The 72,089-nt window shown below is 39.3% G+C and overlaps 1 protein-coding gene and 1 long non-coding RNA gene across 2 annotated transcripts; both read left to right on the forward strand.

The window, feature by feature from the left end:
- Positions 1-1,915: 1,915 nt before the first annotated feature.
- Positions 1,916-55,740, forward strand: LOC141265740 (desmoglein-4-like). Its single transcript, XM_073679201.1, has 16 exons — positions 1,916-2,130; positions 25,461-25,496; positions 27,489-27,626; positions 28,065-28,226; positions 29,292-29,436; positions 30,508-30,671; positions 31,080-31,214; positions 35,398-35,583; positions 36,348-36,619; positions 37,027-37,190; positions 37,276-37,485; positions 38,489-38,722; positions 40,613-40,740; positions 43,076-43,121; positions 46,128-46,390; positions 50,655-55,740. Exons 1-16 carry the CDS (start codon positions 2,083-2,085, stop codon positions 51,756-51,758), a joined length of 3,435 nt encoding a protein of 1,144 aa, XP_073535302.1. The 5' UTR covers positions 1,916-2,082; the 3' UTR covers positions 51,759-55,740.
- A 9,955-nt stretch (positions 55,741-65,695) lies between these two features.
- Positions 65,696-69,564, forward strand: LOC141265742 (uncharacterized). Its single transcript, XR_012320158.1, has 3 exons — positions 65,696-66,309; positions 68,230-68,410; positions 69,186-69,564. It is a non-coding gene; the product is annotated as an uncharacterized lncRNA (long non-coding RNA).
- Positions 69,565-72,089: the final 2,525 nt, after the last annotated feature.

Raw genomic sequence — 72,089 nt, forward strand, 5'->3', positions numbered from 1 at the left:
GAAATGAAAACAGCTCACAAAATGCTATATTATTCATACAAAACAAGGCAACAATAGAAAATCGACCACAAACTGAACTGAATATTGTATAATATTATATATATATATATATATAAATATAAATATATATAATTCTACAATACATGTCCTCACATGAGATTTATCGGTTATAAGCTTCCCCCGTACAAAATTTGTTATACTGGTAGAGTTTCCCATTACCCATGTAACAGATGGAACAATATGAAATCCAACCTGTCTCGGACCTGCCCCCAACTATTGTAGATTTCAAAGCAAAGTTTGCAAACCACGATAGAAATCACATTGTTTGACCACAAAAGTTGAACCTGTACTGGTAGCCTAATGCAAATAAATATGTCAGAAGATTTATAATAATCTATACTAATGAAAGTATAAGCGACCTAAAACAAAGTAGTGCAAAAGGAAATGCATTTTACTTACCACATAGCAAATGATTAATGCTAAATTAGCTTTTTATGGACATTCTAGTAACGTTTTGTATTTATTTAGATTGGCACTTGAACGACTGGACCCTCATATGACAAAAAAGAATAACACTTTATCACACATTTTATCCTATTGTTGCACAAAGTTACAATGTGAGGTGAAAATGTTTTAAAGTGAAATCTTTTTGCAAATAATAAAAAAGAGCGAACATGAAGCAAAATGAATCTATGACACCACTATAACATGTTCATCGCACAGTAACCGTGTGAAAATATTGCAGTCGTCCAGCGTACTGGACGATAACAGCTCATTAATGCGCCACTCCAGTGGTTTTATTATTTCACCATCTGCGTGGTATCACTAATGTTCTCAGAGCTGCCATGGTCCTGTCCTAGCTATGACTATCCGGATCCCTGCAGTGTTCGCTGGGTGAGCCATAGGTCACTTTTCAATGTAAGTTTATGAGAGCCAGAACGAGGTTTTCATAGAATGGCATTAAGAGCTTCTGATCGTTACCTCTGACTTCTGGTCAGTAAGGAGCTGAGGTCACAAGAAGGAAAACAGATCGGAGCAACACCAGGAGCAGCAAAAGACAGCGGTTGGTAAGTATGTTGCTTGAGGCAGAGAACATACATTAATATCACTCCAGGGCTAAAATTAAAAAAAATACTGAATTGGTGCTTTAAATGTAACAATCAATTGATTCACTATGTGTTGAATATTATTGACCCTCCCTTTATGTTCCTCCTTTGTAGTCTTAAAATGCCAAACCACTGAGACACTTCTACCATCCAGTCGAGCATGTGACGCATCACCGCTATAGAGTTGAACAGTTGTGTTACCAATGAGTTCATCGCCGATTGGCAGCATCTGAGCCAAAATATTGGTACCCACTTTAAAGATTGTGCTCACTTTACATTTCACAATGGTAGTACAATGATTAGCATTTTATCAGGGCAAGGAAAGAACCACTATAACATTATTGTAAAGTTAGGCCATTCTAAAAATATTTGTGTACATACATTCATAAGGAAGGCCTACAGGTTTCTTCTAGGTTTATAATTATTTGGGGATGGAGGAAAGATACTGTACATTGCCAAGCCCCGGAAATTGATGTTCTGTATCTCAGGCTAAATACTTACAGGAGTACATAACTTGTTCAGGGCATATATATTTAAGAAACAGCGACCAATAAATAAACTATATGGTCTCAAAAATTGCGCTATATAAAAAAAAAATAAAGGGTTGATAATATGCACCCCCCAAAAAATATATATATACTTCTTATTGAACTCTAATACATTACACAAAATGATTAATTTGTAGATTTGTCATATTACATTACTTAGGAATGGCAGTAAGACACAAGGTGTGTCAGTATAGTGAATTATCCAGCTGCAATAATGATGCTGTCATGTGTTTCAGGTGAGACCAGCCCAAGATTATGGGTGGAGAAAAGGACTCTGTAGTACAGAATCCAGCTCATCTCTCACTGAAGGAAACCTTTAACATCTACTTGTGAGAGCAGCAAAGAGGGAGCATCCCTTTACTCCGTGAGCGTAGGATAAACAGGCGGCTCGCTAGGGACTGTGCCGGACAGCACAGGAGAAATACATTATGGACTGGAAGCTCTGTGCACCTTTTAGTGTCCTCATCATTTTACTGGTAAGACTTTTTATTTACAAATTCAATACTGATGCAATGTATCTAAGGATCTAGAACAAACTTAAAAATCATTAAGTAGATACAGAAGTTAGAGCAGGGCAGGTGGTTTCTCATGACTATTATATACATTGAGGTCAGCAATTATAACGTCAGGCATATATTTTAGAATTTATATACAGGAATATGGTATCATATATGCAGATAATATGATTAGGTGCTTTCAGTATAAGTAATTCAGGCTTTTTCCATATATATTTACCGTCTACATTGAAAGTTTCCACCTATGGATGGCCATGATTCTGCTCTCAGTTACATGGTGTATATATATATGTTCAGAATATCCCACAGCATTGTTTATTCTTTATTAATTCCGGGTTCTTCTAGATGATTGTTATTCCATGCAGACAAAGCAGCAATTCAACTCCGTTTCACAACCGCAATATCTCATATGGCCCATGAGGAAGAGTTCACACGCAGAAGAAATTTCTTTGAAATTTTTTTAGATTAGAAGTTAGAAGTTTTAGATGAATAAGCCACAACTTCCCACAACTAAATCTGCTGCATGTGAATTCACCCTTTGCATTCTAACCATTATTTAACTAGTAAACAATTACTTAATTATTGAAGGTTTTATAATGGGTCAGTTAATGTAAACTAATCTAACAGATCATCAGCATCCTTATGTGCAATGGGTGGCTAAACTTGGTTTTATACTTTTTTCATACATTTCATGAGAATTGTTTGTGTATGCTTCAAGGGCTAGGGCTAAGTTCATTTGAATTGGTCTTTGATATTCCCATAAAGTGTAACGTGTTTTTATAGATTATAGAGTATCTGCCAATGCTATAAAGATTAAAGTCGAAACAATAAACCAAAGGAAATGATGTGCAATTCTGAACAGAAAGAAGGGTGACATGGCCTCGTATTGCTGCTTAGCCCAGGCACCAGCTAACAATACTTAGGTACAAGGCATGGCCATTCTCTACAAATTAGTTTGTGTCTGCAATTTATACTCATACTGCTTTCCACTACTTGCTCAGGAATGTACTTCTTTATGTTGCTTGGTATGTTTGCATAATATTTTGAGGAAGAATGCACTAAATGTTCAAGATGCATCTGATTTAGCTGAGTAGATAGATAGATAGATAGATAGATAGATAGATAGATAGATAGATAGATAGATAGATAGTTTTGAGATATATAGATAGAATCTGCTTCTTAAAATCAACTTGCATAAGGTACATACTTCAAATGTAAAATTTTCATCTATGGATACGTTTACCCTAAGAGAGGGTAGTATAGAAAGATGGACTAACCATTCAGATATAAAAACCCTAATGCCAGAGGCGGCCTGTAGCCACTAAGTCCAATGCATAAAGGTTTAAGTGCAGAATCTAAAAAAATGATACGTGACACAAATACTTCTCAAAGGCTTTGCATTAGTCCTATTCATGTGTATTATAACTTTATAGCTAATTACTACTAATATGGTGTTTAGCAAGGGGAATATAGCTTTTATTGCCCACCCCTCCAGCAAAGTCCGCCTCTAAGTTCACCTTTAAACTGCAAATGAATACAAGTACAGCAGTAATACTTTATCTACACTACCTGCAGCATGACATGATGATATATTTGCTCAACAGTTGGATACTCATATAATATAGTCAGTAGCTGTTCTGATATAGAAGCTGGGTCATAGAATATATCCATTCCAGGTTATGTCACAATTCCAGATGATCACTATCGTCACACAATGAAACACTGTTCTGTCACGTCACATAGTAGTCAGGTCTTAAAAACTTCGAATAAGGCCTCAACCTAGTGACAAAGCAATGTACATTCATCTCCCATTAGTATTAGTAATTACCAACTGACAGAGCAGCTAAAGCCAAGCAAATATTGTACTAAAATTCCTGTATTGTATAAATGTTCTATATTTGTTTTACATAGGTCTTGCCTCAAAAACTTATAGAAAAGGATCATCTGACAAATCTCATTCATTTTTAAAGGATGCAAACTTATGCAAAGATGCGCCAGTTTGCTTTGGTTGTCTTAAACATGTCTTCATATATCCAAAATCATGATCAAATCTGATGCAAACTGTAATTATTTTCTGAATCAGACATTATACAGTATATATATATATATATATATATATGTATATATATATATATTTATATATATATATATATCATTGTGTATGCATGGAAAATAATTGTCAGCACGCTGAGGATAAAGAGGCATTGACAGAACATGTTAAGAATTGATTTAGGCTACACCCAAGATTTATAATTACAGTTTTGCCTAATCGGTGCAGCTCAGCAATAGCTGGGGAAGCATATGACACAATTTGTACAATATGTGGAATCTGTTAAGCTCAGGCATGTTACAGTTTTAGACCTTGACACTTGAGATGCTAAGGTAGTTATGGGTGATCCCTTCATTGTATAGAAAACGTACAAATTGTCAATTATTTCCTCGCGCCTTTTGCATTACTCAAAGGAACATAATGTTAGGATCTCACTATATGACAGTCAGGGATTATTGAGAACAATTTCCAAATGACAACACTCTCTCACTTTAGTTGACATTAGTTTTATCATCTATAGATTTGTCTCTGTGGTTAAGTATATACATATATGACAAATGAGAGATCATATATGCATGGGTTAGATACAATAAAATGACAGATGACTGCTTGTCAAAAGTACAGTGCCACAATGTTTTATGAGGACATCTTCAATTTTCTAATTGGCATTTCTGTGGTTTGGAAACATTTTTTTCTTTTTATCTGTAAAAATATGTTGAAGGCAGCAATTATCTTTGAAGTAAGGAGGTGGCAGGCTCATTACCCAGACAAGTTTAGCAGTGTCTACTACATCTAATATAAAGAAGGAGTTTATTTTGGGAGCGGTCAACAATTTGGGCATATTTCTTGGCAACCTTCAGATTACAGCCTGTATACTTATGAGTTGTTACTGTATATTTGAGATCAGACATGCCCTTACATGAAATATCAGGGTTGAACACCTATATAGAGTCCCAACATCCCACTGGATTCATAGAATCATAGAATGTTAGAGTTGGAGGGGACACCTCGTGTCCAACCCCTTGCTCAATGCAGGATTCACTAAGCCATCTCAGACAGATGTCTGTCCAGCCTCTGTTTGAAGACTTCCATTGAAGAACTCACCACCTCTCGTGGCCGCCTGTTCCCCTCATTGATCACCCTCACTGTCAAAAACTTTTTCTAATATCTAATCTGTATCTCCTCCCATTCAGTTTCATCCCACTGCTTCTCGGGTTTCAATGTGCAAATGAGAATAAGGATGATCCCTCTACACTTTGACAGCCCTTGAGATATTTGTAGACAGCTAATAAGTCTCCTCTTAGTCTTCTCTTTTGCAAGCTGAACATTCCCAAATCCTCTAACCGTTCCTCATAGGACATTGTTTGTAGACCGGTCAAACATTCTCGGATTACTGTTACTTGTTACCCCCATTTGGGTAGTAATCATGTAAATGTATGTTACTATGACCTTCAGACTAACATTCACTTCCACAAAACCAAGAATAAGGGCCCACACACCTGATAGTATAAGAGTAGTATTCTGGTGCACATGGACGATGTGGACATTAAAGAAATGTAACCTAGAATAAAATCATAAAGTGTAAGCACATTGCAGTACATTTACTTCTAGTGGCAAAATGGAAGGAAGTAGTAATCCAAAGACCCCATAAACATTAAATTATAATAAGCTGAACCCCCTGATTTTGGCAGGACCATTCAACCTTCGAATGTATTCGGCAATCTACCAACGCAGATGATAGAAACACAAAAACTGCCACTAAATAAGTGCAGCTTCAACAGGAAGACATAAAACTCATGGCTTAAAAAAATAATTTTTATTTAGATATGCAAAATAAAAACTAACAAGAATAAAAAAATGGTACAAAAGCAGGAACCCTTGAGTTCCCTACATATCAGCTCGCTCAAACGTGTGATAAATGCACTAAATCCAATAGTTGGGTATAAAAATATCCCCCTGCAAGTAATTACCCTAAGCAGTATAAGCCCAAGTACCAAAAATAGCAATAGTTAGGTCCCATTAAATATATAAGGTGCTAGTGCATGTAGAGAATGATCCTAACTAGTATAAGCGAATAATAAGGTAAGTAAATAATACAATAAACATAGACCAGGTAGTATGTTTTAGTGCTTCCAAGGGAAAGATAGTAGTGTATATATAGATACAAGTGTATATAAAGATCCAGGGATTAAGGTATATTACTTACAAAAAGAGAGAGCTTGTAGGGAACCAACCCCGACGACGCCGTTTCGCGAGTGCTTCTTCAGAGGGGAGACACGCCAAGTGTGCCAAGTGTTCATGTGTATGGGGGAGTAGAGAGGAACAACTGTCGGCTAAACGAATGTCCGGCTGACAGCTAACTAAGGTATATGGCCTCTTTGAGCCTGATGCTCATAACAGACATCACTAACCAGTGTCCGCTCACCGATTTCATCCTGATCTGACAGCTAGAAGACTAGTTGTGTAGTAAGAAAGGAGAGGAAAATATTTTTAAGCCTGCACCAGATCAGTGCTTAGTATATTTTATGCGGAGTAGGGGCATAATGCCTGCCCAATAAGAAGTCTCAGCACTTACTTTCACTTCAGTATTAGTTATTGCCTGGTATAGGCCTAGATTTTGCTCTATCCTCTTATTGTCTAATAATTACTTTATCTTGTACTTGGAAAATATTTAGTTCTACATTTACTAGATGAATGTAAATAATATTGTATTAAATAACCATAATACTGATTATTATTGCTATTTAATACTATTTTATGTACATTTCTTAAAAGGAATCTGTCACTAGGTTTTGTCACCTAATCTGAGAGCAGCATAATGTAGAGGCAGATACCAAGATTTCAGTGATGTGTCACTTACTGGGCTGCTTAATGAAGATTTTATAATCTCATGCTGATAAAATCATTGTTTTATCACTAGAGGCCCAGTAAACCTGTAGCCATGTAGTCCTCCAGACTCATGAGGTCTGTATAACTCCGCCCCCACCACTGATGGGAAGCTTTCTGCCTATTCACAGCGTACACAGAGGACTGTCAATCAGTGGTGTGACATTTTTACTTAAAACCAAGTCTAGAAACCTGTTTGGCCTTGACTTTTAAGAAATAGAAGTAACAAATTCCAGAAAGGAGAATAAAAAGGTTTCCTGTAGTAAAAAGCTAAGTAGACTAATGATAATGTTATTGTGCTGTTCACTGTTCATTGTTTTAAATTTGTACTTTGTCTCAATATGTTACAATAACTGGGTGATTGAGCATGAGATCTGTCCAGATACAAAGGGTGGAGATGGAGAAAGGTGTTTTGCCAGAATTCTCAGAGGGAATAAGACCTATAATAGGTACGGTACGCCAAAATAAAATTTTGTATAAGTTGTGAGAAGATTCATTAAGATGCCTGGACTGTGCAGATCCTTTTTGGTATTTCTGTAACTGAACTGTGTTGGTCGGCTCAGTGTTATAACCATCTTGAATTGGAAATGACCAGCACAGAACAGTTAATATTACACTTGTTCCAACTAAAAGGGTGTTAAGAATTGTGCTTCTTGCTGAGTGGAAACAGCAAAGCTTATGAACTATATTCTTGCCACAGATACGCATAACTACTTCCAAGTCAATAAACGTTGATCCACTGACCAAGATTGTCTCAGTATTCCTTTACGGCTGACCACTCGCTGAGGTTGGCACCATGTACATCATCTTTCCTTCTGTATCTAGCTATTTGTCACTAGCTGGCCTATTCTTGCTAGGCCATTGTATTCCCACCAAATGCCATACCGGCCTACATCTACATCAGTTACTCCTAAGTGAGACAACCAACCTGATGCAAAACAATGTAGGGACCGCCAATGATGTAGTATATTCCAAGTCTGCGTACTGGGTGCTGATTCTTTTTATTTTGTTGGTTGTTTTCTGTCTTGTTCAGCTAAAACTTCAATAAAAATTATATATGTAGGGACTGCAAATCTTAAGTTTCTAGACCCTATACGACTAGTGGTAACTGCAGTCACACCTTAAAGGAATAGAAAAATTTAATAAAGAACATGTCATTATAAATAAATTCCTAAATACCTTTAATTAGCAAATGACACTCATTTTGTCTAGTGAAGTAATCACTATAAAATTAATATGGCCACCATCTTATTATACTGACAGAAACCTGTTCTGTAATATTAATAGGACAGGTGCCTGTGAGCATGTGCAGTAGGAAGCTCATTTGATGTGACCATGAGATAGCTTCACAGTATGTAGAAAATGTTATTTCCAGGTTAACGCAGCCACTTAGCATTCAGTAAGATAGGGTGAATAGAAGTGTAGGCAGCGTCTTTCTACCTTACTACCCTGATAGCTCCAGTATTAGTTCAGAAAGACAGGGTGGACAGCAGTGTGAGCAGCTTCTTCTAACCTCAGTATCCCGGATATCTCCAGTATTAGATCAGACAGACATGGTGGACAGCATTGTGAGCGGCCTATTCTTACCTCATTACTCCTGATATCTCCAGTATTACAATCAGAAAGACAGTAAACGACAGTATGAGTGGCCTCTTATCTCAGCACTGATAGTATCTCCAATATTAGATGAGAAAGACATGGTAGACAGCAGTGTGAGCAGCCTGTTGTTACCTTAGCACCACTGTTATCTCCAATATTAGATCAGAAAGACAGGGTGGACAACAATGTGAGCATCCTCTACATACCTCAGCAGTCCTAGTATCTCCAGTATTAGATCAGATTGACAGGGTGGACAGCAGTGTGAGCATCCTCCTTCTACCTCACTACCCTGATAGCTCCAGTATAAATCAGAAAGACAAGGTGGACAACAGTGTGAGCAGCTTCTTCTAACCTCAACATCCCTGACATCTCCAGTATTAGATCAGATACACTGGGTGGGCAGCAGTGTGAGGAACCTCTTATTATTTCTGCACCCCTTGTATCCCCACTATTAGATCAGAAAAACAGGATAGATAGCAGTGTGAGCAGCCTCTTCTTACCTCTTCTTACCTCAATAGCCCTGGTATCTCCAGTGTTAGAGCAGAATATCCATTGGGAATTTTTTTAAACTCTAATGGAGGGTGCAGAGCTACCTACTGCACATACTCACACCTTCAATATAAATAAATAGCAAAAAATTAGTTTTGACAGTTAAAAGGTCACAGTGTTTAAATTGGGTTACAGAATAAATTAATTAATAAATATTTAAAAACCAACTAAGAAAATTCATATATAAACTTATTGATCAATCTAATTAAAGACCATGTATTCCCAGCTTAACCTGTGTGACCACTATCTAATAAACACCACGGAAGGCCGTGTTGGACTTAATATTGACTAATAGGCCTGATAGAATAACTGAGGTACAGATAGGGGGGCACCTAGGTAATAGCGATCATAATATTATCGACTTCAAAATGCCCTTCAGTAGGGTTATCAATAAGGGAACAACAAAAACATTAAACTTTAGGAGGGCGAAGTTTGATCAGCTGATAGAAAACCTTCAACTTATTGACTGGGACAAAGTACTTAATCAATGGAATACGAATAGTAAATGGGAAACCTTCAAAAGAATTCTGAATACTCAGTGCGAGAGATATATACCGTATGGGAATAAAAGGGCCAGAAATAAGAGGAAACCAATATGGTTGAACAAGAACGTAAAAGGGGCGTTAAATAGCAAAAAAGAGGCATTCAAGAGATTAAAACAGGAAAACAGTAAGGAGGCACTAATGTGTTACAAGGAAAAAACGAGAACCTGCAAAAAACAAATAAAAATAGCGAAGGAGGAAACAGAGAAACGTATTGCTAGGGAAAGTAGATCAAATCCCAAACTGTTCTTTACGTATATAAATAGTAAAAGGATTAAATCGGATAATATTGGACCGATAAAAAGTGAGGAAGGCAAAATCATAGAGAAAGATGAGGATAAAGCTAATCTATTAAATAATTTTTTTTCGACAACTTTCACAAAGGAAATAGAACTAACAGGCGAAATGAGAAGTGACAAGCTTAATCCTCCACTAAGTATGACAAATCTAACCCAAGTTGGGGTACAGAAACGCCTCAGTAACATTAAAATAAACAAATCACCAGGACCTGATGGCATACCCCCACGGGTACTAAGGGAACTAAGTAATGTGATAGACAGACCGTTATATCTTATATTTAAGGACTCTGTTGAGACTGGGTCTGTGCCACTTGATTGGCGACAGGCGAATGTAGTGCCAATATTCAAAAAGGGAGCGAAAAGTGACGCCGGAAACTATCGGCCGGTGAGTCTGACGTCCGTTGTGGGCAAAATTTTTGAAAGCTTCATTAAAGAGGCAATTACGGAGCATCTTGATGCTAATAATCTATTAACCCCGAACCAACATGGATTCATGAGGAATCGCTCCAGCCAAACAAACCTGATTGACTTCTACGAGGAGGTTAGCTCTCGAGTAGATCAGGGGGAACCAGTGGATGTCGTGTATCTCGACTTCTCAAAAGCGTTCGATAGCGTGCCACATAATAGGTTGGTATACAAAATGAGAATGATGGGGCTGAGGGAAAATGTCTGCAAGTGGGTAGCTAACTGGCTAAAGGATAGAAGGCAGAGGGTGGTTATAAATGGAATATACTCAGATTGGGTAAGCGTCACTAGTGGGGTACCACAGGGGTCTGTACTTGGCCCAATGTTATTTAATATCTTTATTAACGACATAGTCAACGGGTTAAATAGTAAAATATCAATATTTGCAGATGACACAAAGTTATGTAAAACAATTAATACAAAAGAGGACAGTGCAGACCTACAGAGGGATTTGGATAAGCTGGGTAGGTGGAGCATTAAATGGCAAATGAGGTTTAATGAGGAGAAATGTAAGGTCATACATATGGGAAGGAAAAATGGAAGTCACCAGTACTCACTGAATGGGAAATCATTGGGGAATTCAGAGATGGAGAAGGACTTGGGCATCTTGATTGATAGCAAACTAAATTGGAGTGCCCAAAGTCAGGCCGCTGCTGTAAGGGCAAACAGGGTAATGGGATGTATCAGAAGAGGTATAGCTGCAAAGGATGAGAACATTGTTCTTCCACTGTACAAAGCACTGGTCAGACCACACTTGGAATACTGTGCTCAGTTATGGGCCCCAATATATAGAAAGGATATAAATGAGCTTGAAAAGGTACAAAGGAGGGCAACAAAATTAATAAAGGGAATGGAGGGACTGCAATACCCAGAGAGGTTGGCAAAACTAGGACTATTCAGCCTGGAAAAGAGAAGGTTGAGGGGGGACATAATAAATGTGTACAAATATGTTAGGGGACAGTATAGAGATCTTGCCCGGGATTTGTTCAAAAGGAGGGATATTACGGTAACAAGAGGGCACTCACTAAGACTGGAAGAGAAAAGGTTTCAGCACCAGCATAGGAAGGGGTTCTTTACGGTAAGAGCAGTGAGAATATGGAATTCACTGAGTGAGGAGACGGTAATGTCGGATTCACTAAACCAGTTCAAGCGGGGACTGGATGCATTTCTAGATACCAGGCAGATTTCAGCGTATACTTAAAAATAAAATAAAATAGTAGGTTGATACAGGGATTTATTCTGACTGCTGGTTTCAGAATCGGGAGGGAATTTTTCCTCAGGTGAAGATTGGCCAAATCATTTGGGGTTTTTGCCCTCCTCTGGATCAACTTTAGCAACCACATAACTTACAGGTCGAACTTGATGGACGCAAGTCTTTATTCGGCTTTACTAACTATGTTACTATGTTACTATGTTTAGAGACATTTTATAAGGGAGGGGTGTTGCCACAGTGAAGAGATCTTCAGATGGACAGCCTGAGGGCTAGAACGCCAGGGTTTTTATGGGCCATGAATTCTAGCTGAGATCCTTCTTTCTGCAATCAGAAGCCAACAAGTGTTGCTCAAATCTACCTATCCATACGACCCCTAAGGGACAGTCTTGAAGGTTAGAACAATTGTCTGTATGAGTCCTCTCTAAAATGTAAAGTGCTGCAGAATATGTTGGTGCTATGGAAATAAAAAAATTATATAATTATACCAGATACCCAAATGGGTAAAAATGGGATGTAAAATACAGGAACTACCATCGGCGGTAAAAATGAGGAGGTGGACAGAAATCCAAAACACAGAGAATTGACAGAGAAAAAAACGAGTGGTTGGGATGTGATCCTGTGTTCTCGTTTTCCGCACTATGCCTGTCAGGGGGCTTAACATTTTAGGACAGGTTTCTTTCAGTGTAATAAGATGGAGACTATTTTAATTCTATAGTGATTAAATCCATGGACAATATCAGTGTGATTTGCTAAGTAAAGGTACTTAGAAATGTATTATTACTTTAGCTTTTTTCTATTCCAAGAGAATCCTGTAACTCCACATGTTAATAGTGGAATGGACGATACAGTATGTATTTACATGTACAGAGTGATTATAAAAGATTCATCTGTTTTTGCATTCATATTAACGCAAAGATATCAATTTATAATAATAACGTATCGAAAGGTCACATCTCAGCGTTTGTAACTCGCGCATGCAACCTTGCCTGTGACTCACCAGGTGGCAGGGCGACATCAGATCCCAAAATGGCAACTATGCAAAAGAAAGCGTTTGGTGTTTTACAGTATGAGAAGTGTAAATGAACTGTTACTGTGCAGCGAGCGTTCCGAAGACAGTATGAAAGTGACCCACCTGGTCACCAGAGCATTCTGCCGTGTTATCAACAATCTAAGGACACAGGATGCTTGTGTAAATGTAAAAGCTCCAGGACCGCAATACCGCCGCTCTAATGACCATCGACGGGGACATGCTGCAGCGTATTTGGGTTGAACTGGATTACCGCATAGATGTGTGGCGTGTGACAAAAGCAGGACATGTAGAATATTTGTGAACATTATGTGCTAAACTTGGAGAGGTCATGTTTGTTATCCTGTGCCATTCACTTTTGTGCATGTAATACATTTTGAAATATACCTCTTTGAAATCCGATGAATCTTTTATAGTCACCCTGTATATAATGATGTGCTGAAGGCTTTATAATAGAATGTCACAGTCATTTAACAATACAGTATTGGTAGACGACATAGTGATGAGCTATAATAACTATAATAGGTGCAGGGGTTGCAACCCGCCCTGGAGACTAGAGGGGCATGAAATTTCCCTTTGGCCCACAGGAAAAGACTATTACTGTTAAAGACCACTGATAGTTGGGGGCCCTGTTGGGAATTTTACATTGGAGCCTACAAGTTTCAAGTTACTCCACTGGTGATGAGACATACCATGATTGCCAAAACTTTGATCAGGGCATGAGTTCTATTGTGCCGACATTATCTCTCCAAAAGGCAACCAAAGAATAGTTCTCTGAAGAGAGTCACAGTCACTTTGTTCTAGTGATCTGCGGGATCTCAGCACCTGGATCTACACCTTGATCTACATTTCTAATATGTTTTTTTATATCTATGACACAGTAGAAGAAAACATTTAGCAACAGATACATTTAATAAACACAATGTAGAATCATGGCATCCCAACTGTTTAGATATTCCAATAATGCCACGAATAACTAGTAGATTCAGTATACACATGCTTTATTATTGCTGCAGGTTTATGTTTGATTTTCAAAGTTGGTTTGACCAAAAAAAATATCCAACCCCTTAGATCCAACTTGGTCAGTAGATAACCATTTACAATATTCAGTGCATAGACAGCTTAAAGGAGTTTTCAAGGACTTTGATATTGATGGGCTATCCTTAGGAAAATATTAGACTGGTAGGGGATGAACTTTCAGCAACCCTATCAATAAGATGACTGGGCCACAACACTCAATAGAGCACTTTGCCCTCTATATTGTTTGCTGGAGAGCCACAGTCCCTTCTGCTTGCTGATCATGATTTGACCAGGAGTTTAACTCCCATCTAATCGAAGTTCCAAAAAAAACCATTTTATGCATAAAGAACACCAGAGATATACAGTACAGACCAAAAGTTTGGACACACCTTCTCATTTAAAGATTTTTCTGTCTTTTCATGACTTTGAAAATTGTACATTCACACTGAAGGCATCAAAACTATGAATTAACACATGTGGAATTATATACTTAACAAAAAAAGTGTGAAACAACTGAAAATATGTTTTATATTCTAGGTTCTTCAAAGTAGCCACCTTTTGCTTTGATGACTGCTTTGCACACTCTTGGCATTCTCTTGATGAGCTTCAAGAGGTAGTCACCGGAAATGGTTTTCACTTCACAGGTGTGCCCTGTCAGGTTTAATAAGTGGGATTTCTTGCCTTATAAATGGGGTTGGGACCATCAGTTGTGTTGTGCAGAAGTCAGGTGGATACACAGCTGATAGTCCTACTGAATAGACTGTTAGAATTTGTATTATGGCAAGAAAAAAGCAGCTAAGTAAAGAAAAACGAGTGGCCATCATTACTTTAAGAAATGAAGGTCAGTCAGTCCGAAAAATTGGGCAAAATTTGAATGTGTCCCCAAGTGCAGTTGCAAAAAACCATTAAGCGCTACAAAGAAACTGGCTCACATGAGGACCGCCCCAGGAAAGGAAGACCAAGAGTCACCTCTGCTTCTGAGGATACGTTTATCCGAGTCACCAGCCTCAGAAATCGCAGGTTAACAGCAGCTCAGATTAAAGACCAGGTCAATGCCACACAGAGTTCTAGCTGCAGACACATCTCTTCAATAACTGTTAAGAGGAGACTTTGTGCAGCAGGTCTTCATGGTAAAATAGCTGCTAGGAAACCACTGCTAAGGACAGGCAACAAGCAGAAGAGACTTGTTTGGGCTAAAGAACACAAGAAATGGACATTAGACCAGTGGAAATCTGTGCTTTGGTCTGATGAGTCCAAATTTGAGATCTTTGGTTCCAACCACCGTGTCTTTGTGCGACGCAGAAAAGGTGAACGGATGGACTCTACATGCCTGGTTCCCACCATGAAGCATGGAGGAGGAGGTGTGATGGTGTGGAGGTGCTTTGCTGGTGACACTGTTGGGGATTTATTCAAAACTGAAGGCATACTGAACCAGCATGGCTACCACAGCATCTTGCAGCGGCATTCTATTCCATCCGTTTTGCGTTTAGTTGGACCATCATTTATTTTTCAACAGGACAATGACCCCAAACACACCTCGAGGCTGTGTAAGGGCTATTTGACCAAGAAGGAGAGTGATGGGGTGCTACGCCAGATGACCTGGCCTCCACAGTCACCAGACCTGAACCCAATCGAGATGGTTTGGGGTGAGCTGGACCGCAGAGTGAAGGCAAAAGGGCCAACAAGTGCTAAGCATCTCTGGGAACTCCTTCAAGATTGTTGGAAGACCATTTCGGGTGATTACCTCTTGAAGCTCATCAAGAGAATGCCAAGAGTGTGCAAAGCAGTCATCAAAGCAAAAGGTGGCTACTTTGAAGAACCTAGAATATAAGACATATTTTCAGTTGTTTCACACTTTTTTTTGTTAAGTATATAATTCCACATGTGTTAATTCATAGTTTTGATGCCTTCAGTGTGAATGTACAATTTTCAAAGTCATGAAAATACAGAAAAATCTTTAAATGAGGTGTGTCCAAACTTTTGGTCTGTACTGTATATATATATATATTGTCTTTTTTTTTTTTCATTTTAAAAATTTCAAAAAAGGAAAATGCTAGAGAGGCAAATCAGAACCCCCGCTTGTCTCCAAAAGACCTTCAGAAAGATTTAGCAGACTCTGGAGTGGTGGTACATTGTTCCATTGTTCAGAGACACCTGCACAAATATGGCCTTCATGGAAGAGTCATACGAAGAAAACCTCTCCTGTGTCCTCACCATAAAATTCAGCGTCAGAATATGCAAAAGAACATCTAAACAAGACTGATGCATTTTGGAAAGACGTCCTGTGGACCGATGAGGTTAAACTAGAACTATTTATCCCAATGATCCAAGGTAAGTATGGAGAAAAAAGGACACAGAATTCCTGGAAAAGAACATCTTGCAAACGATTAAGCATGGGGGTGGATCAATCATGCTTTGTTTGTGTTGCAGCCAATGGTACGGGGAACATTTCATGGGCAGAGGGAAGAAAGGATTCAATGAAATTTCAACAAATTCCTGATGCAAACATAACACCATCTGTAAAAAAGCTGAAGTTGGAAAGAGGATGGCTCCTATAAATGGATTAGGATCCTAAACACACATCAAAATCTACAATAGACTACCTCAAAAGGAGCAAGCTGAAGGTTTTACGATGGCCCTCACATTCCCCTGATCTAAACATCATTAAAAATCTTTGGCTAGACCTCAAAATAGCAAGGGATGCAAGACGACCCAGGAATCTCACAGAGCTGGAAGAATTTTCCAAGGAAGAATGGATGAAAATCCCTCAGACAAGAATTGAAAGACTCTTGTCTGGCTACAAAAAGCGTTTACAAGCTGTGATACTTCATAGGGGGTGCTACTAGGTACTAACCATGCAGGATGCTCAAACTTTTGCATCGGTCCATTTTCCTTTTTGCAATTTTTAAAATGTAAAACATGAAAATATATATATAAGAAAAAATATGTAAGAAAAGTTGTAAGATGAATTCCTGTGTGTTATGGAGCAGGAGGAGTAGTAGGAGGAGCCTTTAAGAAAGAGAAACAGAGGTAAATCCTATCACAGCCTTCTCAGTGTGTTGTGGCTATGGCTGTATGTCTATGTACAGTGTGTATGGACTCAGATAACAGAGCACTGGTATATTATGGCACAAAAAAGTAATTCAGCATTAAATGGCATCAGTCAACGGCTTTTAAAATGTTACGTTATCTTAATGCTCTTAAAGGGGTACTCCAGGGAGATAAAATGCATTTCAATCTACATTCTATCTAAAACTATAAAGGCTTGTATTCCTTTGCCTGTTGTTATATGTAACTTCATGTGATTTTACTACTTCTTACTATAACCTCATATCACAGCACTGCCGCTCCTGAGTTCTCCCTATCCCTAGTAGGACACATGTCAGAGGTCATGGAGAGTGGCTTTTGTATTGCTGTTTATGCAAGCCAGCACACTGAAAAAGGCTTATCACAGTCTGTGCACAGGTTTGATGTTCCCTCTCTCCTCACTCTTGTTCCGCACTGCCTGTACCTTCACAGCTTGTATGTGACCTGTCATTTTTCTCTCCCTGCTTCTTCAGCTCTCAATACACACTCTTTGACAGGTCATATACAGGGTGAAAGTAAAACCAGTGTCTATGTAAAACTTAGGTAAGTCATCAGGTTTTCTAATAACACATATTTTATAAAAGTCTTATAATTTACTGTCACTTTTTATGTGTATATACTGTGTATATATATATATATATATATATATATATATATATATATATATATATATAACCAAGAGTTCCCCTTTAAACCACCACTAGGGAGATAAGTCTTCAATAGATTACCAGAGTAGTTGAATTATTAATGGGCTCGTTCATGTTTGAGGTTTCCTTTAATTTACAGATTGTTTAATTGATAGAGTTTTCTAGGTATGAAGTATTATGCATTCTATTAATGAATATGAGAATGTATGCCATACAACATGTTTTGTAAATGCTGTACAAAGAATGACTATAGCTTTATATCAGCCCTAAAAATGGTGTTTACGAGGGAAGTGTTCCCCGTTTCCTCCCTCCCCTATGAACAGTGATTTATGATTGCCTACCGTGTATTGAGTTATGTCTTCCTCTCCTGCTTCCTAAACTCGTCACACACAGCTAAAATCTGTCTTGCTAAAAAAGTGCAACTGTCAGGTCATGGAGGAATGGATCACATTACAGCTACCTATTAAAGTCTGTAGGGAGGGGAGGAAGGGGGAGAAGGGAGACAGACACAGATGAGGCAGCTGCTTTTTAGTAAGTGTTTTATCTCACCCTGATGATGGATTTGCAGCTATACTTACCAGTACTACTGTGTAATGGTCTCCAAGTTCTTACTAATTCTCAGGGTTGGCTGCATAGAGATAGGGAAGCAGGAATCCCTCCTGTCTCTGTTGGAGATAAATAAGATAATCTCCACCCAATAGTTCAGAGACAAATAAAACATAAATCTGGAACCTGCAGAGTGAAAAACAAGAGAAAAATAAAGGATACATGTCATATAATGGCCAGAAGTATTCTTTTTCCTCGTGTACACATGACAGCGTATTCTCAATAGTCACCTGAGATGACAGGTACGCTTTAAAGGGAACCTGTCACCTCCAAAAATTGTTATTTACCTGCAGATATAATGGTATTCTGCAGGTAAATTGCATTAAAATCCTGTCTCGCAGACTTACTGGAAGTGCAGCTACCAAGAAAAAATGAGGTTATATTCTCACTGCAGCCACTCACTTCCAGTCATCAGGGTGGAGCATGGAGGGTTTACAGTCACCGCTACCTACACAGTGAGTAATCACTCCTCTAAATATTGGTTTACAGCCAGCTCCACAGCATGTGTGTGCAGAGCAAGCTGTCAATGTGCAAGTAAGCAATACACACCAAACCGACAGTCCAAATGATGTGAAGGAAAATGTGATGAATTGAAGGATCCCCTACTTCTCAGATGCCCATTGTAGTGGCTTTTGGCAGCTGGCAATTGACAGAGCTCAGCATGGGCACTCTGACCAGTCTGCTGCTACACAATCCTATACACAATATGCTGCAATGCACTTTGTGTTTTGAAATTGTTATATTATAACCACTATTACCTTTTAAACAATTTGTACCTCTTCTATGGGACTGGACCAGACATTAGCCTTCGCTCCCTAAATGCATCAATGAGCCTTGGGAGCATGTGGCCCTGTCTAGATTTCATCAGTTGTCAATCAATGGATCAGTTTTTTTGGTGCTTAACGTGAATACCCATCAAGACCTGACATTTTAGACATGCTCTGATCCAGTCATACGGCCAACACAACATGACCCTTGTCATCAGACTTTCCCAGACTTCCCAAGAACTGACTAATATATCCCTCTTTTTCACTTGTGCTATTTTCAGGAGGAATTCATTGTTATTCACTTCACTTTGTCATTTAATGCATCTCTATTATGACAACTTGCAGCTGCAAATGATTTCATCTTGACTGAAAAAAAAAACAGAAATGTACAAATTTTTGCAAATTTATTAAAAAATAAAAACTGAAATATCACATGGTCATAAGTATTCAGACCCTTTGCTCAGACACTCATATTAAGTCACAAGCTGTCCATTTCCAGGTCTCTCCAGAGATGCTCATTTGGGTTTAGGTCAGGGCTCTGGCTGGGCCAATCAAGAATGGTCACAGAGTTGTTCTGAAGCCACTCCTTTGTTATTTTAGCTGTGTGCTTAGGGTCATTGTCTTGTTGGAAGCTGAACCTTCGGCCAAGTCTGAGGTCCAGAGCACTCTGGAAGAGGTTTTCATCCAGGATATCTCTGTACTTGGCTGCATTCATGTTTCCTTCAATTGCAACCAGTCGTTCTGTCCCTGCAGCTGAAAAACACCCCTATAGCATGATGCTGCCACCACGTTTCACTGTTGGGATTGTATTAGGCAGATGATGAGCAGTGCCTGGTTTTCTCCACACATACCACTTGGAATTATCACCAAAAAGTTCTATCTTCGTCACATCAGACCAGAGAATCTTATTTCTCATAGTCTGGGAGTCCTTCATGTATTTTTAAGCAAACTTTATGCAGGCTTTCATATGTCTTGCACTGAGGAGAGGCTTCTGTCGGGTCACTCTGCCATAAAAGTCCGACCAGTGGAGGGCTGCAGTGATAGTTGACTATGTGGAACTTTCTCCCATCTCCCTACTGCATCTCTGGAGCTCAGCCACAGTGATCTTGGGGTTCTTCTTTACCTCTCTCACCAAGGCTTTTCTCCCACGATTGCTCAGTTTGGCTGGACGGCCAGGTCTAGGAAGACTTCTGGTGGTCCCAAACTTCTTCCATTTAAGGATTATGGAGACCACTGTGCTCTTAGGAACCTTGAGTACTGCAGAAATTCTTTTGTAACCTTGGCCAGATCTGTGACTTGCCACAATTCTGTCTCTGAGCTCCTTGGCCAGTTCCTTTGAGCTCATGATTCTCATTTGGTCTGACATGCATTGTGAGCTGTGAGGTCTTATATAGAAAGGTGTGTGCCTTTCCAAATCAAGTCCTATCAGTTTAATTAAACACAGCTGGACTCCAATGAAGGAGTAGAACATCTCACGGAGGATCACAAGGAAATGGACAGTATGTGACTTAAATATGAGTGTCTGAGCAAAGGGTCTGAATACTTATGACCATGTGATATTTTAGTTTTTTCTTTTTTTTTTTTGCAAAAAATTCTTCAGTTGTTTTTTTTCAGCCAAGATGGGGTGCACAGTGTACATTAATGAGAAAAAAAATGAACTTTTTAGAATTTACCACATGGCTGCAATGAAAGAAAGAGTGAAAAATTTATAGGGGTCTGAATACTTTCCGTACCCACTGTAAATCTATATGTTGAGAACAAATCAGAATGATATTATATGAATGACTGCCCTAGCAGACATACTGGTAGTCCTCCTTCTTGTTGACAAGCAGAAGTATAACTATAAGTATTCATTGTGATGAAGGGAGTGGTGGGTGGAACCTAAACCTTACTCATTATTCATCAGACTCTCTGGTAATTGATCAGTGATGAAAGAACAATGCCAATAAATGGCAGTGTAGCACAAAGTCATGAGAACTTGTTTAAGTTTCAATTACATTGGGAATTTCTTAGCAGTGAAGCCGTTTGGGATTTCTTGTAAATTTTTAAAAGAACATTCATATTTTACATGGGCACTAAAGATGCAAAGATTAGGCTATTAAAAAGCCAATAGATTTACATTTAAAAAATTATAAACTTAGTTGTTGAATTAGTTATTGCTATATTATAGTAATGAGAAGGTTTAGTAATGCCGTGAATGAAAGTCCACCATAAGTGAGAATCTCTTAAAGGTGAAACATTAGATCTATGTTAAATACCTTTTAGTGTTTAAAATGACCTCTGTTTAGGTCGTCATAACAAGCTCTTCTGCCTCATTGAACTTGAAACTAAGTGAGATGATCGGGACAGTAGACCACATGGTAGCACATGAAATCTTTTTCCAGTTTCCTTCGTCAACACTAAGGAGGAATTGTCATGGGGAAGACAAGCACTTAATGAAAGAGCTTCACTGTCAGATTACTTATCATTGGAATAAAATATGAATATATAATACAAAGAGAAACCCATTTCATTAAAGACACTAGATAGAGGTGAAATCTTCATTTAAGCTTATTACTAACCAAACAATCTAGGAAGTATCATATTTTGGTATTAAGATCAATATTCCTTTCTATGATGTGTTGTGTGTAGTTACTATCAAAGGTGTTACTCTTGGGTTTAATTTCTAGCATAAAGGCCCTATACACATTAGACTAATGTCGGCCGAACCCACCAACATCTATGGGTTCAGCCAACAGTTTAATATGTATGGGTTTTCCAGACAACTGATGAGCCTGTCCAATTTTGGATTACCGATCGCATTGTTATCCCAGAGATAAGCCACTGGCAGAGATGTCTGGCAATGGCTTTCTAATAGAGAATACAGGAGCACTCCGTAAATGAGCACTCCTGCGTATGAGTGAGACAGCTGAGAAGCATCGTTCGGCAGACATCCATCTAATGTGTATGGCCAGCTTTAGTGTGGTGGTTAATAATTGACAATCTGGTGACCTGATAAGACTGCAACCAATTCCTGGTGACCCAAGAATGTTCTTTCACTTTCTAGTGAACCAATGATAAGACATTTAACTCTTAGTTACTAAATTTAAAGATTCCTGGTGACCAAGTAACACCATCTGACCCAACGTGATGGAAGGTTCTTTTCTAAATTTCAATATAGTGGATCTGAGAAATACACAAGTGGTTGGCTGTGGACAAATGCCCCTTACAGACCCTATTAATATCTATGTCAGCACTAACTTGAGATGCGTGCTATATTTTAGATACAGTCATAATTATAAGATTATTTTTCCTCCTTTGCAGCTTCTTCCACACCCTCTTCTTTCAAGCAGGCCGTGGTGTAAAACTTTTGACTCACAAATGTACGGCTGGTAAAAATGGGTGGTGTGCGAGATATATGCCTCTGGCATTCACTTAAAGTATGATTCATAATAAAGGGTGTGGATTGCGGTTCTCTGATGAGACCTGTGTTTGTGCCCAACCGAAAGCTTTTTAGCTTGAAGCAATCTCAGCCTTGTTGTTAGTTTCTTATCAAAGTATTTTGTGTCATACACTACATATTTTGAACTTGTTGGCATTATTATATATCTAGCACTTCTGAACAATGCTTTTATAAGAACAATTTCAAGTAACTAGAACACCCAGCTGAGTTATCTTTTTATGAGAAGCCTTTAGACTGACAAATCTGTTTGTATCCACTTTCTATTGTGACTAGAGACAAAACACACAAAAAATAATTTATGTATTAGATCTTTGGAGCCCTGTGGATACTTTAAAATAGAAAACCCATATATACAGCACTGTATCTGGCTACACATAATCAAACCAATCGGTGTCTTGTTGTGACATTGACAAATGGTCCAATAAGTTGAGATCTGTTCATTCAGCACCATTGACCTTTTGTGTTGGACTTGTTTGAAGTCAAATTATTCCATCCAAATAATGGCACTTCTTAAGAGGCTGATCTTGGAGTTTTAAAATGGAATCTTATGTTTTTGCTACCCATTTGAGAGCAGCATGATATAGGGGCAGAGACCCTGATTACAGGGATGTATCACTTACTAGGCTGCTAGCTGTTATTTTGATAACATCACTGTTTTCTCTGCTGCAGATCTAGCAGTTCTCTGAATGCTGAGCTCTGTATAACCCCGCCCACACCCCTGATTGACAGCTTTCTACCCATGTACAGCACACACAGAAAGCTGCCAATCAGTGGTGGCAGTGGGGTTATACAGAGCTCATGAATATGCTTGACTACCTGGAAGCAGGTTTACATGTCCTACAGTGATAATCTTCTGCTGATAAAACAGTGATTCAAAACTACACTAAGCAGCTCAGAAAGTACTGTCCAACATCACACAAAATAAGAGTACAGGCACTTTCTGCTTTTTTTTTTCAGTCTGTGCATATCTTTTATGATGTGCTTATTTATGATAGTTATCTATGACACAATACAGGAAATCATAATTAGATACTGGAGAGGAGGAGCACAGTGAGAGGAAGGCAGTGGGAGACAAGAGAGAAGTTTGGAAAAATGAAAGATCTTTATTAAAGTTAAATAAGGCTATCATTACATCTGGTTGTTTTATCCGACCAATGACACACCCTTATCATCTGAAAAGAAGTCTGAAGTGTATTGTTTTTTTTCCAATCAACAGTTGGACTAAAGATCTTTAAGTCTTATGAATGATCAATCATCCATAAATGATCTTTCCTTAAATGAATGTTCCTAGAAAATTTTTCCTACTTCGCTTGTTGTAATTCAAAGCGTATTGCCAGGTGAAAAGACTGTGATGTAGTGGCCGATATCAACTAAAATGTATATTTCTGTGCCAAAGAAACAATGGATCATCATTCATTTGTTCTACCATCACACTACTACTATGTAGCCACAGTATATAACACGATTGCTTCCTTTTTTGAAAGAACTATATTTACTGCTTTTTCTTCATTGTTATGGAGAGATCAATAATAGGTTTTTTTGGATACAGTATGGCCAGTGTCGAATCACTGCAGCTAGGAGAATGATCCCTGATTAGAGCAGTTCTGAGAAAAAAATAGATTATTAACTTATATATGTGCTGAATGTATACAGAGTCTGTGAGCAGCTGTGAACTGCTTACATCTGTGTCTTTACATTGTATATACTTCGCACTGCTGGACACAAACCAAAAAGGACCCCTGTGCAAGAGCAAAATAGGCCCTTTGCAGCCCAACAGCTCATCATAATCTACAATTTCACCAGCTTCTGAAGTGGAAATGGGCCCTCTTACCCCTTGGGCCCCTGTGCAGCTGCACAGGTTGACCCATTGACATATCCATCCTTGATATTTTACATATACTTAGCAATTTTATATTATGTTATTTTCTATTGAAGCAGAATTAACATGATATCTCTTAAATCCTGGCAGATTTCCAGATATTTGATTCTCTATAAACATTAAACAATGCAGCATTTAGTAAAGTGAGCAAAAGATACCGTATATTATGTCCGTTGACTAACCTGCCCAATTCTACAGGTGTCTGTCTTCATGTATAAAGATGGCTTCACTCACCACTAGCCAAAATTTGGGGATAAAGAGATCAGAAAATGTAGACTGTTTATCAGTTTGTGTAATATTTAAGTAAAGGATGAAGAAATCTTTTAGACAAAGAAACAATTAACAAAAAGGGAAGCCATTTGTAGAGACTCAAAATGCCCTTATTATTATAATAGTACTTTCTTTTGGATTGAGTTATAACTCTTGTGTTTAAGAACACCTTAATAAAGCAAAAAATATTGAAACCTATTTTAAGAGTTCTCCAGATTTAGAAAACATGGCTGATTTCTTCCAAAAAAAACAAACTTACCTCAAGTCTACAAGTTGTGTGTGCTCTTGCAGTTCACCCCAGCCACTTCAGAGAAGCGGAGTTGCAATACCAGACACTATGCATAAACAGGGGTAGATGCCACCAAGTTTTTCAATAATCCTGGAAATTTCTTTATTAATTTTATTTTCCAGGGGTGATCTCAGTTGTTTAGTTGTGATCCTAGCATTCCTGCAACCATAGAAACATATATATTCAGTCAATCAGTCGTCTATGACTGAACCTCCATTTACAGTCCAATTTCCACACAGATGACCAATATCAGTCTAAATTGTTCTGTCTAATCAACCTTTTGATCAAATTAAAATCTGTATTTTTGCCCCAGAACGCTGATCTGACCTGTCTAAAAGATCTGCAATAAACTTCACAAATTCTGAAGAAACCTCTTTTAGAAACAAAGTGTAACATCACTTAACCATCCTCTCTACAGTGTCAGCAAAACTATATATGTATAATGTCCATCATCAAATTCTTTTAATGAACCCCCTGCCCTTTAACCACCCTATATTACATGTTAGAATTGGCATCCTATGTTTCCATGGTATATACAGTATGTATGGTCTCTTTCTTTAGGTAAACTAAAGCTAAAATTAGAGGTGCATTCTAGCATAATCAGAAGTCATGCAAACACTCAATTCCTGTAATAACCAGCGTTTTTTTTTCTAGATATGTTCACAATGCAGCTGTCACTGGAGTGTCCAGGTAACATCTTTTATTTCATCTATTATTGTAAAACTTTTGCATTTTTTTTAACTTAATTAAAAGTTAAAAACATTGTACTTATCTACCCTGATCACATTGAATCAGGACAGAAATACTTTTCATCTGACAGCCATCAAATGTGTATGGAGCCTTTACTCCTTTGGCAGTGGCTTATCGAGCTACCGACCAAAAGGATCATGCATTTAAGTTTAACCTATCCAATCTTTATCGGTCAGTAGAATGTTGGAGGCCCGAAACATTACATTGTCGTCCTTCTTTATTCTTTAATGTGTATGTAGGCCTTAAAGGGTAGCTGCCATTTTAGGTTTATTATTTACATCAGTAACATAAGTAAAGAGACTTTGTAAAATATCTTATTAGAAAGGTTGTCCATTACTACAGAACCCCTTCTTAAATGCTAAAGTGTCCTAGATAAAATTACAAAAGAGCATCCTCACCTCCCAGACCAGCACCGCTCTAGCAATGTCGTGCTGTGTCTCTCAGTGTTCATTATGTCACGTGAATGTTGCAGCCAATCAACAGCTGGTGACCGTCTGCAGCCTTCAGAGTTCTGTCAGAAGGAATTGTTCTGTTTGATGGAACTTTGTAGTCAGAAACTGATCGGCTGATAGACTAAAGTGCTCATGCGACATAACAGTGTGACTTGACTGGCGAGAGACACGGCATCGTTATTGATGGAACAAGGTCGGTTAGGGAGAGGCGTATGCGTTTTTAATTTTCTTTCTGGGGCATTTTAACATTTGAGAAGGGATTGTCCAATAATGGACCACTCATTTAAGGAAAAATTCCTCTTTCCTCACTTATCACACTCCACTGAATTCACTGATCAACCTGAATGTAGATTTTCATTTCACTGAGAGATCAGATTACTGTTGTTGCCTATAATAGTCTACAGAGAGGGAAAGGGGGAGAAAGAGACAGAGGCAAGGTGACACAGAGAGAAAAATCATGCATGACAGTTTATCCTAAAAAGTCGCAGGCTTTATGTCAGTATGAGTATATGGTCTCAGTCTCTAGATGTAAACAAGACTGTTTACATCCACTGATAACAAGCAAAGATCTTGAAACTAGTCAGGAATTAAAACCCAAAGGAATTTAGAAAATTACAAATTTACAGTTTTTAATCTTCATTTATATAACAAAAACAAATCCTGTATTATGTACGGTTGAAAAGGTGGAATAAAGACATTACTTCTCTTATCCAAGGGGGACAGAAATACATTTTATAAGTAAAAAAACAAAGTGATTGCTGACAGAGAGTGATAGGCTGTCTATCACTATTCTTAAACATATAAATTGTTGGCAAATTCCCTTAAATTTGATGAGATATTCTTTCAATATCTATTTGCGGGTGTCAAAATAAAATCAACAAACTGATAACCAATATTATCAAAAAACATTGTTTGTCCATTGTGTGCCTACTACAAAAAGAATGAGCATACCATCACATAGGTGCAAATACATCTAAAGTGGCTTATTTTAAATATTATCAAATTATCATTTATTTGCTTGTAAAACGTATGTGAAGTTATTAAAACTTCTCATATGTCAAAGTGACATATCACAAGTTTTGATTTGTGGAGGTCTTAGAGCTTAAATTCCTATTGATCTCTAAAATGAAGAAATCACGAGCCAATGCGCCTCTCACTCCACTCTCCAAGGAGAGATGGACTGAGGCAAACAAAAAACATGGGCGAAGCACTTAGCTTCATGCTTTTGCCCCTTTATTTTAGCAATTGGTGAATGTCAAAGCACCATAACCCCCCACCGATCACAACTTCCGACATTTCACTATGCCAGTTACAGTTTAAAGCTTTTCGCAAGTCTACAAAAATTATACGGTGTACTCCCTGTCAAAGATAGACGTCTATTCATGAGATTTGTGAGTTCTTCCAATATTAATTCCAAAGAACTATACGTTTCTATAATTCAATGCTTTTCTTCTATAAAAGGTATATCTTTTTACTGCAGGCAAATAAACAAAAATATGAAGACAGTCAAATATCAGATAGAAACATCTATTTAAAACGACAGAAGCGTGAATGGGTTGTGCCCCCAGCGAATATGCAAGAAGAAGAGGACAACAGATACAGAAATCCTATAGCAAAGGTAACAAACTCTACTGAGTATAATAATCAATTTATAAATATTCACAGCAGAAATGTTAGATTTTATACATTATTATATTTTATACAAGTAGTTTGGAGAATCCCTAATACAGAATAGTAGGATGTTAGATACAATCAAGCAGAATATGGACGATTTCCAGGCAGCATGTCTCTCAGATGCAATGAAGCCAAAAAATTGTTTTTCACTATTTCTATGGCTCATGACGCTAATCTTATGCAAAAATTCCACTTGCATTTTCACAATGATGTGCACACTCGTACATAGTAGCATCCTAATATAGCATCATATAGTGGTTTGTTTTAGAAAGTCGCTAAAATGGATCATCCCTGGCTTCATAACTGAAGCAAAATCTTCTTTTTACCCTGCAAAGTGGTTGTTTTCCAAATGTATAAAAAAGTATAATCTTTTTCTTGACAGGTCCATTCTGACAGCGAGGTGAAAAAAGGTACTATACGCTATAGAATGTCTGGACAAGGTGTTGATCAGCCTCCCTTTGGGCTTTTTGTACTAGACCCTCGAACGGGACACTTGAACGTGACTGGAGTTATTGTGGATCGTGAACAAATATCAATGTTACATGTAAGTTGGCTTGACTTAGTATACATGCAAGGACATGAGTATAACCGGTGTACGGTATATAGGATTTAGGTCAATATTCACAGAAAAACTATACCAATAAAAACATTATTTATTAGATATGCCTTAAAAAAATGAATGCTCTAAATATACAACAAAATGCTCCTAATTGATACCCTACCTGTCCGAGGAGGTTTGCACCCTGGGTAACGCAAATGGCGCCCCCACTCAATTATGTAATTATGTAATCAATAATGGGCCCAATTAGTTCTGATCTAAGGGAAACAAGTTGAACAACCATGCCATCAGACCTATTCAGTCTAAGTCATGGAGGCAAAAAAAATTTATAAAAATTTAAAATTATTCAAAGATCGCATTTAAACACAGATGTATAACCACATATGTAATTTGTTAACCTTATCATAGGCAGATGTATATTTGTTTTGAGCAAATCCTAAGAATGAAAAAAGATATCATGTAGGGCATAAAAATAGCCTCAATTACATGGCACCCCAATTGGTGCTTAACAGAAAGTAAAGCCCAATCACTCAACAAATCACTCAAACCATTTCCCCTCCAACATCAGATTCTTACTGAGTGAATCCATGAACAGATCTCCTAAAAATAGATGTAAATACGTAAAATAAAGTACTTATCGTAACTTGTTCCAACCGATATAGGTACAGCGGAGTGTGGTGTTCCCATGGATGTACATATCAAAGATATCCTCCAGAGTAGAATGGCCTGACATTGTCAAACGTTTACTCGTAGTTTTCCATTAGGGCTCACTATCCAGCCACTAGGAGCATTTTGTTGTAGATTTTAAGTGTTAATTCTTTTTAATATCTGATGTTTTTAATGGTATAGTTTTAACTTGACATGGTAATTTATATATTTTAATACCAATTGGAAACTTGTGTCTTTTTTCCTATATCAGATGTTGGTGATTAAACATCTTATTCCATAGATTTTTATTCTTTACATTTCAACATCTGAAAACCATATGTTATAACTTTCTCATTCATCACCATTAATACATTTATTTTATTGTGTTAATGCTTATTCTAGCTTACAGTCCACGCAATCTTAATTTCTGGAGAGGAGGTAGAGAAGCCACTACAGCTACGTGTGAGGGTTCTGGACATCAATGATAATCCACCAATATTCGGCCAAATTGTTTTTGCAGGCTCTGTAGAAGAAAATAGCAAAGCAAGTAAGTAACAGACATTCTAAAATAATTGACCATAAAGAGGACCTTTCAACCAGTTTTAACATGTTAAACTGACCACATCATTGACTCATGGCTGAATCAAATGTTGTTTTTATTTTATAATTTCACATCTCTATTGTGGAGATATTAGCTTGTAAAGCTTAGGTTATAATTTATAATAAGCTCAACTGGGTATTACTAGAGATTCTTCTCTGTAGGCATATACTTTTTCCCCTGCATGACTTTGACCAATCATGTATGGAAAAAAAGAATACACTCCCAGAAGGGCAGAAGAACATGCTTTCTCCTGTGAGATGAAATTGCCCGCCGTGCTCTCTACAGCTACCATGTAGAGCAGGTGAAAGCTGGCTGTCATTACAAACACCTCCGGCTTTCATCTCATCCATTTTGGTGTGGGGGGAGGGGGAAGTACACTAGACATGAGTGTCATTACAAACATTTCCAGCTACATCTTAAGGTTTTCTATCAAAAAATGTTCTCTAGTAATATCACATAAAGGTAAGTAGTTTTCACTTTTTATTAATAGTATATAATCAAAAAGCACTCACTAGGCTTTCATTTCTCCCGGGCAACAACTAGAAGTGACACAAATTATTTCAAAACATATATATATTTTTGATTCAATAAAATTTGTATTAAAAATCAATTAAAACAGAAAAAGATGCGGAAATGGAAGAGCTGGAGCCACATAGATAGTATAATAGCGACATTCGTAAGACAAGCCAATTTTTTTGGTCTACTTGTCCATCATTTTGAGCTTATTACAGGAAATGTGAATGCATGATATCATTCACTGAATGCAGGAAAACAGAAACAATACATACAATTTTTCAAGGCACAAATCCCAAGAAGATTGACATCATACAAATTTCATTTCACCCATACTAAGCATACTTCAAAATCACTTATTGATCATTATTTGTAAACATTCTTAATTTGGGTGATACATAATATAAAAAATGTTGCCTAATGTCATACTAGATATTTCAATCAGTCTTCAAAGAGAAATGAAGCTCATACATTCATCTTGATTTCTACATTTGTGTATTTTAGATACTCCAGTGATGAAAATCTTTGCCACTGATGCAGATGAACCAAATACCATCAATTCTCAAATTGCTTACAGAATAATATCACAGAATCCTAGTGAGTCTTCCATGTTTATTATGAATCAATATACTGGCCAAGTCTTCACCATGGCTAATCTGGACAGAGAGGTATGTTTTAGAATTCTTAGATGTTAAAGGACATTAACATTAAAAATAAAGGTTATAATTAAACAGGAGATACCCCTGCATCCAAAGGTCTTTTCATCAAGGTGATTTTCTGCATGATCCTGTAACAACTGAAAGATTATGAGGAGGAGGAGACACATATATAGATTCTAAAAATTTACTTTTAATAATTCTTTATTTCAAATTGAAACATTTAGGATGAACCAAGAGGTGGTGATTATTGCTGGGATATTGTTACATTTTTGGTGCATTTGCGCTATTTAATGTTCCTGACTCAACTCAATATAAATACCCTAATGCTTTCTACAAGGAAGTACCGTACATGAATATCTGCAAGGTTACGTATATTATTATGAGTAGGACTTATTCAGATTTTATTTTGTATTTTAGTTGGTAAGTGGCTATAGTCTTGTAATTGGCGCATCAGACTTGAATGGAGGTCCTGGAGCACTGTCTGGACAATGTGGTGCGGACATCAAAGTTCTAGATGTGAATGACAACTTCCCTATGCTTGAGCAAGATTCAGTGAGTACACAGCGCTATTTTATTAATGTAACATGTAAATACCGTGTTAAAATTAGAAGGCAATATAATAAACACTAAGAAAATAAAATCATCATCGATACTTTCAAAGAGCCTATTAAAATTGTATTAAATTTCAATTTACATACAGTGGTGGCCAAAAGTATTGGCACCCCTGCAATTCTATCAGATAATACTCAGTTTCTTCCTGAAAATGATTGCAATCACAAATTCTTTGGTATTATTCTCTTCATTTAATTTGTCTTCAATGAAAAAAACACAAAAAGAATTGTCCTAAAGCCAAATTGGATATAATTCCACACCAAACCTAAAAAAGGGGGTGGACAAAAGTATTGGCACCGTCTGAAAAATCATGTGATGCTTCTCTAATTCGTGTAATTAACAGCACCTGTAACTTACCTGTGGCACCTAACAGGTGTTGGCAATAACTAAATCACACTTGCAGCCAGTTAACATGGATTAAAGTTGACTCAACCTCTGTCCTGTGTCCTTGTGTGTACCACATTGAGCATGGAGAAAAGAAAGAAGACCAAAGAACTGTCTGAGGACTTGAGAAATCAAATTGTGGGGAAGCATGAGCAATCTCAAGGCTACAAGTCCATTTCCAAAGACCTGAATGCTCCTGTGTCTTCCGTGCGCAGTGTCATCAAGAAGTTTAAAGCCCATGGCACTGTGGCTAACCTCCCTAGATGTGGACGGAAAAGAAAAATTGACGAGAGATTTCAACGCAAGATTGTGCGGATGGTGGATAAAGAACCTCGACTAACATCCAAACAAGTTCAAGCTGCCCTGCAGTCCGAGGGTACAACAGTGTCAACCCGTACTATCCGTCGGCGTCTGAATAAAAAGAGACTGTATGGTAGGATACCCAGGAAGACCCCACTTCTTACCCCGAGACATAAAAAAGCCAGGCTGGAGTTTGCCAAAACTTACCTGAGAAAGCCTAAAACATTTTGGAAGAATATTCTCTGGTCAGATGAGACAAAAGTAGAGCTTTTTGGGAAAAAGCATCAACATAGAGTGTACAGGAAAAAAAAAGAGGCATTCAAAGAAAAGAACACGGTCCCTACAGTCAAGCATGGCGGAGGTTCCCTGATGTTTTGGGGTTGCTTTGCTGCTTTGCTGCCTCTGGCACTGGACTGCTTGACCGTGTGCATGGCATTATGAAGTCTGAAGACTACCAACAAATTTTGCAGCATAATGTAGGGCCCAGTGTGAGAAAGCTGGGTCTCCCTCAGAGGTCATGGGTCTTCCAGCAGGACAATGACCCAAAACACACTTCCAAAAGCACTATAAAATGGTTTGAGAGAAAGCACTGGAGACTTCTAAGGTGGCCAGCAATGAGTCCAGACCTGAATCCCATAGAACGCCTGTGGAGAGATCTCAAAATGGCAGTTTCGAGAAGGCACCCTTCAAATATCAGGGACCTGGAGCAGTTTGCCAAAGAAGAATGGTCTACAATTCCAGCAGAGCATTGTAAGAAACTCATTCATGGTTACCGGAAACAGTTGTTCGCAGTTATTTTGGCTAAAGGTTGTGCAACCAAGTATTAGGCTGAGGGTGCCAATACTTTTGTCCGGCCCTTTTTTCGAGTTTTGTGTGAAATGATCAATGATTTGATTTTTGCTTCATTCTCTTTTGTGTTCTTTCCTTGCAAGCAAATTAAATGAAGAGAATAATACCAAAGAATTTGTGATTGCAATCATTTTCAGGAAGAAACTGAGTATTATCTGACAGAATTGCAGGGGTGCCAATACTTTTGGCCAGCACTGTATGTACATTAATTCAGAATTACTGTATCCCAAGATACACTTCCCATGTGTTGTATTTCTTTGTGATTTCTTATACCCTGAATCATTTTGTGATGCAGCTCGAAAGTAGATTAAAGGGTTGTCTCTAAAAAAATTACATGCGTAAAAAAAAAAAATCAGTACATCTTCAAGCTATTGCATCTCCAGTGTCCTAGAACATCTTTGTTTACTGGTCCTGCAAATATGACGTGGCGTACATGTAGGTGACTCCTGCAACCAATCACTGGTCTCAGCGGTTTTGTGTCATACATTCAAGAATCACTGCTGAGGCCAGGATAGAAAACATGCAAGACACCAGAGTTCCAGATAAGATGCTGAGATAATTTATCTCATATTAACCCATTATCTCCAAATATTGTGGAGGGTTGGTGGGGGTAGCGATGGATGCCAAATGGAGGCCTTCACACAGTTCCATTAATGGAAAAATAAAAAACTTATGGGTCTTTTAAAATGGTGGCACAATCCAATTTTCTACTTTGAAAGGATGAGAATTTTTTAAAAGACTATAAAGAATAAAAAACTATATTACTATGGTATCATATTTATATTGACCTGGAGACTCATGTTCCAATGTCATTTTTACTGCTCAATGAGCACCAAACACCCCCAGTTGTGGTGTGCAAATGGCCTGCTGAAGGTTCCGTGCACCGTTATTTCTGTGCTCCTGTGGCGGGGCTTCATAGGAGATTGGTACTCTAGAATATAGTGAATTTAGCAAAGTATTGCAATATTTTGTAAGTTTTCTAATCCCCATAGAGGGAACTAAAAAAATAAAGTAAAAAGTGCTTCCCTTATCCCACTTAAAGGGAATCTGTCACCCCCCTGGGAGATATCAGACCGCTACTATCGGCATACAGGTTATAGAAAAGTAAATCTATACATACCTCTTTGTCCCATGGTAGAGGTCTGATTGCAGAGAAATGTAGTTTTATCTTTTTGGTTTTCAACAGGCTTGGTGTCCGGGGGACGCCAAGCAATGCCAGTCTATCTGATTATTATTCCCCTAAATCGCCGCCTATCAGCCTAGTTACCATTTTCGCTCCCTCCCCCACACGTCACAGGGCGCTGTGACATATGCTTTCATTCCTCACCTCCCGGCACCGCGCTTTGTTTCCTCCTGACCGGGTTTGTATGAGCACAGTGCCGCAGTGCTCTATTGCGAAGGCGCCCGGGAGTCACTGTGACTTCTGCTCCAGTGACTCCCGGCGCATAACAAGAAGGTTTTCTGGGGCATTGTGCTCATACAAACCCGGCCGGGAGGAAACAAAGCGCGGTCTATAAGAGCCACGCTTTGCACATGTGCCGGGAGGTGAGGAAGGAAAGCGCACGTCACAGCGCACGTCACAGGAGGGAGGGAAAATGGTAACTAGGCTGATAGGCGGTGATTTAGGGGAATAATAATCAGATAGGCGGGCATTGCTTGGTGTCCCCCGGGCACCAAACCTGTTGAAAACCAGAAAGATAAAACTACATTTCTCTGCAATCATACCTCTAACATGGGCCATACAGGTATGTATATATTTACTTTTCTATAACCTGTATGCCCATAGTAGAGGTCTGATATCTCCCAGGGGGTGACAGATTCTCTTTAAAATAAATAATTACAAAAAAAGCCTTCACTCAGGTCCATCAACACAAAAATAAAAAAGTTGCAAGACTTAGGAAATGGTGACATATACAAACTTTTTTCTTTTTTTTTTTTTTACAAATTTCAGAATTGTTTAACCACTAAATAAAAATTAAACACAAGCTGACCTGAATAATCATATTGCCAGGTCATTTTTACGATAGATAGATAGATAGATAGATAGATAGATAGATAGATAGATAGATAGATAGATAGATGGATAGTAGCCTAAAATATAAAAGAAAATTGTAGTTTTCATAAGTTATAAATTATTTACTGCTAATGGTGTACTCACCTTATGGCTGGAGCTATGAGGTCCTTGCTTGGAGAATGGGAGCCCAGTCCTGGGTGATCTTATTCCCTTAGCTACTAGGTGGCAAGAAGCTGTGCAGGACTCACCTACCCTAAGAGAACTGCATTGCTAGCTAACAACATGGTTAGAGATGGGACTGAGGTTTATGAAAAAGCAATGGGAAGGATAAAGAAAAAATAAATATTAAACCAACCAGAACAAAGAATCAAAACAGAGGACCTGTTGTGGTTTTGGAAACAGGAGCTAGCGCGAACAATATTAAGGTGATTAATGGAAAAAAATACACCATGGAAAAATTCTGGAGAAGCGTTTCTGCTGTGTGTCCTTCGATAAGAGACCAATACATAAATATATTATGGAAATCAGATTTATACTGTATTCATTGAACATTTCTTTTTGCTTTTTATTTTTCAGTACTCAGTTCAAATCAAGGAAAATTTTCTAGGCTTTTCAGACCTAAGGATGACAGTTTTGGATTTGGATGAAATGTTTTCTGATAACTGGATAGCAGTGTTTGAAATAATATCAGGCAATGAAGGAGGATGGTTCACTATTGAAACAGATGCTCAGACAAACGAAGGTGTCTTAAAAGTAGTCAAGGTAAATGTTTTGCAGATATATATAAAGTGATATAATTTTTTTTTGCATAGGTTAGGGACACATCAGGTGACATCACTATAGGCATTAAAGTATAACTATGAGCTTCATCATAGTCACATGTTAAAAAACTCTTTGAAGATGCGACCAAAGCAGTGCCCGGTTCATAAAAGTTTTCATGCCGAAAATCACGAGTAAAAGTTTGGATAAGTCACAAAAACTAGGTGCATCTCAGAATTGGAAGGAAACCGTAGGTGGAGATAGTACCTGCTCATATGGCAGTGTAGCGGCAGCACAGTTATTGTAGTGTAGGTCGGAAGTTTTTCTGAAGACGTTGGTTTTCAGGTTGCTTTGAAGTTAGGGAAAAGTTCAACTGGCTAGGTTAGAGAGTCGCAGCATCGGGGATGAACACAAGACTAAAGTGTGACAGGAGGAACAAAAACAAGGTTTTCTGGGGAGCGGGGAATTTGTGATGTATGATTGTATATGTTTACATAGATTAGTATATTTAAATAAAATACTGTTATCAGTAAGGGGCAGACTTGACCTCTAGATCTCTCTCCTTTCTCATATCTAAAATAGAAATATTAGCCTCTCTTGACACTAAATAACAACAATTATAAGTACCTGTGGTGCAGATGACACAAATTGATTTTCATTCTAGAATTTAAACACTTTGTACTTAAAATAGTAATACAAATATGTCATACATAGATGATATTTCGCAATTTTTCTTATTCTAGATTTTTTTTCTTTTGTATCTGCAGGCATTGGATTATGAAGCAATGCAGTCCGCCAGTCTAGCTATCCTAGTAACCAACCGGGCAGCTTTCCACTATTCAGTCATGTCTCAATACCAAGCAAAAGTTTCTAGCATAAATGTTCAAGTACAAAATGTGGCAGAAGGACCTGCCTTTGTTCCCGCCAACCGTTTTGTAGCGATTCCAGCAGGATTATCAAAAGAAGCTTTATTACAATATGTATTGGCCAAAATGGTAGCTATTGATTTAGACACTGGAGGACCAGCCACAAATGTTGTGTAAGTTACAATTTTCATTATAAGTATTAAAAGGATTTGCCACTTCATGTTTATTATGACAAATGTGTTGGGGACATTATTTTGCTTACGACTTCTTATCCTCTACATCTTAGTACAGTGTTCCTCACAGACTGTGCAGCTCTCCTGTCCACAACATGCAGTTGAAGTAACACAAAATCACATCCCCAACACCTTTATAATCTTATTATAAATTGGCAGGTATTGGAATAGGCAAATATTATTTTAGAACATTCTAAGGGAATGTAGAAGGTCACTTGCTTGGGACCTCTCAGAGAGTGGCTACAAAGAGAAGCTATCTCTTTGGAGAATTCAATTTACTGTGGACAGTTCCTTTAAATTTTACAAGTTTACTCTGTAGAATTGTTAATACTGTTCAATCTCAATAGGTATTCATTGGACAAAGAATCCAGCAAATGGTTTATAATAGATTCCACAACTGGGGAGATCAAGATGACTTATCAAATGATTGAAACTATTGCAAAGGATAACAATGGAAACAATGGAAGTAATAGTCCAAACTACACTGCTACAATCTTTGCTGAAAACACTAGTAAGGCTATATCCACTTCGTATTACTATCCTTGGTATTTGTAAAAGAATATGTCATCACTTGTTTTCCTTTTCTTTTTGTGCAGACGATCCTAACTTAGTATCAACCGGTACTGTTGCAATAGGAATGAATACAGCAAACCCAACTCAAGCTTGTCCTGTGGTTACACAAGAACCCCGGGTGGCATGTTTGGATAGGAAGGAAGTTGTTATCAGGGCAGTACAAGACCCACTGAATGCCCCTTTAAGGATAACTGTTGGGCAAAATTCTGACTGGAATGTCCTACCACTTAACGGTAACTATTAGACAAGTATCACAAGTTATAAAATGTAAAAAGGCTACATCTTGTCTTCTCTATATTCTTCATAATCTTGCTAGATACTGATTTTAGATGTCATCCTCTGTATTTTATATTACATTGTTAAAGGGAACCCGTCTTCTCATTCATTCTGCCGGAACAATGGGCAGCATGGATCAGAAACTGGGTCCATTATTGCAGTTGTTTATTTTTTACTCTGAAATGCTATGTGTGTGCCTCGGAGTAGTCATCCGAGACGCATAGTCTCTGACTGGCTTTTTAAAGTATGTTTTGTTGTAAATGCAGCATTTCAGGGAAATATACAAGACTGCAATAAAAGAGCTGGTGTCTGATTCATGCTGCCCATTGTACTGGTAGACAGGGTCCCTTAAAAAATATTTTTGAAGTTAGGAAGATATGTGAAAAATAGAAAGATAAATACATAGATAGATATGTCAACTGTTATATATTTGTATATTTATTATATAATTAAGGGGTTTATCCAGGACTTTTTTTTTACTATAGGCCTAAAAACTAACAGGCAGGTATTTACTAACTACCTGCCTGCTCTACCCAGCACCAGCAGAGCCGTCATCGACTGCTCCTGCCAGCGATTCAGCTGCTTAACATCCACAGAGCAGCTCTTCCTCTTCCGGGCTGCTCTGTCGACGGGGCGTGACTGCTGCCCACAAGGCAGAGAGGAAGAGAAGCCACTGCTCTGTAGCAGTGACGTCAGCTAAAGCCGCTGAATTGCCGGTAGTACCGGTCTGTGACTGCTCTGTGCCGGCAGAAATCAGCGCCAGGCACAACAGGCAGGTAGGCAGCAGCTACCTGTTAGTTTTTAGGCTGATAGTAAAAAAAAATGGCCTGCATAAAGCTATTAATTATTAAATATACAAATATTAATCTAATACCTTTTATAGTAACTGAACAATATTCATATCTATACAGGTTTATATATATATATATATAAAAATAATTTAATTTTTTCCTGTTTTAGACACGGCAGTGATTTTGGTTGGAGGATCATCTGTAGGAGCTCGCAATTTTACTGTGCTAGTATACGTTACGGACAAAAATAATCTGTCTTGTCCAAACCCAATTCCTATTGTTATACAAGCCTGTGAATGTACCGCTGCTAGATCTTGTGATGCTTCAAAACAGTCAGGCAAGAGTGTATCCCTTGGTCCCGCAGCAATTGGCCTCATGGTTCTGGGATTTTTAGCTCTTCTGTGTAAGTAATCAGTCCTTAACCCACCACTAGTTATTTCGTAAGATAATTGATTAGTCGTTAGGATTTGTGAATATGAGAAAGCCAACAATGTAGTATTCTGTATCGCAGTGCATTGAACGGTCAGTGTTCTCCTATTAGGCTAAAGATGATACCCTTGGACCATCATTAGGTACTTGGCTAACATGACACCTTACAAGCACTCTCTATCCCTGGGGATGATTGGGTCTCAGTGGTGCCCTCTTTGTCTAACTGGTTAGATGTTATCGCTATAGACTGTGGAATCTGAGACTATATTCATATTGTGTTTTTGCCAAATATCATTGGCTCTGTCAGAGATTTGATCTGAAGACATGAAGACGAATTCAGGTAGAACTCCAATGGAGCCATTGACTTTACTGAGGCAGATGGAGTCACTTTGTGCACCGTCTGGCCTTCTTTTGGGATTGTCTGCCTTCATAAAGCGGACACAAAAGTGCAGACAACCACACTTTTGATCCCGCCTCAAGAAGGCAGACAGTTCAGAAACAGCGACCAGACAGAGCACAAAGTCCAGTACTTTAGATTACCCCCCCAATGTATCACCCCGAGGCGCCTAAGGATTTTTGTAATTTGCTAATGTTGCAGATACTGCCTGTGAGCGGCGCTATCACTGGCAGCTCACAGGATCACGTGACCCCCGGCTGCAGCTGGCTCTGACATCCGCTGACGTCACGATAAGTGCTGGCAGCAGCCGGGGGTCTATGTCTTCTGTGTTCCATGGTGGATGCCAGGCTGTGGGTGAGGTTACCCCCCCACGTCACACCCGGCATTCACCGCGTGCTCTGCCTCTCCCCAGTCATTGGGAAATTGCGCGATGGATGCTGGGTGTGACGCAGGGGGTAACCCCGCCCACAACCCAGCAGCCACTGCGGGGACCCTAGCACTGAGTCACGCCTCACTTGTCGGGACGTCAGCACGGGGTCAAGTGATGCCTGTGAGCGGCCAAGGATAGCGCCGCTCACAGGTAGTATTTGCAACGTAAGCTAATTACAAAAATCCTTAGGGGCCCTGGGGAGATACATTGAGGGGGTAATCTAAAGTACTGGACAACTTCTTTAACTAAAATCAATGGCTACATCGGGGCTTCTGTCCAAAGCACAGAAGAGGTCACTGACGTGTGGCAAAAACGCAATATGAACATAGTCTAAAGAGGTAAACTGTTGGGATTAGAGTTTGCTCCAGTAGTGGCAGTGGTAGGAGGTCATCAGCTCCATGACACATCCAGCACATACTGTGCAAGGGAGTAACCCTACTCCCTACCCTCCCTACATAGGTGATATATATATACATAACATGTCGCCAAGGTCATAATGAGTCAAAAAGAACAAGCTTATCTTTACTGAAGAGTCTGAATTCCCTTGAATCCAAAAGGTTTCTGTATCAATCTTAGTCTGAAGAAATCAGAGTTCCTCTAGAATTGTCCCATAGAGCCCTATACATGTTAATTACACTAGAAAACGTGGCAAATTCATGAATGCGGTTGCACCATTTTTTTGCAATGAATTACTATAACTCTGACTGTTTCATTTCGTTTTTACAAGACGTCATGGCTAGAATGTTGCCATGCTTTGCTCCAGTTCATTTATGAAATGGAAAATTCAATAACTCCCAAAATGTGCAGGTCAATTGCCTTTGTGTATGTAAAAGAGCAATCTACAACAGAATGCTAAGCAAAAGAACATGCTCAAAAAAATTTTTTCAAAATAAAAACTCATCGACAATTAGACTACTTTATGTCTATACCAAATGCTGTTTTTATACTTTCTATTAAAATTACCCAATAGAATATGTCAATTTGAAAGATCCCTTTAACATTATCCATTGATAATATACATACATGTTTCTTAACAGTGGCCCTGCTCCTATTACTACTGTGTGTATGTGGATCTGCTGCAGCAACTAAATTTATTCCAATTGCTGCTGGGTATGATGGAGCTGTTCATGCATGGGGAACAGAAGGTGCCAAGCCTGAGGATGTGGTCAGTTTCTCTTGATATTATTTATTAATTGTGTTACAATTTTTACATTGCCATTTGAATTTTTTTCGTAGGAAATATACAAAAGACAGTGAGAGAATCACAAACATTAATATAAGCAACTGTGACAGCAAAGTACAATACCTATACCGCAAGACCATAAGGCATTACCATAGTGGTGAGAGAACGGGAACTTAGCAAATACCATTGGGTACTTACAGGGGTATTCAAAAGTTAAAGGGGTAGTCCGGTCAAAAGTGATAAGTCTGCAGTCACTCTGAGTGACTGCAGACTTATGAGATCCCCCAGTGCTCACACTGTGCGCTGCAGGGATTCACCGGTATGAGACCCGGGATCGGGTGTATTATAGTTCTTCTGATTCGCTATGTCGCTTACCCCATGTACAGGCATTGCAGAAACTTAGATATCCATGGTTACGACCACTCATATTGTGTCAGTTAGTTAGTTGTTAGTGGTCGTAACCATGGATACCTAAGCTACTGCAATGCCCTGCACATGGGGTAAGCTACATAGCTCATCAGAAGAACTATATCACATTTCTAATTGGAGGTATTTGCTAATATTGTTATTATTACACCTACTACATATTGTGATAGGATCTTTCAGATGGGAATACCCCTTTAATTTTCACTTCCTTAGTGGAGTTTGCCTTTAAAGCACTACATCTGACATAGATATAGCAGAGTTAATATTTAGACACATTATATGGCAAAAAGAATATGGACACCCCTCCTGGATATTAAGTTTAGATGTCTCAGCGACACTGACTGCAAACAGGTGCACAAAATCAAGCACACAGTTATGTCATCTCTGCAGTCAAACACTGGTAGCTGTACGAGCCTTGCTCAGTAACTGTAGACGTGAGAGCACAGTTATAGGATGGCACCTTTGCCAAAATTGATTTTGTACATTTATGATCTTCTGATATAATAGATCTGTCCAAGTCATCTGAAAGTGACTTTATTGTAACGTGGAAGTATCTAAGAGTGACAACAGCTAAGCCACAGACCAAACATCTGTACGGGGCAGGGCTACCAAGTGCTGAAGCACATGGCACATAAAAATGGCCTATTCACTGTTGCATCATTCACTATGGATCTTCAAACTGTCTCTGAAAGTGGAATTCGCACTGTGAATCAGGAGCTTTATGAAAGGGATTTCTGTGGTTGAGAAGCTGCTTAGAGGCCTAAGGTCATCATACAAAATGCCAAGCATTGACCGCAGTGATATAAAATACAATTTGTCACTCAAGCAATAGAAGAATGTTCTTTGGAATAGTGAGACATGACTCATGGTCTGGCCGTCCAAAGCACAAATCTTAGTTAGGCAGATGCCAAAAGAGAGCTACCCACTTTTTTAAGATTTTGACAAGGTACCATATATTTCCAGTGAAGGGTATTATTAAAGAAACACTCTCATCAAGTTTCTTACCTATTAAATGTGTGTGAATCCATGTAATGTAATGAAGTGTATTAATATACTAACTTACTGCTGCTCTCTCCGGTGTCAAGCACCGTTCTGCTCCTCTTCTGAGTGATGTCACCGCTCTGCAGACTGCTGAGGTCACACACTGCGCTGCATGACCCGCTATTGAATTTTACAATTTAAGTCTATGGCGCGTTAGAACAAGGCTCCATAAACTTGCTTTGTAAAAGAGACTTCCGGTTCCCATATAAAGCATAGAGTGAGCGATGGTCAAAATTCAGGTGACGTCACTCAGAAGAGGAGAAGTTCGGTGCTGAAACGGAGAAAGCAGCGGTAGGTGAGTATATTAATACACTCAACGATAAAATACATGGACATTTACACAAATTTTATACATAGAAAAATGAATGGGAGTGCTTCCTTAAAATTACAGCACACTAAGATAATTTTAAACAAATGCATATTTCTATTTTCATGTCAATAATTTGGGGAAGGCTCTTTTCTGTTCCAGAACAACAAGGATAAAGACATGGTTTGACTAGTTTGTTCGGGGGGACCTTGAGACGCCTGCACAGAGCTTTGACTTCAACTACATGAAATACTTTTGTAATGAGTTGCATGACCTCACAATTAATGGGCACATATTCACACCAACTCATTACACATTTTTAAAACCTTGCCATAATAGTAGAGGTAGAAAAGGGCGTAAACTCAATATGAATGGCAATGGTTTGGGGACATATGTCCAACAAGCTGATATAGGAGTGATGGTTGTGTCCACATACTTCTGGCCGCATAGTCTATCTGTATGTAGTAAATGAGTAGTACAGGTAAACCTTCTAACGATAAGTATGAACCAATAATAATAAATCATTCTATGTTTCCTACACAGGATATGACAAGCCCGTTTATAACTTCAGGATGCCCTGATTATTCTGGTAGGTTTAATAAATTATAATTTTTATTAATTTTAACTCTGTGATCACATGTTAAAGTTGTTTCATTCTGTGGCTACAATTTTCACAAAACCGTGGCAAAAAATGCATGTCGCAAGAAAAAAACAATACAACTATGTAAATTTTGAAAACAACAACAAAAAATCCATTAACCAAAAAATTGGATCTTTTTATGCTGGATCTACTTTTTCTGGTTAGTCTGAAGGTCCATTATGAGCAAAAATATTCACATGTAGTGTGGTCTATGGTAGGCAGGTAACTTCCACAACTGTACTCTGCCCACAGAATTAAAGGGGCTCTCTGGGCATATGATGTTGGTTACATATAGTCTGAAGCCCAGCACCCCATCCAACCAGCTGATTTTGGGTCCCACGGCAGCCATATGTAAACACTGAACGGCGCTACACTCACAGCTCCATTCAGTGTGTAGCGTCTGCTGCTGGGTACTGCAGATCAGTTCCTATTATCCTGAATAGGAGCTGATGTGCAGTATATGGCAGTGTCACATTGAACAAAGTAGCATACTGCAGCTCTACTTGATGTTTAGCTAATTGGTGAGGGTGATGGATGTCAGACCCCCACTTACCTGATATTCATTTACCATATATTTAGGGAACCCCTTTAAGTGGGAATAACTTCAGGCTTGTTATTCCAAAAAAAGTTACAGAGTATACTTTTTTTTAACAAAATTGCCAGTATTTAAACTGATCAGCCCACTTAAGACAAATTCCAGTTAGTAAACTTCATGACTGTGGCAGGACTAAGTACATAAATAAATCAGTAACTAAATGAGATCAAGTTATAGCACACCTATTCACTATGGCAAAACAAAGAGAAATCTAGGTGCATTCCATTGAAAAACAATGGGACGGAGATTTTATGTTGGCTTCAGTGGTAGAATACATGCTAAAATACACATAAAAATTATACTGTGTCAATACATTCTACAAAAATAACAATCTGGAGATAGAGGAGACAATACCATAATGTACAAATTACCAATAATCTTTATTAAACCATGCTTAACATAAAAAAAAAAAAAACATTAAATCATGGATGTGATACAAGAATGTAAATCTGTTGGTTTACTAATACATTTACATGTGGCTATATATGCAATCACATTTTAGGAGTGGCTGATTCCCAGGTTATCTAGATGTACAATCAGACTTTTGTTCTTGTTTTACATATGCGTGTTTTAATGGATTATTTGTTGCTTTTTAACGTGAATAGTGGCTTAATAAAAAATATTTATTATTTGTATTTTGTGGTGTAGTCTCCCATATACATTGGTTGCTGTTTTGTTTGTAGGATTGATCATTTACTTTATTTTGGCATAGGTTAGTTCGCGCTCCATAGAAACTTTTGTAAGTCCAATGATGTAACAGTACTATAACAATAGAATAAATACTATTGAAGATATACAGTCATGGCTGAAAGTGTTGGCACCCTCGAAATTGTTCCAGAAAATGAAGTATTTCTCCCAGAAAATTATTGCAATTACACGTTTTGCTATGTACATGTTTATTTTCTTTGAGTGTATTGGAACAACACAAAAAAAATATAGAAAAAAAGGCAAATTGGACATAATTTCACATTATTGATTTGACTCAATCTTTGAGTTGTGTGTCTGTGTGTGTCACACTAAGCATGGAGAACAGAAAGAGGAGAAGAGAACTGGCTGAGGATTTGAAAACAAAAATTATTGAACAAAATCAACAATATCAAGGTTACAAGTCCATTTCCAGAGATCTTGATGTTCCTTTGTCCATGGTGCGCAACATAATCAAGAAGTTTACAACCCATGGCACTGTAGCTAATCTCCCTGGATGTGGACTGCAAAGAAAAACTGATGAAAGGTTGCAACGCAGGATAGTGGAGATAGTGGATAAGCAGCCCCAATCAAGTTCCGAAGAAATTTATGCTATCCTGTAGGCTCATGGTGAATCAGTGTCATTATGGTGGAGGTTCAAAGATGTTTTAGGGTTATTTTGCTGCCTCTGGCACTGCGTGCCTTGACTGTGTGCAAGGCATCATGAAATCTGAAGATTACCAAAGGATTTTGGGTTGCAATGTAGTGCCCAGTGTCAGAAAGCAGGGTTTGCGTCCTAGGTCATGGCTCTTCCAGCAGGACAATGACCCCAAATATACTTCAAGAAGCACCCAGAAATGGATGGAAACAAAGCGTTGGAGAGTTCTGAAGTGGCCAGCAATCTAAATTCCATTGAACACCTGTGGAGAGATCTTAAAATTGCAGTTTGGAGAAGGCGCCTTAACATATGAGAGACCTGGAGCAGTTTGCAAAAGAAGAGTGGTCCAAAATGACAGAAGAGAGGTGTAAGAAGCTTGTTGATGGTAATAGAAAGCAATTGATTGCAGTTATTTATTCCAAAGAATGTGCAACCAAATATTAAGTTGAGGGTGCCAACAATTTTGTCCGACCCATTTTTAGGGTATTGTGTGACATTATGTCCAATTTGCCTTTTTTTCTTTGTTTTCTTTTGTGTTGTTCCAATACACACAAAGGAAATAAACATGTTAATAACAAAACATATGTAATTGCAATAATTTTCTGGGAGAAATACTTAATTTTCTGGAAAAATTTCAAGGATGCCAACACTTTCTGACATGACTGTAGATATAAAATATTTCTATGCTCTCAGAAAAATTACTGAATTTATATCACTTCTTCAGCTGGTCAAAAGTACCATATTTCACTGGTTAGCTCTTTCATTGCCTATACTGTTAAGCTGAACTGCATTTTTTGTGCAATCTCCAGTTTTTAAAAATTGTATCCCAAATGTATTTGCGCTATGTATGTCTGCAAGTCTACAATGTATACAAAGTGAATATACGCAGAACATAATCCACATAGATATGGTATGCAATGTCAGTCCAAGTAGTTAGCCAGTAACATTAACGTTGAAGTGTTGGGTAATTGAAAGGTTGGTGTGTGTATTCTCATTTCTATTAATTCCTATTTTTTAGAAGTCAATGCTGGTAACTTCATACAAGGAGTTGGTGCTGGGGCAGGAAGTCTATCAGGAACAGCAACAGCAGGTGGCACAAGACATGCTTCTGGCACTGGGATTGAGATGGCCAATGTTCAAGGAGATGGTTTTGATGGCGATGGCATGAGAGGATTTTCAGGCATAAGCAATGGAGGCAACTCTTTTATAGGAGTCATGCCGCCACCATATGAGAAAAGTGGCACCCTGAACATGGCTTATGTGGAAAACTACTTTGCTGAGGTAAGATGCACAATAATACTAAGGATTCATTTAATTAGTTAAGAATAGTGTAACGCCTTTACCTTTGTGTTGACTTTATCATTGTATTATGCATAGTTATTACCAACCACAATAATCAGGTCAAGTGGTTAGATGTTACACAAGAACATTTGCCAACATTTTACAGAATTACGCTGTGACCACAAAGTCCATAATGTATTTATGAGGGCAGGTGCATAGAAAGCCTGAAAAAACCCAAATATAACAAAGATCTTTTTATGCTTTACTGCCATTACAGCTCATTTGGATTTACTGGGTTAGATCATACAATTTCTAATTTGATTTTTAATTGTTCTTAGTTTTAAAGTGTAACCAAACATTTGTGTTTTTTAATATTTTGTAGGCACTTTAAATGCATGTATATTGGTGGGAGTCTGGATCCTGAGACCCCCACCAATCATTCAAAAAGATTGCAAAGAATTTTGCCTGAGAAGCGCACAGCTCGGGAGGCAGGAGCGATCAGAGAAGAGTGCGGATTCAATAGAAAGCCTCTGACAGTCTATTGAGTCTGAACTACGCTTTATGTGCTCACTTAGGCAGGAATTGTGGGCCAAAGTTTCCAGCAATCTTTTGAGCAATTGGTTGTGGTCTCAGGACCCGGACCTCCAGCAATCTATAAACATTTAAAGTGCTTACAATATATATATATATATATATATATATATATATATATATATATATATATACAAATATATATATATATATATTTAACTGAAGTTTAACTATTAGTAACTAAACTTCTTAAGTGTTATATATACATAGAATCATAGAATCATAGAATCATAGAATCATAGAATGGTAGAGTTGGAAGGGACCTCCTGGGTCATCTGGTCCAACCCCCTGCTCAAAGCAGGATTCACTAGATCATCTCAGACAGATGTCTGTCCAGCCTCTGTTTGAAGACGTCCATTGAAGGGGAACTCACCACCTCTCGTGGCAGCCTGTTCCACTCATTAATCACCCTAACTGTCAAAAAGTTTTTTCTAATATCTAATCTGTGTCTCCTCCCATTTAGTTTCATCCCATTGCTTCTAGTCTTTCCTTGTGCAAATGAGAATAAAGATGATCCTTCTACAATGTGACAGCCCTTGACATATTTGTAGACAGCTATTAAGTCTCCTCTCAGTCTTCTTTTTTGCAAGCTAAACATTCCCAAATCCTGCAAACGTTCCTCATAGGACATGGTTTGCAGACCAGTCACCATTCTGGTCGCTCTTCTCTGAACTTGCTCCAGTTTGTCTATGTCTTTTTTAAAATGTGGTGCCCAAAACTGTACACAGTATTCCAGATGAGGTCTGACCAAAGAGGAGTAAAGACCGATAATGACTTCACGTGATCTAGACTGTATACAGGTGCATCTCATTAAATTTGAATATCAAAAAATTAATTTATTTCATTTCTTCAATACAAAAAGTGAAGCTTATATATTATATAGAGTCATTACAAACAGAGTGATCTATTTCAAGCGTTTATTTCTGTCAATGTTGATGATTATGGCTTACAGCCAATGAAAACACAAAAGTCATTATCTTAGTAAAATAAAATAAGTAACAAAGAACACCTGCAAAGGCTTAACCCTAGAACGCATACCTGGGGCCTCGCAGGCCCGCCCTGTTAATTGTTTTCTATTTTCTGCAAGATTACTTTAGTTAGAATTTTGAAACTCTAGGTATTCCTCAGGTATATAGTTGTTTGTTATTTTTGTTTGAGTTATTCCATGTTATTTGCACACGGGCCTAAAAGGCCCCAGGTATGTGAAAAAGTAAATTTTTATGGTCATGCGTTCTAGGGTTAAGCGTTTAAAAAGGTCTCTTAGTCAGTTTCAGTAGGCTCCACAATCAGGGGGAAGATTGCTGACTTGACAGATGTCAAGAAGGCAGTCATTGACACACTCCACAAGGTCCCAGAGTTCCAATTTTCATTTGCAAATCAAGGTCCCAGAGTCTGGAGGAAAAGTGGAGAGGCCACAATCCAAGCTGCTTGAGGTCTAGTGTGAAGTTTCCACAATCAGTGATGGTTTGGGGAGCCATGTCATCTGCTGGTGTAGGTCCACTGTGTTTTATCAAGACCAAAGTCAGCGCAGCTGTCTACCAGGAGATTTCAGAGCATTTCATGCTTCCCTCTGCCGACAAGCTTTTTGGAGATGGAAATGTCATTCTCCAGCAGGACTTGGCACCTGTCCACACTGCCAAAAGTACCAATACCTGGTTTATAAACAACAGTATCACTGTGCTTGATTGGCCAGCAAACTCGCCTGACCTTAACCCCATAGAGAATCTATGGAGTATTGTCAAGAGGAAGATAAGAGACACCAGACCCAACAATGCAGACAAGGTGAAGGCTGCTATCAAAGCAACCTGGGCTTCCATAACACCTCAGCAGTACCACAGGCTGATCACCTCCATGCCACACCGCACTGATGCAGTAATTGATTCAAAAGGAGCCCCAACCAAGTATTGAGTGCATTTACTGAACATACATTTCAGTAGGCCAACATTTTGGATTTTAATGGCATTTTTCAAGCTGTTGTTATAAAGTATTCTAATTTACTGAGATAATGACTTTTGTGTTTTTATTGGCTGTAAGCCATAATCATCAACATTAACAAAAATAAACACTTGAAATAAATCACTCTGTTTGTAATGACTCTATATTGTTACGGGTCCGGGTGGTGGAACCTCTGTGCTTCGGTGCAAGGAGGGACCAGAGGGGCGTGACTAAGTGCCTACTCAGCCCGTCCAAGGTCACACGGCGGCTTAGTCGACTCCATGAACCAGGGAGGAATCGGGTAGGTGGACCAGGTGCCACTCTGGGACCGACCTTGTGTGAGAGCAGGTGACTCCCACGGGTCAGATGGCAGGAACTGACCGGTACAGCAGATGAGCACAGCAGGAAGGCTGACGGGTGGACCGGGTAGACAAGCAGGCTGGTTCGGCAGATAGCCAGACGGATGCTCTGGGTAGACAAGCAGGCGGGCACGGCAGGTAACTGGCAGGTGCTCCGGGTAGACTGGCTGGCGGGCACAACAGGTAACAGGTAGGTGCTCCAGGTAGGCTGGCGGGTGGGCACGACAGGTAACAGGCAGGTGCTCCAGGTAGGCAGACTGGTGAGCATGGCAGGTACAGACAGGTGCTCCAGGTAAGCAGGCTGGCGGGCACATCTGTTGACCTACTGGAGGACAGAACTGTTCGACAGGCTGGCGGGCTTGACTGACAGACAGACATGCAGGCAGGACTGACAGGCAGCGGGACCTGATGGCTGGATCAAGTGTTTAGCACACGGAACAACAACCTTGCACAGGCACCTCCATTTTGGAGGAGGTGCCTTATATAGGGGAAGTCCTCCGGCCATTGGACGGGGACTCTATAGGACGGCGCGTGCGGCCCCTTTAAGAGGGAGGGAGCGTGCGCGTGCCCTAAGCACAGTGCCCGGGAAGCTGCGCGCAGTGCATGCCACAGCAGTGGGGGAGCGGGAAGACGCCGGACCTGGACCGTGGCGGTGAGGGGAACAGCGTCGCAGAGGCGCCAATGCTACATATATAATATATGAGTTTCACTTTTTATACTGAAGAACTGAAATAAATTAACTTTTTGATGATATTCTAATTTAGTGAGATGCACCTGTATGTAACACTTAAGAAGTTTAGTTACTCTTCCACATTTAGTATTAGAATGGCAATACTGGTGTTGCAAGTAGATATGAGCTTTCATTTCAAGGATGCATAGTCCCATGAAAGATTAAGCTAAGATCAATAAAAGTGGTATTTATATCAATTACCACAAAGAGGCCATCTAATAAACTCTTTAATGTAAGAGCAGCTGTAGCCAGGAAGATATGTATGATGACCATATGTGCTAGAGAGTATGAAGGGATTATCCACATTGGTCAACCCCTTTGAGTCCAAATATTGCCTTTAGATTGTAAAGTTAGTTCTTGGTTTAGTGCTATGTGACGTTTTATAATGCAGCCAAAACTCAAACATGTTTAACTTGAAGCTAGGTCTAATTAGGAACTGGAAATGAGAAATTTCAATAAAATCATAAAATAATCAAGGATAAAAGTATTTTTTGAAGTGTCTACTAGTTTTAAAATGATTGCCCTGCCAAATGATGATGGTGGACTAAAGAGATAGAATGGGAAAATAGTTTAAAAATAAATTGTGCAAGTTTATGAATGTATCTAAAATGAATAATATTATGGAATTATATGATTGCTATCATTTTAGAAAGCAGAACTGTATGCCAATGAAGATGAGAGTCGCCCGGCAAATGATTGTCTTCTGATTTATGATAATGAAGGCATTGGAAGTCCAGCTGGATCTGTTGGATGCTGCAGTTTTATTGCTGATGACTTGGATGACAACTTCTTGGACACGTTGGGACCGAAATTTAAAACACTGGCAGAAATTTGCATTGGTTCAGAGATTGAACCAGTGTCAAGAGGTGGAGAACCAAGATTATTTCCAAACATTCCAATAATAGAAACTGAAGCAAATATGATTTTAGATGAATCAGCACTGAGTGTTCCAGTACATCAGCCAGCAGCAGTTAGGAGCGCTACATATGTATCAGAAAGCTCAATGTCATCTGCCAACCTTCAACCTATGAGGCCTATGGCAGAAACATTAATTCCAGGCAATGTAATTGTAACTGAGACTTACACATCATCTGGGGGCACACTGAGACCAGTTATCCGTAATGTAGATCCTGGCATCCCTACTAATATTTTAGTAACAGAAAGGCTGGTTGAATCCACAGCACCAGCAGCACATGGAGTATTATCTGGTTTACACAATGGCTCCAATGTCATAGTGACAGAAAGGGTAGTTCGCCCGTCATCTGGTGTTCATGAATTGATAGAACTACCAAACCATACAAATATTTCAGATGCATCGAATGTCGTATTAAGAGAAAGGGTAGTTCGTCCCTCATCTGGTGTTCATGAATTGATAGATCTACCAAACCTTACAAATATTTCAGAGGCATCGAATGTAGTATTAAGAGAAAGGGTTGTTGCACCGAATAATGTCAGGCTGTCTAATTCATTTAACATCCCAGATATAAATTTAGGTGACGCACAGAATGTTCTGGTTACTGAAAGAGTGATACAACCCATCTCAAATGTTCAAGGAAATTTAAGTATTCGCCCAGAAATGGGAAGTTCTCAAAATATATATGTAACAGAAAAAACTGTACGATCTGGTCCAGCCATTAAAACCCAAATGTTGAGTGCAGAGCCTTTGCTAACTCAAGCAGTGGGATCCACTTCCCCTAGTTTAACCCGCAGCAAAGTAACAAAGTACAGCACAGTTCAATACACTAAACAATAAGTTTGTTAACTGAACTAGAAACTAATTCAAATAACTATTAATTATTCAGTTTAGGTTTTTTCTATGCTAAGAAATATCAACCCTTGAAAACCCAATGAGGGACATATACTGATCCACTGAAAACAATCAGATGTGTTGCCATTAGTCTTTTATGTGACCACTCAAATGTAATTGCCCTAAAAAAAGGTTTTTTAGTAGCCAAAAAGTTTTACATATAAAAAGAAAAATAAGGTTAAGGTAAAAACACAGTCATACAAATTCAGTATTTGTCAATCAATTCTAATTTTTCAAACAATTTTGTCTCTTTGTTTGGGCTATTTCAGCTCATTTTTTTTCATGTCCCACTTCATGTAATATATGTAAATTACAATTGTGTTACTGTGCTGTAAATAATATTACTTCCCAGTTAGAACCTGCAACGCATCACATTTACATGGCCCCTTATGGCCTAGGTCAGTTCACGGCATGTCCTCTAATGTTCCCTATAGTAGATCTAATTTTAAATGTGCAGAAAAACAAAAAAATAAAAATATTGTTTTTATTTTTTTTTTCTTTATATAAAATATTTTTATACAATTTTATTTTCTTTCATTTGATTAGGGGACACAAATGTAACTACCATTCTAGAGTCTTTATTTTTAGAAAATGTTTAGTAATATTATTTAAAACCCACACTAAATTATATTTTTACTCCAATAGAATCAGTAGCGCTATGTAATATCCATTCCTTTCTTCTTTTCTTTAGGTGATGGCTTGAAATATGTAATTTGTTTTAGAAAATAAAAAAAAAATAAACTTGCTCTTTAACTGCACTAGTATAAATAAAGGCTTATGGGGGTTATCCACTTTAAAAAAACAAAGGTTTAGATGTTTTCTTGATGCATTTTTATATAAAGTAACTTACTAATGTACTTATTTTTTTACCTAAGATCCATCTAATAAGACATACATTGACACATTACGACATACCACCAACATTTTTGTATAGTTAAACTGTAACATCAGATTTTATAGCTTCAAGAGGAATCCATTTAAAAATGGGTTTATAAGGAAATCCAGCAGTGCTGAAAATGCAGAAATGCATTGCAATCAATTCAATGCACACTTTAATTCCCCTATTGGCTTGTATCAACTTATATCTGGATTTCTCAGGAAAATAGTTATTAGACCACAGTGACTCCTTTAGGGTAAATTGAATGTGTCCCATGTATCAAGGATGTTAGGTGTATAGTGCTTAGATAAAGGCAGCCAGCTCGTAGTGCACCTGATGCAGTATTTGGACATTTTCACTAGAGAATGACCGCTATGTTTGTTTTTATTGTACGTGTGTGTAGAGATAGATATATATATATCGATGTATATATATTGCTGTTTTTGGTTTTGTACTTAAATGCTTTATGCTTAAGTGTCCTGTTTAAGGGTATTTTTTTGTTACCTATAATTTCATGGTTTAAGTAATCACTTGTGCATCAGTTCTGCTTAGAAAGAAAAAATAGCAAGTGTTACATCAAATATATAATAAAATGCTAGATGATATATAACAGCAAAATATAACATAAAAAAAATTACATTTAATATTGTGTCAACACATAGGCTGCTCTCCCATCTATACAGTCATACTAACATGGTTATCTGGACTTCTCCAAAATGTAGCATCTAAACATTAGTATTTGCATGTTTTACCTTGTGAGTTCATCTGTAAAATATAAATTCGATTAAAAAAGGCCTCCTATGAACTTTTTGTCTCCCTAAAAATGTGTATGTGTGTATGTACTGTATGGTCAGTGTTAATATACTCACCTACTGCTGTCTTCTCTGGGATCCAGCGCCATTCTGCTCCTCTTCTCAGTGACGTCACTGCTCTTCAGACTTTCAATGCACACTCTGTGACCCAGATGCGGCTTTTACAGTGTAAGCCTATAGACCATCAAAACAAGGCAATATAGACTTACATTGCAAAAGAAACTTCCGTCTCACACAGAGCATAGAGTGAGCTGGAGAGTCTGAAGTGCGGTCACTTCACTGAGAAGAGGAGCAGAGCGGCGCTGGATACTGGAGAAGATAACGACAGGTCAGTATATTAATATACTCACACTACATATAGACATGTTTAAGCAAAAAAAATAAAAGGAGTAATTCTTCAACTAGAAATTTCTGAAATATGCAGAGAGATTATATTTTTTGTTTATAAATGGTAGGATTGTAGTGTAGTTAAACTTCAGAGAAAGTTGTATAGAAAAATAGAACTTGAGAATAGTTAACTTTTTTTGGGGCGGGGGCAAATGAGGCTGGTAGATTGAAAGTTAGGTTTATCTAGGATTTAAAAGTACATTCTACTTTTTTGTTTTTTTGCAAGTGGTTCAGGGGCGGACACACCATTGGTGGAATCTGTGCGGCCACATAAGGAGGACATAAGGAGGCCAGTACTGCCTCTAAAGCAGGTGGAATTGTGCATTATGATGTTATTGGATTGCAAAGGGCCCATATATTGTTCTTGTATGGGGGGCCTCTGCTGGTTATGTCTTTCAGTGATTTGGTTACAGGTGTTTATTACATGAATGGCGGATTTCCTATTACGGAACGTTTAAGATACCGGAGGCTAACATATGGATCAATATTTCAGTATATCAGTCATATAGCATGCATGGTTATATAATAGGGAATTCACCAGCTTATCGTTAGAAAGACAAAGGTTAACTTATCTGGCAAATGAATACAATTCATAATTGTGCGTTATGCCATATCATATTGTAGTAGATGTATTGCCGGTATATGAAATGCTTACAGAGTACTGGCACATTTGAACATATTAGAATTGAGATAATTGATGTACAATCTCTTAAACCATAGCAAAAGACCTAAATATAGAAGATAATAACAAACCATATAGGGTAGTAAGGAAAAGAAAGTGTCAAACGTATTGTTAAGCTTACATAAATACATTTAAAATTTGTAACTGTTTGCTAATATCAAGGAAAAGAACTAAAAGGAAAATTTCAGCATGGAAAATGCCAGGTGGCACGGATTTTGTGCTGGTGGAATTTAATTGATTTGGCCCTAGTGAAAAATACAGTACTGTGCAAAAGTTTTAGGCAGGAGTGGAAAAAAGGCTGCAGAGTAAGAATACTTTCAAAAATAGGAGTGTTAATAGTTTATTTTTATCAATTAACAAAATGTAAAGTGAATGAACAACAGAAAAACCTAAATAAAATCAATATTAATATTTGGTGTGACCACCCTTTGCCTTTAAAACAGAATCAAAGCATTAACACTTCTAAGTATACTTGTAAGCAGTTCCTTACAATTTTTGAAGGAACTTGGCAGGGGGGGTTGTTCCAAACATATTGGAGAACTAACCAGAAATCTCCTGTCGAGGTAAGCTTATGCAAATCCTTCTGTCTCTTCATGTAATCCCAGACAGACCCAGTGAATATTGAGATAAGGGCTCTGTGGAGGCCATGTCATCACTTTCAGGACTCTTTATTCTTCTTTATACTTGAAATAGTTCTCAATGACATTGGCTGTATGTTTGGGGTTGTGATCCTGCTGCAGAATATATTTGGAGCCCATCATACATCTCCCTGATGGTATTGCATGATGGATAAGTATCTTCCGAGTTCCTTCAAAAACTGGGTTGATAAAAAATAAGCTATTAACCCTTCTATTCTTTAAATTCTTACCTTGAAGTATTTTTTCCATACTTGCGTTTTGTACAGTACTGTAAATATTATATAAATTGACCCATGATTTCAGTATCAATGATATTACCCTCCAGAAAGGCCTCATATTGGCTACTAGACAGGTGGCCCTCACCCTGGTGTCGACTTTAATGGTAGATAATAGTGGCAAAATATGGCTCTTTGGTCTCTGGTTTGGGGAAAATGGAGGTAAACATTTTGTGTTAATAAAACAAATTTACACACAGTATAAAATAAAGTAGATATCATTGGTACAATTTACCCAACCTAAGCTACAAGGTTAGTGCCTTTCAAAGCATTTTTCTTAATGTTGTTATTTGTTGTCAGCTTATAAATTTGTTAGAATGTAAAAAAGCGATTAAGGGGGTTTCTAACCCTAAACGGTTCTTAGTTGTTCTCTTTTACATTCATCCCCATTCCTGGACTGCACTAGAGCTCCCATAGCTTCATTTGTACTTTGCTAGAATGCTACCATGGCAGTCAATTACTGGGAAGTAATCCCAGTGATCAATGGTAAAGGAATGGCGGGAAAATTGAAATACAGTAGAAACTTTTGGAGTAATGCCGAACTAGTTTTAGAGGTCATAAAACCCCTTTAGGCTTTTACCATAGTTATTTTGCACTAATAAAGTGTTAAAACAATTTATCTTTTACAATAGATTGTAAACTTCAAAAAGACACACATTTGTATGAGCTGAAACTTTATGCAATATTTTTGTATCTCCAGAATATATTAATAAAGCACTTTTAAATAATTCTTCGCTTCCTCATTTTCTTTTTTATTAAACAGGTTAAAAATGCAAGAAGGACGCTTTAGTCATGAGTCATGGTATCATATGTAGTACCCCCCTCCTGCTTTCACACAGGAGGCATTAGAATTAGGTGTGCAGTCAATGACAATACATTGTTCTTAGTGATAAATTTAGCACTTAAACATCCCATAAATGTTTATGCCTTTTATTGAGCACTGCTGCCCCATCTGTGTAACCTCAGGCAAGGAACTTTGTGCCCTGATGCCAAATGCACAGAATGGAATATATTGTATTTGATTGTAACTTATATTTAAGTAATTAAGAATAGGGCTTTGTTTTTCACTGATCAGAGCCAGTATGCAGCTCAGTGGGTCTCTTTCATGACGGCAAATGAATAAATGTCTATTTTGTACCTAGTGCATGTATAAGCATGTACACAAAGAAATAACAGATTGTTTTAGAGGAGAAAAAAAAATAATGTGAAACAGTGTTCACACTAGCCTCCATCTTTTTTTTTTAATGCATAAAAAACAGGAATAGTGGATTTCAAATCCACTGCTAATTCCAACATCCGAAGACAAGATGGCTACGGTAATTGAAAGTGGTTTATTGTTAACTAGTGATGAGCGAGCGCGCTCGGTTAACCCTTTCACCAAGCATGCTCCGGTGCTTGCCGAATATCTTCGGCGTGCTCGTATATTATGTTCCAGTCCCTGCGCCTGCATGATTTACAGCTGTAAGACAGCCTGAACACATGTGAAGATTCCCTAATAAACAGGCAATCCCTGCATGTGTTTAGGCTGTCTAACAGCTGTAAATCATGGAGACGCAGGGACTGGAACATTATACACGAGCACGCCGAAGATACTCGGCAAGCACCCGAGCATGCTCAGTGGAAGGGTTATACAAGCACGCTCGCTCATCACTATTGTCAACGCGTTTCAAAGTCAGTAACGACTCATTACTGACTTTGAAATGCATTGACAATAAACCACTTTCAATTAACCATCTGGTCTTCGGATCTTGGAATCAGCAACGCATCTGAAATCCACTATTCCTTTTTGTTATGTACGAATTCATTCCTGTGGATATTGTAGCAGCTGACATTTAAGCTATATAGTGGTTGTGTCATGCACAACCACTCAAGGTGAGCTTACCACTAGCGTTGAGCGAATTTGTTCAGCATTTCAAATTCGGATTCGTGTTCGGGGTTCCGACTTGTTCGCGCCAAAAAATCGACACCCGAATTTGAAATGCCGCACAAATTTGCTCAACACTACTTACCACCCCTATCTTTCTATCGTTCATACTTGGGTAAGACCCTATTGTGCGTTGCACATTTTTTTCCTTCTTTCTTTTGAGAGGCAAAAGTAAAAAAAAATCCTTAGACAGATCTCATTCAGCAGTATGGGATTCAATGTTGATACCGAAAAGTATTTATTAGGTTTACAAAATAATTTAACCACGTGTGATGTGGGCTATGAAAATACATGAATCATTTGATTGACAGCTAATTCTTCCAACTCAACCATACTAATTAGGCTTGGCTCAGCTGACTATTCCTATGTTACCTATGAGAGACTCCTCTGACAGCATCTTATCTCCACGCTGACAAAAAGGACCACCCATTGAAATTGCACTGCTCGGATCATTCTCTCCCCAGACATCATCTGTTGGCAGAGAGTTGGATGCCCCCACACACATAAGATCCAGCCAATCACCCAATCAAGAAAAGATTGTATTGATATAGATGCCCATCACAGGTATGATATAATTTTTTTTTCATAAAGACTAATCTTAACTACACAGTACAATACAACTAATAAAGCTTTCTTCTCCTTGAACAGAGTAACATCAAACAGTGAATAATAAAAGTCAACTCTGTGGTAAGTTAGTTTCTGTATTTATATAATACCAAAAACATGTAACATTATGTTCTGTGGTCTTATAACTTTTCAAAAACTCATCTTATTCAAAGATGTAGACAGTAACTAGCAATACAGAATGACTCCTGTATGATAACTATACGTGTTAATGGATGTAAAGTAAAAATGGTCAATTACCCATTCCAGAGTTGGAACAGTATATGAGGTCCAGACTAAAAAAAATGATATGCATGTTATAGCTTCTGTTTACTTCCTTGGCTCAGAAATGCGAGTTCCAATGATCCCTATTAATCAAGAGTTGCTCAACAGCACAGTAATGGCTCAATCTATGCAATTTGGTCTGTTTTTAGTTCCCTCAACACAACATCATCAGTGTGACTAGTGGCATTAGAGGCTGATTTGCTGTTGGCCCTTTGCAATTATTTATATCCCTATTAGGATATGTCTTATGATCTATTGGGACAATATATGTCCATATATCATATGTTTTCCTTTAATATTTTATGGCTGTCTATTTAAAAGGAATCTGAGAGCAGAATAATGTAGAGACAGAGACCCTGATTCCAGCGATGTGTCACTTACTGGGCTGCTTAGTGTTGTTTTGATAAAATAATAGTTTTATCAGTAGGAGATTATCATTAGGAAAGTAAACCTGCTGCCATATTCATGAGCACCAGATAACACCTCCCCCATCACTGATAGGCATATTTCTGTGTATATTGTACATGGACAGAAAGTTGTCACTCAGTGGTGTGGGCGGGTTATATAGTGTTCAGCATTCAGAGAACTGCAAAAGCTGCAGCAAATAGTGATTTTATCAAAATGTCATCCAGCCGCTCAGTGACATATTGCTGGAATCAGGATCTCTGCCCTTACATTATGCTGCTCTCAGATGGGGTACCAAAAACCTGGTGACAGATTCCATTTCAGTTCCACGTAAATACCTCTAAATGTGTCCCTTATGGCCCAGCGGGATTAATTCTGAGTTCAACATCTTAATGACTTCAAGAGACTAAAGGAGGTAATGTCTTATATACTCTATGGGATCTTCTATTTTTATGTCCCTAGTGACCCAGTGATATTCTAGAACAGTCCCTGTAGGTCCAATGGTGTTTATGTTCCTGGTGATCTAGTTGATTAGACCGGTTTATATTATTTATGATCCATTCCATGGTGTGAAAATAAGATTAGGACCACGTTCACACGTTCAGTATTTGGTCAGTATTTCACATCAGGATTTGTAAGCCAAAACCAGGAGTGGGCGATAAATACAGAAGTGGTGACGTGTTTCTATTATATTTTTCCTGTGATTGTTCCACTCCTTGTTTTGGCTTACAAATACTGATGTAAAATAATGACCAAATACTGAATGTGTGAATATGGCCTAACACATTCACTTCCACCACAAAGTGCACATGCTGCATGATGAGGTCCTTGTTGTTTTCAGCCCCTATAGAATGACTCCTGCATTTGCAGAATAGATTATTAGCAGATGCAACGACACTGAGAATGCTTACAAATCAGTTTAAAGACAATAAAACCTGAAGAGACCCTGCTTGTGAGAAAATGATAGTTTGGAAATATGAAAGCCAGTCTAATTTCTGGACCCTGTGAGGATCCCTACCTATGAAATGGTGACAGCAAACACTACAGAAACAAACCTTTCCAAAACTCTAGATCACCGGCACTTTCTGTCAGTGCTCAGATCTGGGTTTTTAAATATTTCTTCTCCCGTCAAGTTTAACAAAATGCAAGTTATTAACTCTGCTGTTTACTCTGAAGGTGGAGTCACCTCAGCCGTTGGTACCATATTGTGCAGGTGTCACTGTAATACGTAGATGCATTGACAACCACACATTGTCCAAATCTGCATTTTCAGAAATTGAGCGAGCAGGTAGGTTAGCATTTCGCCACATATTGGACGGTCATACGGTCTACAACATGCAGACATTAGTATAAATATTTTAGAATGTACAAATTCCTTGTACAAGAGCCTGTTATACTGTGCAGGAGAGCCAGAACAACGAACTAAACCAGCTAAGTCACTTCTTAGGGTGTGTTCTGTCTGTCAGACTTAGGCGTGACAGTATCAGCTTTCTAGTAGGCTGGCTGTATGCCATTGTCCTCATGTTATACAGAGAGGACAAAGTGATCAGTGATCAGTGTATAACCATGATGACATTTGTACCTAGTTTCTTAAGACATAGCAGCAGAAGCCAAACGACTGCCACAAAAGTTCTTTCTGTGCCCAGGGTAGGGATTTCAGCATGTGCATCCCTTCCCCCATGACAACCTCAACATTATTCAGGAAAACATTCATTCAGACCACAGCAATTGGAATTAACATGGACTTTTTAACCTACTAAGCATATATGTTATGTGCCTCGCTGTGTGTATATACCATACGTATGTATTTGTTGCATTTTTTAAATTCATAAATTAAAGCTCCTCCCTGACACCTTAGTCTGACACCTGCTCCAGCCCTCGTCTTGATTAAAAATTTCCCAATGCTTTGTGCTTTCCCTCTTATGCAGAACAATGTGTCTCCATGGTTACAGACTACAAACACACAAAGTGTAGTATTACCCTGCAATCCTCTCTGTCCCAACTTCCTAGGGCAGGTGCAGAGGAGTGGATTTTCGGTCCGAGTACAATCCAACAAAACGTCGGCTCGCACTTGGACCAATGTTAGTCTATCAAGCCGTGCACATGTTCAATTTTTTACCTTGGACAGAAACTGTCTGAGAAAAAAAATCGCTGCATGCCCAAATTTGATCCGATATTCGGATTGCACTCAGCCATGCAAGTCAATGAGTGTGTGGGAAACATCGGACTGCACTTGGATTACATGCAAGTGCAGTCTGACAGGATGGAGAAGAGGGAGAATTTTTTTTCTCTATCTTCTCCTCATCCCAAAGAATCGCAGAAGACCATGATCCCACTCTGATCAGAGTTTGATTAGAGTGTCATAATTAGCGGAGAATCTATGACGCTCCTGCCCTTAGAAGGTGGAATATAATCTACAAAGCTTTATGAAGCAGTACATTTATCTCATCTGCCTTGTACACTTCGAGATCCGTCAGCTATTCTGATCAGTGTATTTGAGTAAATACTTACATTCTCCATAAAAGAACAATTCTGTTGCATCTTCTCATAAAGATCTACATTGAGACATTACTGTATTATTACTCCTGGAAATGTAGGATTATGCTGAAAACTGTTTTATTCACCATTTTACTTGTGAACAGGGTGTGTCCCTACAAATATCCCGTACTGACTAGACTGAGTATGGTGAAACACACTATGGGCGAGAGGACATGTAACAATCAGTTGTCTATTCATTCATACATTTGCATGCGGAACAACAAAGGAACAGCATAATGTAACATTCTAGGAAAAAATACTCCAGAACTATAATTTTATTGCAAGTGTTTACAAAAACAGACATGTCCAGAGATCTGTGAGGTCCTTGACATGTGGCCACCCCTAAAACTACTCACCCCCCTCCCAGCCATACCCTGAGAGCAGCATGATATAGTGGCATAGACCCTTATTCCAGCGATGTGTTACTTACTGGACGGCTTGCTACAATTTTGATAAAATCACTTTTATCTCCTTCAGATCTCTCAGTGCTCTGAATGCTGAGCTCTGTATAACCCAGCCCACACATCACTGATTGGCAGCTTTCTGTGCACATTGTGAGTAGAGACAGCTGCCAATCAGGCAGAGTTATACAGAACTCATCAATATAGAGCATTACATAGCAGTAGGTTATCTAGTCCTCTAATGATAATATCCTGCTGATAAAACAGTGATTTTGTCAAAACTACAGAAAGCAGCCCAGTAAGTGACACATTGCTGGAATCAGGGTCTTTGTCTCCACATTATGCTACCCTCAGATTAAATGGCAAAGACCAGGTGACAGATTCCCTTTAACTTTTCTTAAATTGCATTACATTTCAAGATATGTTGCGTTTAAAAACATTTGCGGACGGCCACATCTTTTATTTAGAGGGAATATGTCACAACCTCTTATTATCTTACTAGATGGTGGCCCGATTCGAACGCATCGGGTATTCTAGAATAGGTATGCGGCCGACGGGGCGCAATTAGCAGAGCGGCGTTTAAATTTGGCGCCCAAATCGCAGATTGGTCGCGTTCGGCAACCGCGACCAATCAGCGAACCGTGTTAGTGAGAACTGGAGAGAGTGTTTAAATTTGGTCGCGACTAATCAGCGATTTTGGCGCCAAATTTAAACAACGCTCTGCATCGCTCTGCTGATTGGTCACGGTCGTGGTCGCGACCAATCAGCAGTATTGGCGCCAAATTTAAAAACCGCTCTGCTGATTGGTCGCGACTAATCAGCGATTTTGGTGCCAATCAGCAGAGCGGTTTTTAAATTTGGCGCCAATACTGCTGATTGGTCGCGACCGCCGACCGCGACCAATCAGCAGAGCGATGCAGAGCGTTGTTTAAATTTGGCGCCAAAATCGCTGATTGGTCGAGGATGGCGGCCGCGACCAATCAGCAGAGCGGTGTTTAAATTTGGCACCAATCTCGCTGATTGGTCGCGGCTGGCGGCCACAACCAATCAGCGAAGCGGTGTTTAAATTTTGAGCCAAAATCGCTGAATGGTCGCGGGCGGCGGCCGCGACCAATCAGCGAACCGTGTTAGTGAGGACTGGAGAGCGTGTTTAAATTTGGCACCAAAATCGCTGATTAGTCGCGACCGCGACCAATCAGCAAAGAGGTGTTTAAATTTGGCGACAATACTGCTGATTGGTCGCGGCCGGCGACCGCGACCAATCAGCAGAGCGATGCAGAGCGGTGTTTAAATTTGGCGCCAAAATCGCTGATTGGTTGAGGCCGCCGGCCACGACCAATCAGCAGAGCGTGGTTTAAATTTGGCGCCAATCTCGCTGATTGTTCGCGGCTGGCGGCCGCGACCAATCACCGATTTGGGCGCCAAATTTAAATATCGGCCGCGACCAATCACCGATCTTGGCTCCACATTTAAACACCGCTGTGCTGATTGGTCGCGGCCGATATTTAAATTTGGCGCCCAAATCGGTGATTGGTCGCGGGCAGCGCCAGCGACCAATCAGCGATTTTTAACACAAATTTCCGGACCTTTGTAACACCATGCGGATACTGTGGGGACATCAGCTGCTAGGGTGTGAAGGGAGGACCGGGGAGCGGCGCTGCGGGTCGGGATACTTCTGCTGCGAGCGCCCGCTCATGTCCTGGGTTCTCGCAGCGGAAGTATCCGCACAGGCAGCGCCGCTGACATCCATGCGGCTAGGGTGTGAAGGGAGGACCGGGGAGCGGCGCTGACATCCAATTGGTCGCGGCCGCTATTTAAATCTGCCGCACAAATCGGTGATTGGTCGCTGTCTTGGCCCGCGACCAATCACTGATTTTGGCGCCAAAGTTAAACACTATTGTGCTGATTGGTCGCGGACGCTGACCGCGACCAATCACCGATTTGGGCGCCAAATTTAAATATCGGCCGCGACCAATCACAGATATTGGCTCCACATTTAAACACCGCTGTGCTGATTGGTCGCGGACGATATTTAAATTTGGCGCCCAAATCGGTGATTGGTCGCGGGCAGCGCCAGCGACCAATCAGCACAGCGGTGCTTAACTTTTGCGGTAAGATGAGTGATTGGTCGGGTCCGAAGACCGCGACCAATCATCGAATCGTCTTGGTGAGGACCGGGGAGCGGCGCTGCCTGTGCAGCTACTTCCGCTGCGAGAACCCGGGACATAGCGGGCGCTCGCAGCAGAAGTATCCCGACCCGCAGCGCCGCTCCCCGGTCCTCTCTTCCGCATGGAGGTCAGCAACGACGGCGGTCCTTCCGCTGCTACCGGCCGGGAGATGAGCGCCTCGCGCCGCTCATCTCCCGGCTGCATCTCCGTCCCGCAGATGGGTCCGGCGGTCGGGTTCCTTCTGCTGTTGCCGGCCGGGAGATGAGCGCCTCGAGGCGCTCATCTCCCGGCTGCATCGCCGCTCAGCTCCGTCCCGCAGATGAGCCGCTAACGGCCGCCATCTTTTTTCAGAAATCCCACGGTGCTGATTGGCCGCTGGCGGACCAATGAGCGACGCGGGATTTCCTGGACAGACAGACAGACAGACAGATAGACAGACAGATGGGATAAGACAATTATATATATAGATAAGAGGGATGCTAATCTTATTAGCATGCCCTCCCAATTTGCCCACAAAGGTATGAAAAGCCCATGTCAATTCACATGTAAAGCGCCATGGAATGAATGGCGCTATAATAATACATAATAATAATAGTGTCAATAATACTGTAATCCATGCCCACTACTCTACCACTCTCTACCCTGCCTAATGAACATTCATACTCCTGCGTGTGAGTGGGCAAAGCGTGGGCAGTCCGGTAGGAACAAACAATGCCCCTTTTCCCCCTGCTGTATCTAACCACACATGCACAGGATATGTAGTAGGCTGGATGGTGATGTGGGTGGCAGGGCAGGTTTGAGCATAATAGGCTTAGTGGGGATCAGAGTAATACATTGGCATATGAAGGATCAGGTGGCACAAGCTGAACACTGAGAGGACTACCTACTGCATCAGAGCGCTGTTTTAGCAGATTTGCAGCAGGAGCTGGGGGATGAGTGCAAAAATAAAAAATTCAGAAGCAGAGTTTTCAAGCTTTGTTTGGTGTTATGTTATTAAAGTCAGCTAGTTTTTGTGGATAAACAAAACCAATGATAAATTGCATAAAGTCTACAAAAAAAATAAAATAAGTCATGCTATGGTATTTAACTCTTTATTGATGTAGCATAGCAGATACCAGAAAACCCTTCAGTAAAGGACCCCCATACACATTAAGACTATGTTCACATGTCTAGTAGTGATCAGTTAGAACAGATCCGGCAGCAATCTGTTGGCAAAAAAGTTGTGCAGATACAACTTTTTAGTCCGTTTTTAAATAATTGATCTCTGCCGGATCTGTTTTTTTAACATTGAAGTCTATGGAAAACAGATCCGTTAATTAGCCATCCACTTTTCTTTCACTTGTAACGGATCTGGTTTTTGATTACTGGATCTAGCAGACAACAGTTTTTTAAAAACAGACTAAAAATTGGTGCCTACACAACTTTTTTGCCAACGGATTGCTGCTGGATCCGTTCTCACTGATCACTACTGGACAAGTGATCAGAGCCTACACTATACATTGACAGTACTGCTCCCTATCTAATTTTTATGGGGACTCAAGATAAGGATCAGGCAGTTTAAAATTATACCCGGATCCATTTGTTTCGGCTGGAGAGAGGCGTCTGTCTGGGACTTTGTCTCTTTTCCCATTGAAACAAAACATGACAGTATATGGGAAGTCGGGAGAGACAGCTGTCGACAAAATGAGAAATGAAGGTTTGCTTGACAACTATTAAAAGGTATAAGGACTCCTTTACTAAGTATTAATAAAGACATGCTTTATGATTATAAGTTTGAAACAAGTTGCTAATTGAAAATTGCACAGTTTTGATGTTTCTCACTTTATAATCTTTTGTAGTTTAATACAATTAGCATTACATTTATGATTTCAGGTCAATTCTGACTACCAGTGGATGCCTTACATACAGCGTGTGCTTGTCCCACCACCGTGTGAAATAGCTGGCTAGTTACTGACCGACACTCCCACATTTAGCATGGAGCTGTTATCATGACGTGAAACACACATTACAAAAGCATTTTATTCACAGCATCAACATATTGCTCTGGACATGTCAGCTAATGCGGCTACTTTCATTGGGTTCAAAAAGAAAAGAAAACACACAAAACTGCAATATCTGCAGCAAGACTGTTTAATTCTATATATAGGCTCCGATTTATCATAGGTGTCCTACAGAGGCATATGGAGCCTTATTATATCGATATAAGTATAGAGATGTTTTATTCTGTAGGATTTCATGCAAAAAAATGTGCTCCACTGGATTGCATGTCACCTCTCCTGAAAATATTGCGTATACCTCTCCCGTGGAACATCCCACAGCAGCACATTAAATGTCTTCAGTTCTATAGTTCAGAGCAACAGAGGATCTTGTGGTGCCAAACTACCTGATGCAGACACGTTACCAGTGTACAAGTAATGGGAAAAAAGTTTAGATCAGCTCACCAGCGCGGATAATTATCCACGAAGGGCGCGGTGCACAGGAAGACTCTTTCTCCGCTTACAGGTAAGTAATCAAGTTGAGAAAAGAAAAACATCCAGCTACCCCCAAAATCAAAAATAGAAATCTATGTAAAAATTACTACAAACATCATTTATTGATATGCTCTAAAAACATAGAATGATACATAACACTAGGCCTTCGCGTTTCGAGTGTTTCCAAGCTCTTAATCATAGCATTATCTTACGACAAATTTGTCGTAAGATTGTGCTATGATTAAGAGAACTATCAATCTCTGATAATGGCATTTAATGCATGCCAGCAGGCGGGTGCACCACTCTAGGCGCCCATCAGCATACCTGATGCAATCACGATGCGCCAATGGGTTGCTAAGATGGCCGCAAACCTGATGAAGACCCCTGTGCCTGTCATGACGGTACCCTTGTGAAAGTCAGTCTGTAGCTGGCGTTCATAGGAGAGAGGGATTTTTGCTATACATAGCAGTCCTATAGCACTGCTGTGTATAGAACAAGCGAGCAGATGATCATTGGTTTATGTCCCCTAAGGGGACTAACAAGTAAAATAGAAAGAGAAAAAAAAAGGTTTTTAAAAATATGAAAAAAATAAATAAATAACAGTTCAAATCACCCACTTCTCCTATTAAAAATAAAAAAAATTAAAAAGTATACACATATTTGGTATCGCTACATCCGTAAAAGTCGAATCTATCAAAATATAACATAAATGAATCCAATTGGTAAACGGCGCAATGAGGAAAAAGAAACCGAAACGCCAGAATGATGTTTTTTCGGCAGCCACAACATTGCAACAAAATGCAATAAGAGGCGATCAAAACATTGTAATTACCTCAAAATGGTATCAGTAAAAACGTCAGCTCAGTGCACAAAAAATAAGCCTTCACTCAGCGCCATTGACCAACGATTGAAGACGTTAAGGGTATCGGAAAATAACAACACAAGAAAAATGTAAAAAATTTTTTTTCACCACCAAAAAAAAAATCTATGCATATTTGCTATCTGACTAATCATACTGACCTCGAGAATGATATTGCCAGGTCAGTTTTACCGTATAGTGAACATGGTAAATGAAAACCTAAAAAACAATTGTGGAATTGCATTTTTTTTTGCAATTTTGACTGCTTTCCAGTACATCACATGATAAAATGAATGGTGCCAAAACTATTTATTTGCACATGTAGCTCTTTCAAAGATAAGTCCACCTTTACATGATGAGTCCATTCCTCCAACACTGAGAAATTAAATTGATATGCAAAATTAGGCTGAAGGACTGTGGTAGATCTGAAGCCTCTGATAGGCGCTGCCTCGCTCAATACAAGCAAATTGAGGCCATACAGTCTAGTCAGAATGAGGTCGGAAGTATGCATGTCGCATACTTGCGGTCATTTCGCCACCAGCTTCGGAGAATCCTGATAGTGCGCACTGTGAGGATTCTCAAGACTGCAGTCATATTAGAATGATTGCAGACTTTTATGCCAAACATGGACAACCACTTTAAGCTAAATCATTCCTGTAAATGTATGATAATGTTTTTATATTAATTTTAATTGTTTGCTAATCCTTTTAAATAAGAAACTTTGGTGCACCGCTTATTTGGTCCCTGTAGTATATTATTTTTATTATTTTAACAGCCTTCGGCTCAATCATGAGCTATGGCAACTTCATACGATAAACACTCTGTAGTAAGATCGATCTTGTGCAAGCATAGATAGATCCACCAGGACCTTCTCCGCCATTATCTTGATTTCATCAAGCTATCGGCTTATTATTTCTATTCTTCAGACCATGATGCCCTTCTCCAGTGATTGCTCTCTTCGTATGATGTGTCCAAAGTAGAAAAGTTGTAGCTTGGTGTTTGTTATTCTTGCCATCCATGGTATTGATAACATCCTCCAGCACCACATTTCAAAGGTGTTGATTCTTCTTCTGACTTGTTTTTATTGTCCAGGTTTCCTATCCATATGTTACTACAGAAAATACCAGACTATCTACAAGCCACGTCTTTATCGCCAGAGAAATGTTCCTCAATTTGAAGACCTTGTCTAGTGACTTCATTGTTGATTTGCCCATAGCTATTTTCCTACTGACTTCCGGTTTCTTTGTGGCATCTTGAGTGATCATCGATCCAAGTAGGTTGAAGTCCTTTACAACTTCCAGTTCATTGCCGTCCATCTCAAATGTGTCCTGGTCGTACTTGGAAGTAGTCAATACCTTTTTCTTCTTTATATAGTTTAACAGTCCTATGTTCGAGCTTTCCATCTTGATAGTCACACTTCAGTATATAGTATGTGATAATTAGCTAATAACATATTTCATCGTCTTAATTGCTTTTGGTTTATAAGGCTTTGTGTAATAAAACGTAATACTCAGATTAATGACCTCCTCAGATGGGTTTCCGTTGCTTTTACACAGCAACCAATCTAAAAAGGCAGAAATGCATTGTAAACTATAGTATGTTTAGAAAAGTTCAACTGCTGCCACCTAACCCCTGTGACATCAGAAATGAGACAAGATGTGAATTATATGGCTGTGTCAATGTTTACTACACCAGTCTGCTTCTATTTAATGTGTATGGCCACCCTATCTAGGAAGACTTCTCATCCAGCTTTTCTACAGTCCCGAATGACAGTTGTAGTGTCATTAGGCTTTCTCAGGAATAAGTATATTTAAAGATTTTATTTTTTTTTTATTTTAGGAGAGAATTTGTTATTAATTTAAATTTTCAACTAAACTGTAGCCAGGCACCGGAACCAAAAACATATCCATAAACTCCGACACATCTATTCTGAGACCATCACAACAAACCATGACGTACAGCTGGTAGTTCCTAAGTAGGAAAATATTTAAAAAAAAAATGATTTTACATTACTCCAGCCTGTTCTGTACTTTTTATTTCCCCCCCAGGTATAAAGCAGCGAATACAAAAGAAAACAGGCCGGTTTCTATGGGGACTCCGTGACTCACAGCCACACCTATGACTGCTGTATCTGCAGGTTAGTGCAGCACTTCTATAATCCAGGTAGGGCCAGTCTTTATCTGTATATGGCAGAACAAAGGTTCCTGCTAATTCCCCTTTGTGCTATTGCTTTGATGAAGCTAATGGCGATACTGAACACATCATACTGTATTGTAAATTAAAACAATCACTTGTAGGAAAGACAAATACAGAAATACAGTAAATCTCTGCTAATGGGGCACTCACTGAACCACTATGGTTACATGATATTCTACAAGGAATAAAATCAATAAAAAGAATTGTAGCAAAACTATTCCAGTACCATGAGGAGCTTGGTAGGCTAATATATAGTCGGCAAAGATGAGGCTCCATTCACTTCACATTTGTGGTGTACGGTCGCCAACCTGCCCCCACATTTTAATACCGGGATGAGAGACCTTTTATCTGCCAAGTGCCATTTAGATACTTAGAGCATAATACAAAATTGTTAACTTAAAAATTTGAAATTGTACAGTGTAAGATAACAAGAAAGCTGCCCATGAATAGTTCAAATATCTAGAGACGCAGCTTGTGGTCAGATACGGGACCCACGTGATATACTGTACGGAAAGTGGAAAACCAAATAAAAAACAAAGACCACCGCACTAGCTATAAAAAGGGATATCAGAACAAATACATAACTGGTATAGAACCTGTAGAATTGCTCTCACCGAGATGTGGATGTAGAAAAAACTACACTGTATCCTAAAAAATGAGATCTGTCCGTGTAGTGGTGATACAGTCCTGCTACAACAAGGGATATTTTCATGGTTAAATACGACACTTGCTGATTCCACTATATTAGTATTCCATAATAATAATAATAATTACATGTGGTACAAGTAGTTAGGATGGCTTCATTCCAAAATCTCCTCAAGTTCCCGTTATGTGTACGGCGTGGTTTAATCAGTGATTCGGTCGGTAGCGTTCCTGACAACCAGACAGTTCTCTGATTCAGCATTTGATCTCAATGCCTGTAAAGTATGGTAAAGGCACCAAAAATCCTATGCTTTTTTGCAAAAAAACACTGTTTTCCTTTGTCGCCACTGGCTGTTCTGAGAATCGCATGACATTGTTATGACATATGATCCCTGCAGCCAGTCACGGACCGCTTCACTCTACCCACCATTGGTCGAATCACATACATCCCAAGGAAGTGAGAGTGTGTAGCATCTGCGTCTCTGCCTCCTGCCGGGCAGAGACGCCATTCCCCTCACCGCCGCGGTACCGGTCCGGTGTCCTCCTGTTCCCCTGCTGCTAAAGCGCACACTGCACGCAGTTTCCCGGGCACTGTGCTTAGGGCGCGCGCGCTCCCTCTTAAAGGGGCTGCATGCGCCGTCCTAAAGAGTCCCCGGCCAATGGCCGGAGGACGGCCCCTATATTAAGCACCTCCTCCAAAATGGAGGTGCCTGTGCAAGGTTGTTGTTTGTGTGCTAACACTCTCCTCAGCCCTCAGGTTCCTTGCCCTCCAGTCTTTCTAACAGTCCTGCCCGCCAGTCTGTCTATAAGCCGTGCCCGCCAGCCTGCCTACCCAGAGCACCTGCCAGTTACCCGCTGTGCCCGCCAGCCTGCCTACCCGGTGCACCTGCCAGATTATCTGCTGTGCCCGCCAGCCTGCCTTCCCGGAGCACCTGCCAGATTACCTGCCGTGCCCGCCAGCCTGCCTACCCGGAGCACCTGCCAGATTACCTGCCGTGCCCGCCTGCCTGCCAACCCGGAGCACTTGCCAGTTACCTGCCATGCTGGCCAGCCTGCCAACCCGGAGCACCTGCCAGTTACCTGCCGTACCCGCCTGCTTGTTTACCCGGAGTACCTGGCTGGCTATCCGCCGCACCCGGCTGCTTGTCTACCCGGATCACCCGCCAGCCTTCCTGCCGTGCTCATCCACTGTATCGGTCAGTTCCTGTCACCTGACCCGTGGGAGTCAGCAACTCTCACACAAGGTCGGTCCCAGAGTGGCACCTGGTTCACCAGCCCACTCCCTCCTTGGTTCACGGAGTTGACTAAGCCACCGTGTGACCTGGGTCGGTCCGAGTAGGCACTTAGTTACTCCCCTCTGGTCCCTCCTTGCATCAAAGCACAGTGTTTCCACAACCCGGGCCCGTAAGAGAGTGCAGCAGCTTAGTATATGATTTTTTAGAAGGAGATGAGAAGTGGCCACTGAATGACCGCACGGATCGCGTAACATAATGTCAGGCGATCCCCAGGAGAGGAAATGCCGACACCGCTGAAACCATGCCTGCACTGGAGGTGACTATAGGTAAAATAATAACACAAGGGGGAAACATAGGGATTGAGAAGAGGCTGTCTGAGTAGTGGAAAACCCCTTTAAGTGCTGTATTTACCCATATAACTTAAAAATTAGCCTTCTATATTCAATCAAACATTCAACTAACTCACCCCTAATGTTTTGGCTGGAACTGCTTCCCTTTGGTGTGGTATGACAAGTTAGGTGGTATTGATGATGTTGCTACTCGCAGCTGCTGTTCCAGGATTGCGTCATTCGCTCTGGAGCACAGTTGACTCTTTGCGATGATAGGCTTTGTAAAGAACTGATCGCAGTAGTAAGTTGTTCTCAACACAGATGCATATTTTAATGTATGTCTCATTAACCCCTTCACTACCTTTGACGTATAAAAGGTCATGTCCCTGACTTTGATGCAGGTTCCAATGCTGAGCCTGCATCTTTCCCCACATGTGATGGCTGATTTAATCAGCCATCAAGTGCCTTTAACAGCTGATAGTGAAGCACTGCTGTCAATCACTGACAGCAGGATTTAACACGTGTCAGCCGGAAGCATGTCACAAATCCC

This window comes from Phyllobates terribilis, unplaced genomic scaffold (assembly GCF_046119375.1).
Source record: "Phyllobates terribilis strain yellow unplaced genomic scaffold, ASM4611937v1 Scaffold_4__5_contigs__length_816908805, whole genome shotgun sequence".
NCBI lineage: Eukaryota > Metazoa > Chordata > Amphibia > Anura > Dendrobatidae > Phyllobates > Phyllobates terribilis.

Coding starts and splice junctions, on each gene's coding strand:
- LOC141265740 (XM_073679201.1), top strand. CDS start 2,083: ATGGACTGGAAGCTCTGTGCACCTTTTAGTGTCCTCATCATTTTACTG. Junction 28,227..29,291: donor AACAAATATCAATGTTACAT/GTAAGTTGGCTT, acceptor TGCTTATTCTAG/CTTACAGTCCACGCAATCTT. Junction 37,191..37,275: donor AATCTTTGCTGAAAACACTA/GTAAGGCTATAT, acceptor CTTTTTGTGCAG/ACGATCCTAACTTAGTATCA.